Raw genomic sequence first — 72089 nt, 5'->3', positions numbered from 1 at the left:
AGGCCGAGGCGGGTGGATCAGGAGATCAACAGATTGAGACCATCCTGGCCAACAGGATGAAACCCTGTCTCTACTAAAAATATAAAAATTAACTGGGCGTGGCGTTGTGCACCTGTAGTCCCAGCTACTCGGGAAGCTGAGGCAGGAAAATCGCTTGAACCGGGAAGTGAAGGTTGCAGTGAGCCGAGATCGCACCACTGCACTCCAGCCTGGGTGACAGGGCGAGACTTAATCTCCAAAATAAATAAATAAATAAATAAATAATAAAGAGAAGGAGTAAACAAAAGAAAGAAAAAGTGAAAAAGAAGAAAAAGGGAAACGAGACAAAAAAGAAAATGAGAAAAAGAAAGGAAAATCGACATTCCATCCCATCATCTAGAGTTGTCCCTTATTTAACTTCTGAGGCTTGCTCATTGTGGATCCTGGGAGACCCATTGCGGCCCAACAACCTTGGGAAGTGGGAATGAGCCGTTCTCACTGGTGATCTGCCTTTGTCACTACATAGAAGAGCATCGCCTAGGACAAAAATACGGGAAGCAAAACATTGACAGAGGCTCACGGTGCCTCCTGACCACATGAAATTTACTAATCCCATTTCTTCACCTATACAGTGTTCAAACAATAAAGGCTCCCAAGGTGTGATATGTTAAATGCAGGCAATATAGAGACATAACTTAATACATATCAGCTCACTATCCTTCTCTGATGGCATACATATTTGTTATCTTTGTTTGATTTTTAAATTATCATGACTCAGGTACAAATAAGAACAGATTTCTGCATGCCAAGACAAGAAAAAGAAAAATTTTGGGGTAGCTGTTACACTGATACTATTTGAACTTTACTCTGAACCTAATTTTTCCAGTTATAAGAGCACTCATGGAAGTTATGTATTATTTCCAACAACCAAACATCAAGATTGAGAGTCTCAAATTGAAGCTTGAAGATATATGCTAATAAGGGATACTCCCAAAGATCTTGCATTTTTTTTTTTGGTGTAAAATGCCAAAATATAGAGCGGATGCATAAGGAAGCAATGATTTCAAGGTCCTCTCTCAGACTTCTAGGTGATAATCAGTAACTACTCTAAATGATAACCAAAGACAGATAGAATGAGAAAGAGTAGGGTTGCTTACTAAAATGCATGCTTCTGAAAACTGAGGGTATACAAAGGAAGAAACAGGCATAGCCTTGTCAACACTCACACATCAAAAGTGACATCCCTGCACTCTGCAAAGCTGAGAGATGGCTCCAGCAGGCTACTGATGAGTGACAGCTTCCACCAGGGCTTCAGAGCGAGAACACAGGATCTTTATCCCTGATACTGTCCTCTCCCAGTCCTAACAGTATCCAATACTGCCCCAGGTTCTTCTGTGGAAAAAAATAAATAAATAAATAACAAGAGAAAAGAAAGAGGAGTTAGAAAAGAGAAAGAAGAGGCACCTGGGGTATGTATTTGTTTCTTCGAAACACAAGTGCCCACCATGTCCTGGTTCTGTGCCAGGCATGTGGAGGAGATGGATGTGTGAACAGTTGGTTGCAATTCAATGTGACACGTTAATGGAGTTATGTAATAAGTTGAGTCAAATGAAATTGCCTTTATGAAGGTCTAAATGGTTGGACAGTATCCATTTCATAAGGTTCCATCTAATATAGAGAGCTCATTCTTTGGCCTCTGAGGTCACAATTAAATAAATCTTAAAGGTTAGCCTGGCATTTTCCAGATGACTGGAAGAGAAAGTTGGTTATAAACAAGAGGAAAAAATGTGCATAGGTCAAGGCAAGGCGACGTGAGGTGCCCCTGTGCTCAGGGAGGGACATAAGGGTCTCCGTGGTTGGGGAAAAGGTGGCTGCTGACAAGTGGTAGGAGTAGCAGAGAGACAAACAGTGTTTTTGTCGGCTGGACTGAAGTTGTCTTCATCACTGGTAGGCAACAGAGATCTACCAAATTGTTTAAAATACAAAAATGGGTCATGTGGTGTAATGGTAGATTTTGGGTGTCAACTTGACTGGATTAAGGGATACCTAGATAGCTGGTAAAGCATTATTTCTGGGTGTGTCTATGAGGATGTTTTTGTAAGACTGACTCCTGAATCAATGGACTAAGTTAAAGAAGAACCATCTTCACCCAGTGTAGGGGGAAACCATCCAATTGGCTGAGGACTTGGATAGAACAAAAAGGCAGAGAAAATATAAATTTCTCTCTCTCTCTCTCTCTTTCCCCTTTGCCCCCTTCTCTCTCTCTCCCTTGCTCCCCTTCTCTCTCACACATACTTTCTCTCTCTCTCTCCCCCTCTCTGCCCCTACCCCTCAGAGCTGGGTCACTTTTCTCTTCTTCCCTTGGACATCAGAACTCCAGGTTCCCAGACTCTGAGACTTGCACCAGTGGCCCCGTGGAGAAAATTTTTACTTTAGCAAAATTGCAAATCATCTCATTCATTCAGTGACTCATAGATCTATTCAATCAAACTGTATTAGATGTATACACTATGTCAGGAACTGCGATGACTGCTGGAAATTTGTTACCAAAGAGATACAAGCTTTTAATGTAGTTAAAATTTTCCAAAACAAATAGACAAATAACCAATAATGGCAAACATGGAGAACCATGAAAGTTCATAGAAGCTTTCCTTCATGTGATTGAATGAAAAGTATCTCTGCAAGATCCTGAGAAAGAATGGGACATTCAGATAAAGGAGTGCTGTCATTATGAAAGTAGAGCATTTGAAAAAGAGTGTAGAAAACAGAGAAAGAGATAGGGAGATGGAGGGAGAGGAGAGAGAGAGAGAGACAGAATGAATGGAGGAAAACAGAGAACAAGACAGGGACATGGAGGGGGGAAGAGAGAGATAGAGAGAGAAAATGGAGGGTTCAGAGATCTGTCCAAGCCTCAGATTCTAATGTAATATTAATGCACTCCAATATGTCAAGAAGGTAGTCACCCTAAGACAAATTCATTCTCTTTGTGGGCAGGTGCTCTGACCACAGGGTGCCCAGCAGTCTTGAGCTCAAGCACATGACTAGAGGTCACTGCTAGGAAGAAGGAAGACCCTCAGGGGATTCACAATTGATGGCACACCATCCACGTCAGTCTGAAATTTAACAGCAGGCTGCCTACATTAGTGTGCTGCCTTCAGTCTTCCATGTTGTTGTGACAGATGATTAGCAAAGAAGTGCTTGGGGAATTGTCCCCACTACTCATTATGAATTTTTCTGAATTAAACATCTGTTGGCAAATAAGTTAGCTTCCCAAATCCCACTTCCTATGTCATCTATACATGTGTCTTTGTGATATAATAAAAATTCAGTGGTCAAATATATAAGAAATGCTTTATGCAAAGTTGCATATTAGTTTTGGATTGTAGTTTTCAAAATCCATGTAATATGAGTAGTGGTATGGATATTTAGTGCTCTTTTCCTTAATGCACACATTCATGTCAGTGTTTGCTTGCCATACTGAAGTGAACAGTAAAAATACAGGATTTAATAAGTAGCAGGTATCCAAACGTAGATGCTCAAGCTGTTTTTTTTAACTTAACATTTAGATGTCGAAGTTGTTTTACAAAATAAAATGTGAAGAGAAGATTTAGAAATAAAAATATTGCAAATATAATCAGGCGCCTGTTTATTAAAGCAAAATTTAAACTCAGATATTTCAATCACATGTATTAATTAGCAAATCACTGAGACCAATCATTGGTTAAACATGCCAAAAACCATAAAAACATTGTTTTGATAAAAACAAACTGAGTAATTTGGAGAGTTAATCTCATTCAGAACAACTTTAAAAGCTGGTAAATATATTTTGCTGAAAGACATGGAAGCACCAGCAAGGTACTGAAGTAATTACAGGACAAGACAAGTGAGAAGAAGAAAGTCTCCAAAGGCAAGCCCAGCATTTTGACCTTCCTTTCCTCTAGGAACATCTACTGATTCCAGAAAGTTGAGAGACTAAGAAACAAAACAAGCTTTTGTCATCCTTTTGGGTCTGAGAGACAAAACTTGGAGTCCAGGGCCTGCCTTGTGGGGTGGTCACTGGTAAGTTCTCTGTGTGCTGAGCTGAGAACTTGAAGGACCACACCATGAGAGAATGAGCACACTAAAAACAGGCTGGATTACATAGACTGAACTCCAGGCTTCAATCATCACAGCCCCTAGATTACCAATGCCCAGGTCCACCCACCAGAGGCAAATGAAAATATTCTTTGCAAGATCTCATAGCTTGGAGACTAAATTATTTCTGGTTTATTCATTATCAATTTTTAATACTTAATCATAGGCAATTATGCAAATAATGAGAAAAGAACGCATTTCTAAAAGTGACAGACAATAAAAACAGACTCAGCGGAGTTAGATAATAGAGTTGTCTGACACAAAATTTAAAATAAATGTGCTTAACATCTTTAGTAATATAAAAGCAAGACAACATTTTGGTTAAAAAAATGAAAATTGTGAAACAGAACCAAGTGGAATTTCTGTATATAAAAAAATAAAAATAAGAACACAAGTGTGTTTAATATCCAAATAAACACAGACGAATAAAACATTCCATGAACTGGAAGATAGAGGAAAAGAAAACATTCAGAATGAAACACACAGGAAAAAGAGGCTGGATGATGGAGAATGGGGTCAGAAGAGACAGTAAAAGCTGCAGGAGGTAGGGAGATGGTCTTACATACACACAATTAGAGTCCCAGGAGGAGAGAAAAAGAGAAAGTAGCAGAAGTGACCTAAAGGCCAAGAGATTTCCCACTGATGCAAAACCACAGCAAACTAATTCAAGAAGCCCTACAACCCCTCACAAAATAAACATTCACGAAAACAAATATACACAACAAAAAAAATTAAAAAGAATGAAAAATATTTAAAAGTAGCCACAGGAAAAATAACCCAGCATATCCAAACAAGCAACAATTAAACCATTGAGTTGATTTCTCAATAGAAACTAAGGAAGACAGAAGGCCATGGAATGAGCTCAGCAAAGGCTCAATTAAAAATAAAAGCTTATCTAGAATTCTATATCCAGTAAAACTATTCTTTAAAGATAAAAGTGAAATACAGAATATAGTACCAAAGGATCCCCTTTAGGTAGAAAATTATCCCAGGTAATAACACAGAAGCAGGGAGAATAGATGACAGGAAAATGATAAACATGTGGTGAATGTACATGAATGTGTTCTGGATAAAATAGTTATTAATAATTTACCGTGGAGTCGAGGTCAGGAGATCGAGACCATCCTGGCTAACACGGTGAAACCCCGTCTCTACTAAAAATACAAAAAAAAAAAAAATTATCAGGGCATGGTGGCAGGCGCCTGTAGTCCCAGCTACTAGGGAGGCTGAGGCAGGAGAATGGCATGAACCCAGGAGGCGGAGCTTGCAGTGAGCTGAGATCGCACCACTGCACTCCAACCTGGGAGACAGAGCAAGACTCCGTCTCAAAAAAAAAAAAAAAAAAAAAATATATATATATATATATATATATATATATATATGTAAAAAATAATTTAACGTGGGGTTTCAAAAAATGCAAAATTTAAATTAAAATAATAATAGTGTAAAAATAAGAAGAAGGTAAATGAGTGAAAATATACCAAGGTTCTCATTTTCTTGGAAATGAGTTCAAAAATGAAGCAGAAAACAGATTTAGAAAGTTCAGGTTGTGTACTGTAATTTCCACAGGTAATTACCTTATAGTAGGTAAACACCAGAAGAATGAAAGAGTGTAAATATAATAGAAAGGGAAAATGAAATAAAATAGTTTCAATAATTTTATAAGAAGGAAAGAAAAAAGATCATAGTCAAGACAATTAGAAAATAAGAGTCAGGAGTTTTAAAAAGCAAGCGTATTAATAGTCATATTAAATGTAAATTGACTAATATATGAATTAAAGGGTAAAGAAAACAAAGCTCTTCATTCTGAAAAACAAGTACAAGTGCACACTGCTGGTAAGAAACACACTAACACGATATAAATAGAGAAAGCTTGGAACAAAAATGATGGGGAAAATTAACACCATGTAAATATTAACCAAGAAGTGCCACTGTACCATATTCATATGGCTGAAAAGTGACTTCACAGCAAAACATATTACTGGAGAGAGTGACATTCCATAATGGTAAGTCTCAATTCATCAGGAACACATAACAAATCAATCTTAGTATATAACTAATGACACACAGCCTAAACATAAAGCACACGTTTACAGAACTAAAAAGGAAATAGGCAAATCCACTATCACATTGGAAAATCTCAACAAACTTCTGTCTACAAACAATAGAAGAAATAGCCAAGAAGATACCAGCAAAACAGTAACATGCATAGATCACTACATCCATCAATTCATGAATGCCATGCTTTTCAATTGCACATAAAACAGTATTTTTAGATGACCATATTCTGGCCCACATAGCAAGTCGCCACTGATTTCCAAAGATTGAAATCACGCACGGTATAGTCTCTGAACACATCATACCTAAGCTAAAAATTGGTAATAGAAAGATAACTGGAAAACGTCTTGGTTTTGGAAATTATGCAATAAAGTTCTAAATAACCCATTGAATTTCAAATGCTTTGAACTGAATTATAAAAAAACTAATACATGTGGGAGGTAGCTAGCATGTTGAAGACAATGTGGAGATATAAATGTATATTTCAAGAAAATTAAAAAGTTGAAAAGTATTGTTGTAAGCATCCATCTCAAGTAGTTAGAAAAATAATAGAAAATTAAATCTCCATAAAGAAAAGACAGAAAATAGTAAGAGAAGTAACTAGCAGCTGGGCACTGTGGCTCACGCCTGTAATCCCAGCACTTTAGGAGTCCGAGGTGGGAGGATCTTCTGGCTTTATATGCCCATCCGGGGCTTGGTTTGTAAGAGCATGACCTGATGGACTGGACCTTCTCAGTGTGACAACACATCACGTTTCCCAGCCTGTGATGCTGAGGTCAGACCCTAACCCACGCTCTAGTTTGGACACAACTCCACATCATTTATCCACCTTTGGCCACATTCTGACTTCTCCAGTGGGAAACTTCAACAATATTATGGGCAGGAGCAAGAATGAGAACGAAACCCCTGGGAGATCAATTCTGAGATGCATGAAACACCAGAATGAAGAAAAGAAACTGAAAAACTGATTCATAGTGAACATGTTATTGATAAAACTCCAATCTACAAGCATTTCTTTGTACCAGGAGAAATAAAAGAGTTTTGAACATTTTGTATGAAGCAAAATGTAGTAAACACACAGCAAACACGGTCTCCATTATTATTAAACAGATATATACAGTGTCATGGGTGAGGCCTTTCTTCAGTGTCTGTGGCATATTGTTTTATTTCAGTGAAAATAAATACATTTGGAAGAAATTTCAAAAGTTCAATCTCTCAGAACCCCCGACTGGACTTCTAATTTTCTTATAAGGTCATGGACTTTACAATTTTGAATTCTCTCACATTGGATTATCAGCCTAATTGTTGTAAGAGAAACAACAAAGACCACTGGGTTTCTAACCAGATGTATTTCTTTGCCTAAATGAGAGGACTCTCTCCAAGTCAATTCCGTCCATACATTTGGAAAAGGTTTTAAAAATGCAAGATGAGAACTAAGGTTAAATGATAACACAGTGAAACATCTGAGAAGCCTTGACCTTTCTTTTATTCCAAATAAATAGCTGTCTCTCTGATCCTGTCAACTCAGTATGTCAGTAGCTAGGAGCTTAAAATTCTTGTCCCAGGAGAGGGGCGGAGGAACTTAAGTGTGCCAAGTTTTTGAGAAAGGAACTAGGCACTAAAACGAGTTGGTGTTCAGTTCTGACCTCTTTTTTCTTCTTCTTCTTCTTTTTTGAGACGGAGTCTCACTCTGTCGCCCAGGCTGGAGTGCACTGGTGCATTCTCGGCTCACTGCAACCTGGGCCTCCCATAGTTTTGATCTCTTTTAGCATGAAGAAAGAAAACCTTGGAAAACTGTGTAAAAAACTGTCCTGGAAAACAATTTGGCCTATGTGTCGGGAACTTTGCAATGTTCTTACCCTTTTCATTGGCCCTTCCAGACCTCGAAACACGTCCTAAGGAAAAACTCGCTCAATAATTTCAACTCATTGTTTACTTCGTGTCTTGTGCCAGAGACATTTATGATACTGAGTGACAGATGTCTCTTTCTGCCCTTAGTGTTTACACTTTACTAAGAGAAACAGATATGAAACAAATAATGATCCTCAAATATAATTCTCACTGAGACAGCTTTAATAGTGAAAAGCCAGCGAAAAAGTGTCCATTGTATGGAAATTGTTATATAAACTATAGGAGACAAAATATTCAACACGGTAAATTTAGCACAGACATTTATTTCCATTTCTTCCTCAAATATTACCAAATTACCAAAAAATGTATAAGACCACACAGAAAAGATAATAGAAAACAGCTGCCTACCTGAGGTATTTTCAAAATTTTGAAGAAAACATGGGGATTTGGAGGAGAGCCTGATTTATTAGAACTGAGGAAGCAGTAACTTAAGATAGAGTGACCACCTCTGACCCAAGAACTCAGAAAAACCCATGCCTTTCAGGCACCAGTGACATGGGATGGAGGCATGAGGCCCGGGGCAGAAACAGAGTACTGACTAAAGCCTCTAGGAAAAGATGTCCTCTCCCTATTTAGAGCGGCCAAGCCTCCTCCAGCCTCAAGCAAGAGAATTTTTTTTATTATTATACTTTAAGTTCTAGGGTACGTGTGCACAACGTGCAGGTTTGTTACATATGTATACATGTGCCATGTTGGTGTGCTGCACCCATTAACTCGTCATTTACATTAGGTATATCTCCTAATGCTATCCCTCCCCCCTCCCTCCACCCCACAACAGGCCCCGGTGTGTGATGTTCCCCATCCTGTGTCCAAGTGTTCTCATTGTTCAATTCTAACCTGTGCAAAAACTGAACCAGAGAAGCTCTAGAACTTTTCCCTGTGAAAAACCTGGCTTCCCCCAGAATCAGTGAACAGTGGAAGTCCCCAGTTTACAAATTACCCCAACCCATACCTGGCCCTGCATACCCCCATGCACAAAGCATCCATTGTTTTTTGTTTTTTGCTTTCTATCTTATTTTTAAATACAAATAGCTGACCAAGGATCAGTACACATTTTGGACAACCTCCAAAATGAAATGAAAAACAAAACAAAACAAAACAGAAAAATAAATAGAGCCCAGTATAAACAGAGAGAGTGGACAAGAGAAGAAAACTCAGATAATCATTCATAAACTTGCATTCCTAAAACTAAAACACCATGCTATGAAAAAACATCAAAGACTAAGAAGAAATCTCAAATTAAACATGATAGCTGAACATTAAATCAAACCAATAGAATATTATAAGAGGAATAAAAATGGAGAAGAACTCCCAGAGGAGAGTGAAAGATAACAAATGTGGAAAAACAATAAAATGTAATGAAAACGGAAGAGTCAGATGCTGGTTCAACATTAACTTTGAAAGAAAGTTCAGAATTACAAGACCGGTAGAATTGAAGGAAGACAGCTCTGGTTGGGTGATAATGGCTCCCAAAGAAGTCCAGGTCCAAATACCTAGAACCCATGAATGTTACCTTATTTGGGAAAAAGGTTTTTGCAAATGTGATTAAGGATCCCGAAGTGAGGAGATTATTCTGGATTATGTGGTGGGCTACGTGGCACCATAACTGACTTTATAAGAGGAAGGCAGAGGGACACTTGTAAGACACAGATTAGAAGGCCACGTGAAGATGTGGGGAGAGATTGAAGCAGTGTGGCCATGAGGGACACCAGGAGCCACACAAACTACAAGAGTTGAGAGACGGAGCATCCCCCACAGCCTCCAGGAGGAGTATAGCCCTACTAATGCCTTGATCTTGAATTTTTGGCCTCTTCAAATGTAAGATCATAAATTTCTATTGTTTTAAGCCACCAAGATTGTGGTAATTTCTTACAGGAGTCATAAAAAAGACTCCTGATACCCCAACTTTCAAAGAAATGAAAGTTCCCAGAACTAAAGGAGAAGTGTCCTGATAATAGACGCTACCGGCATTTTAGCACAGAGTGAAAAAAGAAATCTATATTAAAATGCATCACTGGGTGTCTTAGTCCTTAAGGGGCTCCTATAACAGAAGACCTGAGATAGGGTAATTTATAAAGAACTAAAGTTCATTTTCTCACAGTGCTAGAGGCTGGGATGTCCAAGTTCAAGGTGCCAGCATGCTTCCACCTTAGAAGCAGAGAGTAGACCAAGGGCTACTCAGTCTGGCGAGAGCTGCTCTCTGCTTCCAAGATGGCGCCTTACTGCTGAATCCTCTAGAGAAAAGGAATGCTGTGTGCTCACATGGAGGACCCTGAAAAGGAATGCGGGGTGAGCGAGATGAAAACTTCGGAAGGCAGGGGAAAGCAGAGAGGTTGGTTTAAAGAGAACTTCTTCATTGAGGGGTGCTGAGCTGAGAGACACAGCAGGAGAAGGAATCATCCAGGTTGCAGACAGTGTTTCAGGCTGAGATCTGAAGGGGAAAAGAGAGCAGCCTGTCAATTTGCTCAGAGAATTCAAGGGGTCAGCAGGCACACAGCTGAGATGTTGCATGGGTGTGGGGAGAGTGAAGGGATGGATGGGGGATGAGGAGAGATGCGACCAGAGTTTTCCACAAATTTCAGATCATGAAAGATTTTTTTAAAACTTTACCTTTTAAACTATAGAGAAACATTAAGTGGTTTCTATATTTGTTTTTATTATTTAAGGAGGAAAGGGGTGACAAGATCTCACGTGTATTTTGGAACACTCTCTCCAGTAGTGGAGATTAGAGAGAGTCAAGGCTGGACACAGGACTCTTATTGGGAGGCATCCTGGCCAGATCCATGAGTGTCCCAGTGTGTGGTGGTGGAAATGGAGCAAAAATCAATGTCAGAAATGTGCAGGAGGTGAGGAGACACCTGTGCAGGCAGAGGTTTCTGTGTAGGAACCTGGATGCAGGCTTCTGTGTGGGAACTTGAATGCATGTTTCTGTGTAGGAACTTGAAGGTAGGTTTCTGTGTAGCGACCTGGACACAGGTTTCTGTGTATAAGCTTGAACTCAGGTTTCTGGTGTAGAAACCTAAATCCAGGTGTGGGTGCAGGAACTGAAGGGGTGTTGGTTGTCCTCATGGAGATGAGGGACACAGAGGGTGAGCCATTTTACAATGAGTTTATAGTGTAGCTGTCTGAAAGGCAGGGTTATTTGCACCATGTACTCTGGAAAGCAGTCTGGGCTTCGTGTACTGAGCACAGAGCCAGAGGCCAAAGTCATGAAGGTGAACAGCCTCTCTACCCACAAACGAGCAGAGGGGTAGAAGTGGGAAGATGGAGAGCCCTGGGGCTGAGCCACATTTACAAGTGAGTCCCTGCAGGAGACTGCATGGAAAAAGAGGGCAGGAGACAATAAAGGGGCCTATGAGATGGGGCGGAGTGAGGTGGAGGCTCTAGCAGGGGCAGCTCCCCAAGCCAATCCTGAAAAGTGACTGCAGAATGTTTTTAGAGTCAGCCGTAAGGAGGTCATTAGTGACTCAAGGAAGGGGATTCTGAGATGGGCTTAGAGAAGACACAGTGGTATGAAGCCAAAAGCAGGCTTATGGGGAAGAAGCCTGGAGTTGAAGGGTGATGGCTGTGGGTGGTGTGGTCCCATGAGATGAGGATAGCTGAGCAGTGGGAGATGGCTGGCGGAAGGCCCAGGGCAGGCAGAACACTGGCCACTGAGAGGTACAGGGGGAAAGGGAGAGGCTGAAAGTTAGACCCAAGGCCATGCTTTGACAATACACCTGAACCAGAAAGGGAGTTGGTCAACATTCATGTCCCCAGACTCCAATCTTAGATGCCCTACCTGTTTTACTCTTCACTCTTGCTGCCACCATCTTGAATCCTTGGCACCAGGTTATAGTTCCTGTACAGTGTTTCTCGCATTAGTCTTTGCCCTTCCGTTTTCACAACCAACATCCTAACGTGGGATCCTGTGGTTTCATACGTGGACCACTCTAGGGCCTCCAGACCGGGCTCTGCACATGGCCCTCCCTCTCCTAATCTACTCAGTACCTCTCTGCAAAATAAATATTGCTAGATTTTCTGTACAATTCAGGTGGGAGGCTACACTTCCTATGTTGCTAGTGTTTCTTGGATGGTCAGACCAAGTATCCCAACTGGATGTTAAGATCCTGGAGAGCAGGACTGTGGCTTACAGTCTTTTATTTCCCCACAAATTTTGATTAATAATGTTTTTAAATAAAAGTAACTGGGGCCGTGATGATTCAGTTGGTCAAGCAACAGGCTGAGTACAACGTTTATAGAAAGGCACACTGGGCTGGGTGCAGTGGTTCATGCCTGTAATCCTAACACTTTAGAAGGCCAAAATGGGCAGGTAGCTTGAGCCCAGGAATTTGAGACCAGCCTGGGCAACACAGGAAGACCTTGTCTCCACAACAACAACAACAACAACAACAAAATATTAGCCAAGAATGGTGGGTTATGCTTATAGTCCCAGCTACTCAGGAGGCCGAGGTGGGAGGATAGCTTGAGCCTGGGAGGTGGAGGTTGCAGTGAGCCAAGATCGTGTCACTGCATTCCAGCCTGGGCAACAGAGCAAGACCCTGTTTGGAAAAAAAAAAAAAGGTACATTGGCTTAGTGGTTGAGGGCTTACACCCTGGAATGACACAGTCCCAGTTAACATGTTCTGAAGTAGCTTGGATGGGCATCCTCAAAAAGATATGTCCACATCCTAATACCCAGGCCCTGTACACATGAGTGTATTTGGAAAAAAGGGGTCTTTTCAGGTGTAATTAAGGTTTTTCAGCTGTGATCCTCCTGGCTTATCTAGGTGGACCCCACATAGAATGACGACTGCTGTCCTTATGAGAGACAGGAGAAGAAGGCACAGGGACAGAGACCATGTGATGGCCAAAGGGAAGATTGGAGTGACAGAGCCACAAGCTTAGGAATCCCTGGAGGAAGCAAAGGAAGATTGTCTCCCACAGCCTTCAGAGGGAGTGTGTGGCCCTGCCAACATCTGGACTTTGGACTTCTGGTCTCCAGAGTTGTAAGAGAATAACTTGCTGTTGTTTTAAGCCTCTCAGTTTGTGGAACTTTTTGTGATGGGAGCCCCAGGAAGCTAGTGCAGTGGCTTTGGGGAAATCGCTCAACTTCCACAGTCAGGCTATTTCATAGTTGCACAGACTAATGCTCAGAGAGATGCGGTGAAACACTTCATAGAAAGTGGTTTGCCTGTGCCCGACACAAAGTGAATGTTTCCTATAGGCTGGAACACTTGACTGTGGCAAATAGACTGGCTTCTATGAAGATATGGACTTAGGCCTGGAGGTGGGGTACGCAGAAGCAAACAAGTATTTTTTAAGACCCACCCTCAAAAAACAGTGCCTTGTTTACACACAAATATTAAGTTGATGCAAAAGTAATGATGGCTTTTGCCATTAAAAGTAATAATTATTTTGGATTAGCTATTTCTACTTGCATGGTGAAAATACTTCCTTGGAGAATTGAATGTGTGGATAATTTATAGAATGCATACAATTATTTTATCTGCTTAAGTCATCAGTGCCTAGCTGAGGATGAGGAGAGGAAGGTATGGTTTTATAATATCATACCCATTCATGGTAAGGAAAGGTAAAGAGCAGAGGAATCTTGACATCTGCCTATGGAGACATGCTGAGAGGCAAACTGAGCTCCTCTCCAGTTTCTCCACCTACAGACAGGGAAAGAAAGGGCCAGTGTTGCCTTTGATCTGGGTGGCCTGGGCTGGCATCTGTATTTCCACCTCTCCTCCTGGGTACATGTTACGGTTGCATTGTCATTCTCCTTTGTAGCTATGATATGGGAGGAGGGCAGGGAAGTACTGGGTAGAGAAGGGTGGGGTACGTGGTGAGGGCTCCACCCTCAGGCCTGTGCTCTTGGACCTAAGTGAGAACAGGACCTAAGTGAGAACAGGAACTCCTGTTTTCATGCCCAAATGTTGCATTTTCCAAGATCACTCTGGCCCACCACACCCCCCATCTTGTGCCCATATGAACCTAAGACCTTAGTGGACACACACACAAGTGGCTGAACTTCAAGACCAGCAGACCAGTGACAGTGGAACGACACAGCAGACAAAGAGCGAAGGGAGGGGACATCTGGATATCAAGGGGAGTTCCACCGGGGTGGGTGGAGAAGAATCTGGCCACTGGGGAAGATTATCTCCCCCACCCCTCCACCTTCCAGCTCCCCATCCATCTCCCTGAGAGCCACCTCTACCACTCGATAAAACCCTGCACTCAGCCTTCAAGTTTGTGTGTGATCTGATACTTTCAGGACAGGGCAAGAGCTTGGGATTCAGAAGGCTGTCACACTGGGTCTCTGATCTTGACATAAGGCAGAGGATCTACTGAGCTTATTAACACTCAAAGCCATCTGAAGACGGCAAAGCTGAAAGAGCTTTGTAACACAGGGGTTGCAGGCACCCACCCCTAGACACTACCTGAGGGCAGGAGCCCAGAACACTTGCCCTGCCCTCTGCACCTGACCCTCTGCATGCTCCCCCTAGGGGTTTGAGCTTCCAGGGGACCAAACAGGTGAGCCACATCCCTGTCACACATCCTGCAAGGGGAATCAGGGAACTCTCCCATTTCAGTTAGGCACATTCATTCGCTTACTTTGGCAAAGAAAATGTGAAGAGTGACATGTGACCGTTGCTGACAGCAAAGCACTGTGTGATCGGTCCTATTCTCTTCTCCCTGCTACAGGAGATAAAGGCTGCCGCCGCCCAAGTGTCTGATGAACCACACCGAGCAGAGCTCTCTGAGCCTGGGTTGTAAAGTGATGAACTTTGTGGTTATAAGCCTGTCTTAGTCTGTTTGGGCTGCTCTAATAATATACCATCAATTGGGTAGTTTATAAAACAGCAGAAATTTATTTCTTACAGTTTTGGAAGCTGGGAAGTGTAAGGTCAAGTTGTCAGTGGATTCAGTGTCTGGTGAGGGCTTGCTTTCTGGTTCATAGACGGTGCCTTCTCACTGAAACCTCACATGATGGAGAGGGTGACGGAGATCTCTGGGGTCCCTCTTATAAGGGCACTAATCCCATGTATGGGGGCTTCACCCTTGTGACCTAATCACCTCCCAGAAACCCCACCTCCAAATACCATCACAGTGGGCATTAGGTTTCTAAATAGAAATTCTAGTGGAGACACAAACATTCAGTCTATAGCAAAGCCCCTGTGGCTTGGGGTGGTTTCTAATGAATAGTACAACTTTACTGTCTCATGTTTGCTGAATGTATCCTGGTTCCTTTTAGAGGGATTAAAGATTCTCTATGGAAATCTTCCATATGATGTTTTGTTTCCACAACTGAAAGATGGGGCCACGCTATTTCTCAGTAAAATCATGCACAGATTATTTATCAGCTAAATAAATGGGTTTTGATTCTCTGAGATTTAATTTTGTACTCTCCATAAAACTGAGCTCTTACAAAATTTGCACCATTAAAATTTGTTTAAAATAGAGAATACTGTATGTGGATATTTCATGCATACAGGTACAATTGTTATTGTTCTTGTTTTGTAGAATGTGAACTGAGCATCTAGGAAGCTATGTTCTATCTACAAGAACAGGACCATATCATGTAGTATTAGTAGATACCTAAAGCTATTCCACTTCCCAATTGCTGTGTGATACTTAGGGAAGAGACACCACAAAGCCAGGTCTCCTGTTCACCTGCTGGCCTCTCCTGGTGGGGAGTGACTTCCTGAGAGCATGCTGTATTCACCCTGCAGCCCCAACACCTACTACACTGAAAAATACATAGTGGACAAACAATACACCCTTTATAATAATTGGTGTTTCTAAAGTTATACTAGCCTCTAGCCGGGTGTGGTGGCTCATGCCTGTAATCCCAGCATTTTGGGAGGCCAAGGTGGGTGGCTCACCTGAGGTCAGGAGTTCAAGACCAGCCTGGCCAACATGACAAAACCCTGTCTCTACCAAAAATACAAAATAATTTACCCGGGTGTGGTGGGAGGTACCTGTGTTCCCAGCTACTGGGGAGGCTGAGGCAGGAGAATCACAGAGGCGGAAGTTGCAGTGAACCGAGATCCCACCACTGCACTCCACTCTGGGCGAGAGAGCAAGACTCAATCTCAAAAAAAAAAAAAAAAAAAAAAGGCCATTCTCGGAGGGTCACATCTGTAATCTTAGCACTTTGGGAGGCTGAGGCAGGTGGATCACCTGAGGTCAGGAGTTCAAGACCAGCCTGGGCAACATGATGAAACTCCATCTCTACTAAAAATACAAAAATTAACTAGGTGTGGTGGCACGTGCCTGTCATCCCAACTACACGGGAGGCTGAGGCACGAGAATTACTTGAACCCAGGAGGCAGAGGTTGCAGTGAGCTGAGATCGTGCCATTGCACTCCATCTCAAAATAAATAAATAAATAAATAAAGTTATACTATTCTCCTATTTATTTTAAAAAGTAAACAGCATGTAGTAAACATCAAAATAGATGAACAATATCTTTTGGGTGGATAGACAGAAAGGAAGATAAAAATGTCATTCTAAATCTACCTTGTCTCGAGAGAAATGGTGGAAGGCTTTGGTGGATTTCATGTTTTGCCCAATGGCTACTATGACAGCTGGTTGGTGATGCAGATGTCTTAAATGGGACTTTGTTTTTCTGCTAGGGAAACTGACATGCAAATTATATTAACATATGGCATAAGCGTTTGATTAAAATCAGAAAAGGTAATATAAACTACCTGATATTAAATTTTGAAATAGGGCAGAACTCCTTTCATACACATACATTATTTTCAGAAGAATGATTCTGAGAAAAAAGATTCCCAATTATTTTAAGATTATAAAGTCAAAAATAGAAGCATCAGGAAAGTGGAGGGCCAGCTCTGTTTATGTGGAATTTCTTGCATATTTTGAATGAATGAGCTACGTAGAATAATTTCAAGAAAAGGGCTTAAACTATTTATTTGAGACATCAGTTATGGTTTCAAAATTTATTATTGCCTCTTCATTAGGAGTTTCATAGTATTGTCTCTACTTGCTGTTTCAGTGAAATATATACCTTGTGGGAAAAAACCTTTTTTGACTGCATACTAAAGAACACCCAACCAATAAGGAGTTCAATGTCCCATACAACTGGAAGTTGGAGATAATGTATTTCAGGATAGGTTAGTGCAGAGGTGCATCTATGTCATCAAGGAGCCAGGAAATTTCCCTCCTACTGTTATTCATAGTATATTGGCTTTTACCCTGAATATTGAACCTTTTTCATTGCAAGAGGAAACCATAGTTTCAAACGTCATATGCTTCTATGTAGAAGACAGAGGATACTTTCTTCTCAAGCCTGTCTTTTATTAGAGTATTAGATTTTTCCCAGGAATCCAACAGCCGCCTTACACTTACATTTCAAAGTCAAAAAATGATAGATAAGTGAGGTGATGAATATGTTAGCTTGATTTAATCATTCCACATTGTATACATATATCACATCAATGTATACAATTATGATGTGTGTATTAGTTCATTCTCACAGTCTATGAAGAAATATCTGAGACTGAGTAATTTATAAAGGAAAGAGGTTTAATTGACTCACAGTTCTGTATTGCTGGGGAGACCTCAGGAAACTTACAATCATGGAGGAAGGCAAAGGAGAAGCAGGCACCGTCTTCACAGGGCAGCAGACGGAGTGAGTGCAAGCAGGGGAAATGCCAGATGCTTATAAAACCATCAGATCTTGTGGGACTCTCTCATTATCATGAGAACAGCATGAGGGAAACCGTCGCCATCGTCCAATTACCTCTACCTGGTCCTGCCCTTGATACATGGGGATTATTACAATTCAAGGTGAGATTTGGGTGGGGACACAGAGCCATACCATATCAATGTGTCAATCAAAAATAGTATAATTTTTAAAAGCCAAATATTGTGTTAATTATTGTCTGATAACACTCAGGCAAGAACCCCATAATTAATATGTTCATCCCCCATGTACTGAAGGGCTGAAAGTCTAACAGCTACATTTCTGAAACATTCTTGCAGCTTGAGTTTGGGATGGGAAACTGTCAGGAGAGAATGTGTATAAAGTGTTGTAGGCAGAACTGAGGGGGAAGCCATCACAACTCTGTCTGTGTCATGAGGTGTTGTGGTTCCATCAATGGTAGAAACAGCAGCAGCTCTCCGGAGTCTGCATGGCTATATCCATTGCCAAAAAATCATCTACTGAGGCATCCTGACCACAGCTCTCCAGCACTTCCAATGATAGGAAGAAGCACCTGACTCCTGTGTCAGATGACATTCTGCTTGAAATGTCTGTGTGGCTCCTGTTTCCCTCCTTGAACCCTGACTGATCCACAGTTACTGGTGCCATCATGGCTTCTCCTGCCCCGAGTCACAAAGAGACCCACATTCCATGAGCGTATTGCCACCTAAGACTTGGATATAAAAAGCTGGCATTCTTCCAGCAAAACAGAAAGTGGGGAGGGTCTCATTGTGGTGGAGGGACAATCAACAGTGACTGCCTTATATCATCAATCTCTATTAGATTTATCTTCCCTACCATTAATTCAAGTCTCCAAAATGGTCATGATAGAAACTAACCTTTTTTAAAATGAGAATTTCATGTTCCTATTTCTTAATAATTTTGTTGCCACCTTGGTTTTCTATGGAGGTGATATAGAAAATCTTGGCCTTAAATTTATTATGCAACTTTGAAGTGGTTAAATTTAAGGATGTGGTGATGTTTTAATTCATGTCTCCAATAGATCTGTGCCGTGTAACAGTTTTTACATTCTCTATGCACTTTTAAATCTTTGCTCAAACCTAAAGCCTTTGTCTGCCAATTTAAGTTGGAGTTACTCCTTAAAATGTACTCTGAAAAGCTTTCATTTAAAAAGCATTACTTAGTTTGACAACTAGTCATCTCCTCATACAAAATATATTTCTGTAGGTTTTAAGAACACATTCAAGTATCCTCCATATCTCCTTTTTTATAAGACAAATTATGAATTCTAACTTGTTACTTTCATTTACTTTCCAAGACAAGGAACTGCAATCTTGTTCCAGATCAGGACCTGGGGAAGAGTGCTAAAGTGTCTCCATCCTCTCGGACAGTGATGGTGGTGGCACTAGCAATTGTTGATCTTTGTCTCATTTGCCAGTAGATCCAATCCTGATTATTTCCCTGCTTTATTCTGTAGTGAAGGTTTCTATACTATACAGACTGCATGCTTCAAGCCCCCATCCACTGATTCCTTTTGGGTTTGAACAATGGCTGGCACCGGAAGGATACTGAAGGTGGGAGGAAGGGAGGAGAGAAGATATTTCTGCTCTCTCTTTGTCTACCTTGGCTGGCATCTCTGTAACCTCACAATCTCTCCAGCTCACATTGCTCCACCATGATTTTCTTTTGTGCACCATGATCTCAGCCCTTGGCCCTGGCAGCACTACCCACTCCCCGCCTTTAGCCTGGGTGATAGTGTGTTTATTCATCTCTGTTACATCACTGTTCTCATTTAGATTCTTAGCTCTTTCACCACTGTGTTTACATTTTCTTAGATTAACTTTCTTTATTTTAAGTCCTTTAAACCTTTCTTTATTTTGTACTTAAGTGGTCAGGCCTGACTGACACCCACATCTCATCTGCAGACATGGACAGGTGGAATTGAAGGTGCTTGGAAGTAGACGTTCTGATGGAAGAGCTGAAGGGAATAAAATAGAGATACTCTTTGAATGGATTAAACAAGCAAGAAAAACTTTTAATGAATAGCGGACCCCGAAGTTGCGATCCAGGAGAGACTTTTCACACAGCCAGGAAAGACAAGTGCAAGAAACATCAGTCAAATAGGCAAATGAGACATTGTTTGTACATTGGAGCATGGCAGGTTTTTCAGGTGCTAGGATCCTGGAGACGTCAGCCCGACACGTTGCAGTGACGTATTTGCTTTCAGTGCATCATGGGAGAATCATCAAATATATTCTGCGTAAGGACAGTGGATGCCAGTTCAGATGGTGGGATGCGAAGGTCATCGGAAAGCAACCCTTGCCCATTGTCTTGGCATGGTGCTTGACATAACACTCTTTTGGAATCACAAGACTTTTGAGTATACCTTGAGAAATCACAGTCCCATGAATCCTTTTCTGTTACTACCTTGACAAGAGTTAGAAAGCCATTTTGTACATTTTTTTTTAAAAAAAGAATAAAACTAAAAATGAGATGTTTTCCAGTAAAGGACCCAGGAGTCAGATGGAAAGGATTATGTCAAGCTATGTAAAGAGCATATAGCTAATAGGTCATAGCCGCTAAGAAAAATAGGGGAATCTGGGTGTAAAGGTAGAGAAATAGACACAAAAGATATCTTTCTTATTTTGTTACTCGTGGCCAATGACCTATGTAAGGGACTACTAAGTGAACCTCCACACTGAATCCCCAGGCAAAAGAAAAACCGTTTAACGAAGAGTTATATTATCTGTTTTTCTTCTTCATTTTCCTTTCTTCTTCTTTTTTTTTAAGTAAGTATAGATATTCTCATACTTTCAGGATGGACTTTTTTTTGAAATAGAAGCATTATTTTGACATTAATCTGACAATAACCAATATTCAATTCCCTGAAAAATATGAGGTTAAAAATGGGCATTTTGGTGTGACCAATTTGACAATTGATAGCCACACAAAAACTTAGACTAGTTGTATCATTGTTTTTTATTGTTTTTTTTCTTGAAACACTATAATAATTAAATAGATAGTGATCAGAAATACATGTATGTAGTGTACATATACAGTGTGTATATGCACACACATATGTACACATATATATTTTTATACTTCCTACTACTCCTATATAACTTTAAAAGGCCAGAGAGGTAACAGGAATTTAATTAGATTTCCTGAGCCCCTTTCCTTCAACTACAAATGAAGCCAATAAAATCCACTTCTTAGTGCTGGTATGAGGATTGTGGCTTCCCTATGTGCCAGTTACTCTTCCTTGTCTCAACAGAGAGAGCATCTGGCACATACAATTATTATCCTCCATTATTTGATTATAAGCTTTACTTTCAACCTCTGCAAAACCAAAAGAAAGCCTGATTTCATTGCAAACTTTCACTGTTGAAATGCCGGAGAGGCTCAGATTGGCGCACTTTATCATTATACAGAACAGTTGCAAATCTTAAATGAACACGTCAATTATTCATGAGCCTGAGGTCGTGAATGCCAACTGTAAATTATTAATCAGCCGATGTAAATATTTTAAAACCCTGGTGAGAAACACATTCTGTGAAAGCATTTCTGCAGTGGAGTGGATAAATACCAGTTTTTATAGCAAAAGGTGATGGTCACATAACAGCATTTATTCAAAACTCTGCACACTAGGGTGAAGCACATGGTTCCAAAGCTCCTTTCATTCAGCCCCTATCATATGGGGAAATGCATTTTAAATGCTACTGCTATTAATCCCATGTACTTAACCTTTGCAGTAATCAAATCTATATTTGGTTCTTTAATTCCCTTTATCTTCTCTATAATCCCTTTTAATTTTCATCTTGAATGCAACAGAATATCAAAGTATATCTAGGTATCTCCAGTTTTCACTTCAGCAAGTTACTTAATGAAGACCAGCAACATTAAAAATGGCTCTATTTTAGGTGACTTAGAGAGATATTCCATTCTACCCAAAGTTTCATTATCTAAGTAAAAATTTTTCTCCATTTCTGTATCTTTATTGTTCCCTTCCCTGTGACCACTCTGCCATTTCCCCTCCTCTGCCCATTGAATGTTACTCATCTTAAGTTGCTGTTTCTTTTTTTGATGTGCCCTATGTGACTATACATCTCAGTGGGAATGAACCACTCCTCGCATTTATTTTATTACAATTTTCCCAAATAAAGTTTTAATTCACTGAGGGCTGTATCTTCTTCACATCCACAAATAACCCACAATAAACACAGAAGTTGCTGAGTTAATGTTTGCTGAATCTTGCAAAATGAATGTTTGGATAAGTTAATGTACATATTCCAAACATCCTTAATTGGCAGATACCCACATTGGATCTGAAATTAGGTTTTTTTCCTCTTTTATCTATGGAGCAAAGTACCCTGATGATCAAGAGCCTTGGTGCTGAAGCCGGAATAGAAAAGTGTGATGTTTGGCTCTCCTTATTGGGCTGCTGTGAGGTTTACGTGAAATATTATGAGAGGAATACTTCACTCAGTGCCTGGTCTGTCGTAGGTGGTTGAGAGTTATAGTGCTTGTTGTTCTATGTGTTACTATTATCATTTCTGTGAGACTGATTTATGGTGATAATAATAACAATAATGATAATGATAATGATAGGCATCTACCGAGTCGCTAAAATTTCAGTCGCTCTGATGACCCAGTATTCTTGCTAAATTCTTCACTTGAATTAAGTTTCTCTACATAGCTCAAGCCATAGGAGTTCAAGTCTAAAAGTTAGTGTTGTTACAGAAACAAACAAAACCCCAGTTGAACTCCTTAAATTACAACCTCACTCAATCCCGCAATACAAATCCAATGTTTTTTAAATTCTGCTAACTAGCTCAGAAATGTCCCTGACAATTATGTTATTGTTAAAATGGAGGAGTGGTTTTTCCAATCCAGTATCTTACATGCAAAAAAACACACACTGGACTTGATAGTGTTTTTCATTGTTTCATCTAAAATAAAAAGCTTAAGCACAAATTTCATTTTTGTGATTAGGTAGAGAATATAGGCCAACAGCTGAGAGTGCACACTCGGGCTTTGAATCCAGTCTACCACTCACCAGCGCACAGCCTCAGAAAGCTCCTTAACTTCTTGGTGCCACCATTTTTCTATTGTAAAACTTGAAAGCTACTATTAGTAGCTATTAGTCCTTGACTTATGAAAATGCTTGGAAGATACATTGAGAACAGATTGTGGTGGTGTGTGTTACACAAATATTAGCTTTTGTGATTATTAATGACTCTCAAATTCAGACAGGAATTGTTTGGGAACTGAATTGAATGACAGCAGTACAGATCCAAGGGTTTTTTTAAATTCCCATTAAATCTTTACTAAAATGATACTGAGAGATCTTAAAATGTAGAAAGAGTCTTTTGTTAGGACAAATTCCCTATATAAATAGGGTACTGGGTTTTATTAAAACACCTACCTTTTGCAATTGGTATGCAAATGTTTTGATAGTGCCTTCCACGGGATCTTTTATTAGGAAACCAATGCAAATGTTGTAGTGTTTCATAATACATTTGGTGTAATTCAATATAAAACAATATTTTCTGATATTTAATTTATTACTTAAGATTTTCCGTAAAACATCAAGTAAATTGAAGATACAGGTGTACTCAGGTCCACAAAGCTACATGAACAAACTATCCACTGCTTGCCAGTAGACCTGTCTTTATAAACCTCAAACTTGGCTTTCACTAAAGCGCTAAATAAGAGACCACTCTATGGGGCCAGGCATGGTGGCTCATGCCTGTAATCCCAGCAGTTTGGGAAGCCAAGGTGGGCGGATCACCTGAGGTCAGGAGTTCGAGACCAGCCTGGCCAACATGGCAAAACCCCGTCTCTACTGAAAATGCAAAAGTGAGCCAGGCATGGTGGTGGGCTCCTATAATCACAGCTACTAGAGAGGCTGAGGCAGGAGGATCACTTGAACCCGGGAGGCTGAGGTTGCAGTGAGCCGAGAACATGCCACTATACTCCAGCCTGGGCAACAAGAGCGAAACTCCATCTCAAAAAGAAAAAAAAAAAGAAACCACTCTATGTGAACGCTCTTTGGATTTTACAAGAAACTATTGGCTACAAGATTATTCACACTGCTCAGGAATCCACCAAGTAACCCCTGTAAATTTCTCTCATAGAGTGAGGCCACGAAAAAAAAATTAAGCCTTTTTTTTTTTAAATAAACTGTTGTGCTCCCTAAAGCTAGTTATGAGGACTACACCACAGCTCATTTGGAGACTCCAGGAAAGTGGGATGTGTGTTTTGTGTTCTTCTGGCCGTCCTTCAATATACTTCCAATTTCCTGTGGGTTTCCATATATGGGTTTCTGTACTTGGTGATTTCTTGGCTTTGATATTATTTTCATTGTGTTTGGATCTGTACCACCTTCAATTTGTATGGATCAGTTAATTTTCACATATAATTCTTAAAGCAAGTGCCATTAGGCTATGATTTAATATTTTATCTTTTCAAATAGTCAAATATTTTGACCAATATACTTTAGGGTAAGCCTGTTCCAGACTCTTCATAGTTAGGAGGGAATATAATTGTGGAGGATAACACAAAGGCAGTATTTAGGGCCGCATGACAGGACAAGCTGGAGCCCTGCACCTGGTTCCATCTGCTAACAACAGGAGAGGACCAGAATTATAATAAATGTGCCTGCTCTTGGTTAATATAGAGATTCTTGATTTAAGGATATTGATTCTGGGCTACCACCTGAGACTAAACAGCAAATACCATCTGATATATTAAGCTCCTGCCTCTTGACGTGGCTAAGCAGGTGGCAGCTTTGAATCAATAGCTTGTGTTCACATTGCAGCTGTTATATTGGACTGAGCTGGAATGTCTCATGTGAGATGAAATAAACTTCTGTAATCATATTCCTCATCCTCACCTCTGCTGCCACTGATGATGTTGGTCCCTAGAAATATGCCATAATTCACAACCTTGTCAATACAGGATTATTTTCTTAAATCAATAGGATATTGTCTTAGTTCTTTTTGGGGTGGGTTAAATATGATCTCTATAAAGCTAGATCAATTTCAGAATGCTTTTTCAGAGAAAAAGGAAAATCACCAAGTATCTGTTAATGGTTTTGCTTAAGATACATATGGCAAAATACATTTTTCTTCAGTGCAATATAAATCTGGAAAATGACCAAAGTTCAGGATAACAGACAAACTTGACTGGACTCCCTTTGGCCAGGTCAGGCCACTAGAACAGTAAAATGGGATTCCCACATACAGAAATCCACAGGATCCCTAAACACATAAAATGAAGGAACAGTTAGCTAAACTCCCTTGAAGATTTACTCCTATCCACTTGCAAGATTGGCAAAATCAAGAAGAATATTAATAACTGCAGAGACATTTTTAGTCAAAAGTCAAGAAAGTAGGCTTAAAGGAGGATTTGGAGCCTAGGTGTTTTCAAAATACATGAAAGATTACTTCAAATATAGAAGTGGATTCCCTCCATCCAAGAAGGAGGCTGGGTCTGTGCAAGACGGGAGTGACATGGGAGGGACAGAACAAAGTGAGCGAGGCTCCAGCCCGCAATGCCCTGCACCGGGAGACACTGACTGCAGCTGCCATGTGGCTCAGTATGAATGCCCAGCTGCAGACTGCTACGGATGGGTTACTGAAGGACCTCAGAGCCACACCCACACTGTCCCTTCTAGTAACTTCTCTATGTGCAAATGTACAAAATGAGGGGGGAGGTTATGATAAGAACAAGATGTCTCTTTCAGTTTTTCACATCTGTCCTATTAATATTGAGTCAATGACGACATCCTTTTCAATAAAAAGGGTGAATAGTAACATCAGAGTCTCCAACGGCCTCACCTGGTTCTTCCACCCCCGCTACCTGCTCCTCTCTCCCATGCATCTCTGAAAGTGGAAACCCCATGCTTCCAGTTGCCTGGGAAGAAGTGTTGGGCCAGTTTCTCCCTTCCTCTCACCCTGTGTCCAGTCCACCAGCAAATTCTATTGTCTTCACTTTCAGAGCACTCGAGGGTCTGACTGGCTGACGCCACCCTGCTGCCCTCTGCCCACATCTCTGTCACACCCGAATGGGTTCTTCCTGTGGGGACCTGCTTTTCTGCTTCTATCTCTGCATGGTCATCAGATTTCTCCCGTAAAGGCTGGGTCAGACCACGTCACTCTTCTAGAATCTCCTCCAATGGCTCCCCATCTCCGTTGGGAAAACCATAGTCTCACGATGACCAACAAGGTCCCTATGCAATATGGCACCGCTGCCCACACCTCTGCCACCTCATCACCTCCCATTACTCACTGTCCTTAGGCACAAGGGCCCACATCTCCCTTGCCAAGCACACTCCCCTCGCCTGAGGCACTTGGACCTGCTGTTCTTTGCCCCTGGAGTGCTGTCCCCCATAGATCGGCTTGACTTCTCTGTTAAAATGCTGCTGCCTCCCTGAGGCCTTCCCTGGCCATCCATATGAAGGAGAAACTCTCCTTGGTTTACATGATCTCCTTTCACTATTTTCTCCCCTAGCAGCTTTCAACCTGGCTGAAACAACCTGGCTGCCGGCTTGTTGCTTTCTGTTGTTATTGCCTGACATATCCCCAGTGCAGGTAGGAGGGACTGGAAGTCATAAGTACTTAGGAAATACAGGTTCAGTGAATGAATAGAGGCAGGTGTTTTTCTTTACAGCCTACAGGCCATTTACAGAAGTGATTATTCCATAAAAAGCACCACAACGTGGCAATATAATGTGCTGTGTGTGGGTGTGTGTATGTCTTGTGGAACCTCAAATTCAGGATTATATACCTGATGTGCAGCTGAGGCCAAACACTGAGTCACAGGTGCTTAGAGATAAAAACTTACTTGATTTGGCCAAAGTGAGAAGGTGAATGGACAAGATCCCTCAAACCCATCTTAACAAAAAGAAGAAGCAGGGAGTTTTTATGCAGCAGGAGAATAAGGTAGGGGAGTTTCAGGAATCCAGGGGAAAAAGTCTGTGTTCATCATAGATAAAACCTTGAGCAACAAGACTTCTGGGCATCAACAGCTGGTTACAATGTCTTTCAGGGCGTTGATTCCTTCCGCAGACTTTTTTTGTGACCCTGAAGTTATTTCCTCCAGCTTGACAAAGAAACAGGACATCAGCAGTTTATATTTATATTGTAGGAACATAGAATGTTGGGCAAAAAGTGAGCAGTTAACATGTGCCATCAAGCAAGGGCCTGATCAGAATTTTCATTATTTTAGTGACTAAAAAAATCTGTGTTGCTGAAATCCCAAAGGGCCCAGTTACATGTATGTGTGTGTGTGTGTGTGTATGTATATATGTATGTGAACATGTATATATAACTTCATGATGATAAATACCTGAAATAATTATCATTTTATAATTGCCCCTGCTCCACACTTACATTGGAATCAAAGCATATTATAGGCCATTCTTCAAGAATGTTTTATATAAATCTGGGTGCTCCTGTGTTGGGTACATATATACTTAGAAGAGTTAAATCTTCTGATTGAATTGAACGCTTTACCATTATGCAGTGCTCATCTTTGTCTTTTTTGATTATTGTTGGTTTAAAGTCTGTTTTGTCCAAAATTAAAATAGCAACCCCTACTTTTTCTTTTGTTTTGTTTTCTAGTTTCTTGGTAGATTTTTCTTCATCTCTTTACTTTGAGCCTATGGGTGTCATTGAATTGAGATGGGTCTCTTGAAGACAGTATACAATTGGGTCTTGCTTTTTAAGCAACTTGCCACTCTGTGACTTTTAAGTGGGGCATTCAACCCACTTATGTTCAAGGTTAATATTGATATGTGAGGATTTGATCTTCTTATCATTATATCAGCTAGTTATCACACAGACTTGATTATTTGGTGTTTTAAAATAGTGTCAATGGTCTATGTATTTAAGTGTGCTTTGTGTTGGCTGATAATGGTCTTTCTTTTCCATTTTTAGCACTCCCTTAAAGACCTCATGTAAGGACAGTCTGGTGGTAATGAATTCCCTTAGCATTTGCTTATCTGAAAATGATCTTATTTCTCCTTTGCTTATGAAGCTTAGTTTGGCTGCATATAAAATATTTGGTTGGAATTTATTTTCTTTAGGAATGCTGAATATAGGTTCCCAATCTCTTCTGACTTACAGGGTTTCTGCTGGAAGATCTACTGTCAGCCTGATAGGGTTCCCTTTGTAGGTGACCTGCCCCTTTTCTCTAGCTTCTTTTAATACTTTTTTCTTTCATGTTGACCTTGGAGAATCTGATGACTATGCGTCTTGGAAATGGTCATCTTGTATACTATCTCACAGGGGTTATCTACACTTCCTGAATTTGAATGTTTGCCTCTCTAGTGAGGTTGGGTAAATTTTATGGACAATATCCTAAACTATGTTTTCAAGTTGGTTGCTTTCTCTGCTTCCCTTTCAGAGATGCCAATGAGTCATAGATTTGTCTTTTTACATAATCCCAGATTTCTTGGAGGCCTTGTTCATTCTTTTTAATTCTTTTTATGATTTTCATCTGACAGAGTTGATTTGAAGAACTGGTCTTTGAGCTCTGAGATTCTTTTCTCAGGCTGGTCTATTCTGCTGTTAATACTTGTGATTGTATTGTGAAATTCAGCTCTATCAACTCAGTTCAATTCTTTCTTATGAAGACTATTTCATCTTTCATGTCTTGTATTGTTTTATTGGATTCCTTAGGTTTTTTTGGATTGCGTTTTGGCATTCTTCTGAATCTCAGTGATCTTCATTCCTATCCAGATTCTGAATTCTATACCTGTCATTTCAGCCATTTCAGTCTGCTTAACAACCATTCCTGCGGAATGAGTGTGGTTGTTTGGAGGTAAGAAAACAGTCTGGCTTTTTGAGTAGCCAGAGTTCTTGTGCTGTTTTTTTCCTTATCGGTGTAGGATGATGTTCCATTAACCTTTGATTTTGATGTCCTTTGGATTGGGATTTTTTGCTTTTTTATTACTTGATGCTCTTGAGGGTTTGATTGTGGTATAAGGTAGAATCAGTCGACTGGCTTTGTTTCAGGGAGAATTTAGGGGACCAGGGCTCGGCTCATCACTCCTGGGCTGCATGCGCTAATGCCGGGGGGCTAGTACCACATCCCCAGCTTTGTTCTCTGTCCCCTTGAAGTTAGGAACCCGCTGCACTGGGAAGGTCGAGGTGTTCCCTCCCAGTCTGCTGGCAACAACACTCTGATGGGGGGCCCAGTAAAGTGCTTCATCAGGGTGGTAGCAGCAACACCTACAAAGAGACTGAGATAACAACACCATAATGTAAGTAGACTTCAATACTCCACTGACAGTATTAGACAGATCAACAAGGCAGGAAACTAACAAAAATATTCAGAACCTGAACTCAACACTTGATCATATAGACATAATAGACATCTGCAGATCTCATCACCAAAACCCAACAGAATATACATTCTTCTCATCTGCACATGGCACATGCTCTAAAATTGACCAAAAAATTGGCCATAAAACAATTCTCAGCAAATTTTAAAAAATGGAAATTATACCAACCACATTCTTGGACCATAGTACAATAAAAACAGAAATTAATGTTAAGAAGATCACCCCAAACCATACAATTACATGGAAATTAAATAACCTGTTCCTGAATGACTTTTGGGTAAACAATAAAATTAAGGCAAAAGTCAAGACATTTTTTGAAACTAATGAAAACAAAGATACTACATACCAGAAGCTCTAGGACACAGCTAAAGTAGTGTTTATACCAGTATTGTTTATAGCACAGTGTTTATAAGAAAGTTCATAGCACTAAACACCCACATCAAAAAGTTAGAAAGATCTCAAATTAACTGCCTAACATCACACTTGAAGGAACTAGGAAAACAAGAGCAAACCAATCTCAAAGCTAGAAGAATAGAAAAAATAACCAAAATCAGAGCTGAACTAAATGAAACTGAGATGCAAAAAAAAAAAAAAAAAAAAAAAAAAAAAAAAAAAAAATCATACAAAGGATAAATGAAATTGGAAGTTGGTTGTCTTGAAAGAATAAATAAGATTGATAGAGCACTAGCTAGACTAATAACGATAAAAAGAGGGAAGATCCAAACAAATACAATTAGAAATGACAAAGGGGACATTAACATTGACCCCACGAAAAAAATTACCCTCAGAGACTATTACAAACACCTCTATGCACAAATACTACAAAGCTACAAGAAATGGATACATTCCTGGAAACATACAACCTCCCAAGACTGAACCAGGGAGAAATTGAAACCCTGAGTAGATCAATAATGAGTTCCAAAATTGAATTAGTAATGAAAAGCTTAGCAACCAGGGAATACCCCGAACCAGATGGATTCACAGCCAAATTCTGCCCGATGTATAAAGAAGAGCTGGTATCATTCCTACTGAAATTATTCCAAAAAATTGAGGAGGAGTAACTCCTCTCTAATGCATCCTTTGAGGCCAGCATGATTCTGATACTAAAACCTAGCAGAGATGCAACTAAAAAAAAAAAAAAAAAATAGGCCAGGCATGGTGGCTCACGCCTGTAATCCTACCACTTTGGGAGGCCGAGGCTAGCAGATCACGAGGTCAGGAGACCAAGACCATCCTGGCCAACATGGTAAAACCCTGTCTCTACTAAAAATACAAAAAAAAAAAAAATGCTGGGCATGATGACAAGGGCCTGTAGTCCCAGCTACTTGGGAGGCTGAGGCAGAAGAATTGCTTGAACCTGGGAGGCAGATCTTGCAGTGAGCCAAGATCACGCCACTGCACTCCAGCCTGAGTGACAGAGAGAGACTCTGTCTCAATAATAATAATAATAATAATAATAATAATAATGTCAGGCCAGTATCTTTGATGAACATAGATGCAAAAGTCCTCAGCAAAACACTAGCAAAGCAAATACAGCAGCACATTAAAAAGCTAATCCACCATGATTAAGTAGGCTTTATTCCTGGGACACAAGGTTGGTTTAACATGCACAAATCAATAAATGATTTATGGTTGAACAATACATGGTTCAGCACATGCAAATCACATAAAGAGAAATAAAAACAAAAACTCCATGATCATCTCAATAGATACAGAAAGGCTTTTAATAAAATTCAACATCCCTTTATCCCTTCAAAACCTTCAACAAAGTCAGCATTGAAGAAACACATCTCAAAATAACAACAGCCATCTATGACAAACCCAAGCCAGCATTAGACTGACCAGGCAAAAGCTGGAAGCATTCCTCTTGAGAACCAGAATAAGATGAGAATGTCCACTCTCACCACTCCTATTCAACGTAGTACTAGAAATCCTAGCCAGAGCAATCAGGAAAGAGAAAAAAAAAGGCATCCAAATAGGATAACAGAAAGTCAAACTAGCCCTGTTTGCAGATGATATGACTTTATATCTAGGAAACCTCATAGTTTCTGTCCAAAAGCTCCTAGATCTGATAAAAAACTTTGGCAAAGTTTTGGGATACAAAATCAATGTACAAAAATCAGTAAGATTTTAATACACCAACAATGTCCAAGCTGAGGTCCAAATCAAGAATGCAATCCCATTCACAATAGCTACAAAAAAATAAAATACCTAGGAAATACAGCTACCTGGTGAGGTGAAAGAGCTCTGCAATGAGAATAACCAAATGCTGTTCAAAGAAATCAGAGATGAGACAAGCAAATGGAAAAACATGCCATGCTCATTAATTGGAAGAATCAATATTGTTAAAATGGCCATATTGCCCAAAGCAATTTACAGATTCAATGCATTCCTATCAGACTACCAATGACATTCTTCACAGAATTAGAAAAAAAATTGTAAAATTTACATGAAACCAAAAAAGGGCCCAAATAGCCAAAGCAATCGGAACAAAATGAACAAAACTGGAGGCATCACATTGCATAACTTCAAACTATACTACAGGGCTGCGGTATCCAAAACGGCATGATACTGGTACAAAAATGGACACATTGACCAATGAGAAAAATAGAGAGCTCAAAAATAGAGCTGCACATCTACAACCACCTGATCTTCAACAAAGTTGTCAAAAGCTAGCAATGGGGAAAGGACCCTCTATTCAATAAATGGTGCTGAGATAACTGGCTAGATATATGCATAAGATTGAAACTGGACCCCTTTCTTTCACCATATACACGAATCAACTCGAGATCGATTAAAGCCTTAAATATAAAACCTAATACTATAAAAATCCTAGGTGAAAACCCAGGAAATACCACTCTGGACATAGGCCCTGGCAAAGATGTCGTGATGAAGACACAAAAAGCATTTGCAACAAAAACAAAAATAGATAAATGGGATCTAATTAAACTAAAGAGCTTTGCACAGAAAAAAAAACTATCAACAGAGTAAATGGACAATCTACAGAATGGGACAAAATATTTGCAAACACAAAGAAGGAAAAATAGACACCGGGGCCTATTTGAGGGTAAAAGGTGAGAGGAGGGTGAGGATCAAAAAACTACCTCGTACTATGCTCATCACCTGGTTAAGGAAATAATCTGTATATTAAACCCCCAAGACACAGAATTTACCTATATAACAACCCTGCATATTTACCCCTGAACCTAAAACTTAAAAAAAAAAAAGTTTTGTAAATGTTTCATAACAGTCCTTACACTGCTTTTCCATGTTATCTAACTTTATTTCTGCTCTAATTTTTTATCTACTTTTGATGAACATTTGTGCTTTCATGTGAGGTACACAGAGCAGCATAGATATAAAATTTCATCTTTGCATCCTTGCATAGAATCTCATCATTTTGTACTTGCCTCTGTGTCTTTGCCAAATGCAAATGCTTTGTCCCTGCTTCTGAATGTCTTGCTATAACTCCCACCGCAACACCACGATTGACGCAGACTCGGTGTTCATTGCCATGTCCAGCCGCGGAGCTGTGCTGGGTGGCTGCATGTAGGTTTCCTGCATTCGTGTGAACCTGCCCTGTGTTTATCTGTACTTCAACCTGACAGTCCATTTATAAACCCTCTAAGCCATGGATTATTTTCTGTGTTCTCATTTATAAACACCTTGAAAAGTGTCACAAATGGTTAGGTTTGTAATATGTTTTTCAGGAAGATGAGGATGAGGAGATTTTACTAGCAATAAGATTACTACTTTGCTATTTTAAAAGAGCAAAATAGTTAATGTTTATACTATTTATTTTACAGTTTAGGTGCTTTTAAAATTTGGGATTAGAAATTTCAACATCATTTATAGTTATATCAAATGGTTTGCTTCCCACCACCCCCACCCCCCGACCACTCCCCAAGACTACCATGAATTCTGTTTTGATTTATGTGGAAGAACTAATTGGTCCGGAGCTAAGTCCTTCCTCCCGAATTTGGGGCTGTGACTTTCTTCTTTCTCTTCTGGCCCACATTGCTCCTGGGAACTGTGACCTCTGCAGTGGCATCCTCCTCAGGTGTGTTTGCTGGGAGTTGTTAGAAAACTTAATGACTGAGATAGGGCTTCTAGTAGACTAAAGAGAAATAGTTCAACATCATACGTGTTTATCTCAAAACATGAGGCCTTGTCATGGCCAAAGTTTTAAAGGCATTTACTTACACTTTAGATTTTTTTAAGTTATGGGTTCCTTCAGAAATATCCAGTATTTTTGACAAATTTCTGAAAGCTAACTCATCTTGCTCCTTCTGTATAAAATGTCTTTCTATCTATATTTAAGTTAGTTTATTTTGTAATAAATTATCAATTTATTTTATTTGGAAGGTAACTACATCATTACTTGCTACCAGTTTAATATTTAAATATTTACTATTACTATTTTAATATTTTATTTTTTATTTTAACTTTAACATAGGGTCACTAAAAGGTATTAATAAATTCCTAATGAATATTTTTGGTCTGTTATTTGCTTTGCTTTTATAATTCATACATTATAATGACATGACAGGCATGACTTTCAAAACATCAAAGATGTTGTGAACAATGAGAACACATGGACACAGGGAGGGGAATAACAAACACTGGGGCCTGTTGGTGGGGATGAGGGGAGGGAGAGTATCAGGAAAAGTAGCTAATGCATGCTGGCTTAATACTAGGTGAAGGGTTGGTAGGTGCAGCAAACCATCACGGCACACCTTTACCTGTGTGACAAACCTGCACATCCTGCACATGTATCCCAGAACTTAAAGTAAAATAAAAGATTTTTAAAATGCTGATTTTCTTTAAGTGTTTGGAAAGAATGAGTCGATAGTCATATTTACCATATCTATTGATTTTTGGTAAGTGTGATGAAAAAAACCTCATATGATGACTATGGATTTGTTAATCTTTATTTTCAAAATTTATTTTTATAAGTTAATAAATTCTAATTAATTTTAAAATTTAGCTTCAAGTTTTTCCATCAAATTGTGCTTTATGTAAAGGTAAAATCACTAGTTGTATAAAATTCTAAGGGCTGACATTGCTAGGGACAATTGGCAAAGATGTCAATGTAAACACAGACAATCATGGACCCACTGCACTGTTCTAAGGGGTTACCTGTATTTGCTATTTCATCCTCACATAGCTTATGACAGGGTAATTTTATCATCTGTATTTTTTTCCTTGAGGAAATTAAGGCAGGGTAGGTGTCCGTGGCTTATCTTTGATGACACAGGAGAATCAGGAGGCTATGTGTGTGTGTGTGTGTGTGTGTGTGTGTCTGTGTGTGTGTGTATGTATTGGAGGCTGATGATGGGAATTGGCCCCTATGGTGATGGAAGCTCAGAAGTCACACCATCATCATGGGCACACTGGGGAACAGGAGAGCCTGGGATGTAATTCAGCCCTGAAGGCCTGAGAATCGTGGCTTAGATGTCCAGTGGCAGGAGAGGATGTCAGCCCCAGCTCAAGGAGAGAGAGAAAATCTGCCCATCCTCCACCTCGTTTGTTCTATTTGGGTCCTCATGGGATCGGAGAATGCCACATTGGTGAGAGTGGATCTTCCTCAGTCTCATTTTTCCTGGAAACATCCTCATAGACACACCCAGAAATCAAGTTTAAACAGATTTCTGGGCGTTCCTTAGGCCAGTCAAGTTGACACCTAACATCAACCATCACAAACCCTTAGTCACCAATGCCACCCATTATGGCTGCATCCATACAGTTTTTATAAGGAATGTTATGCTTACGCACCTATCACATATTTAGGTACATGAATTCTATAGAGGCAGCCAAAATACACACACACACATACACATCACATGACTGTAGCACCCTTTTATATACATTCTGAGATGTATAGATATACACACAGGTATAGGTACATACACATATAGAGATAGATATAGATAATCAGTAGATAGGTAGATAGATAATTCAGACGACTGGATGGAGGGATGCGCAGATGCATGGACGATAGACAGTCAGACACTGAAAGTAGTCTGTGGCAGGGAGCCAATGGGGAGTCCCACTTTTTGCCAGTATACATCCATTTTCATGCTGGGGGAAGGTCCACTCTCCAAAGGAAGTGCTGAACTGCAAAAGTGATACCAAAATTGACAACTAAGGTAGTCACACAACATAAAAATATCTCCATGGCCATAGCAGATCTTGAAGTGCCACATAATTAAAGAACATTTGCACATTCATTCACTTATTCATTCATAATTTTTTTTTTTTTAGATAGGATCTCGCTTAGTCACCCAGGCTGGAGCCCAGTGGCACCATCAACCTCTCCAGGATCAGGCGATCCTCCCACTTCAGCCTCCTGAGTAGCTGGGACTACAGGCATGCACCAACACACCAGGCTAATTTTTGTGTTTTTCACAGAGACTGGGTTTCACCATGTTGTCCAGGCCTGTCTTGACCTCCTGGGCTCAAGTGATCCACCTGCCTTGGCGTCCCAAAGTGCTGGGATTACAGGTGTGAGCCACTGCACCCGGCCTCATTCATGAGTTTGACGTGAACGACCGCTGTTTGTCCAGGTCTTGGAGCTGGGAATGTACAGGTGAGTGTGCCACACAGCCCTTCTCATAGGGGGAGGAACCCCATACAGCAGTTATAACAGAGTACGAGCTGTGCAGAAGTAAAAAGAAAGAGGGAGAATCCAACTGGAGGAGGGAAAGATGTCCAAGGGGTGGTGGTAGTAGAGAGGAGTCCTAAAGGAAGAGAGATATGTTCTAGGCAGACAGGAGGGATATGGGGATATGTCACTGCAGGAAAGAAGAGCCACCCAGAGCCACACACCAGGATGGTGGGCACCCATCCCTACCCTCTACTCTGTTCAGGGAGCCCCTTTCGATGCTTTCTTATAAGGCGTCTTCCTCAAAGGAGGATACTTTAAGAAGTAATTGTCATGCCCGTTAGGGGAATGGCAGAGCTTGGACAGGAGAGCTGTGAGCGGTGGGGGCTACGGCTTGTAGAATGATTGCCTTGGCTCTGATACAAGCACTGGAAATCACACTACATAAAATGCTCTCGTGAGTAATAGATCTTTTAAAGTTTGGATAAGCACTATAAAAAATAGACCTTTCAGCAAGTTTTATATCCACTTTAAAAGAATTTTAATTGTATTTTTTAAAATAATCACTTTGGGTTCTAAGTAACATAAAATTAAATATCACTGAAATAATGTCAGTGCTCTGACATATTTATTGACTGAGAAGGGGTTAACCAGGTCATGCTCTGTTTGATGTTGCCAGCAACGTGTTCTATAACCGGGTATTTGCATATATATGGCTCATGGAACAGAAGCACATTTTGCAAGTGAGTTTTACAGTTACAGTAAAAGATTCAGGTCTAAAATATATGGCTGTTATTTTTGCGTTGAGTGTTACCTGTTCTTGCTGAATTTCGTTTTCATTACTGAAATGTTTATATGCTGTGTATATAGCCGTAAAGTGGTCTAAACTCTTCTTCCCCATGTGTAGAATCAGTTTTTTTATATACCTCAAATAGCTTGAAGATACCAATGGAATGAAACCTGTTTTCAGGATTATAAACATTTTACAGAGAGAAACAAAACATCATTTTTCTTTTTGTTGCAAAAGGTATGCTAAAAGCATGTCAGTTGTTTTGAAGTTGACCTATTTCTTTTTCATTCAGCCAGGTTCATTTTTATCCATGCCTGGCCTTCCTAACATCAAAGAAGAAGAAATATGATGTAATGTTGAGTAATTTGTGCAATAAATCTTTACTTATTAACACAGTAATTAAGTACTTATTTAATTTTTTTATTTTAGTAGTTTTGGTGGCACAAGTGGTTTTTAAATGGATGAATTTTACAGTGATGAAGTCTAAAATTTAAGTGCACTGGTCACCCCGAGTAGTGTACATTGTACCCAATATGTAGTTTTTTACCCCTCACCTCCACTCCCACCCTTCCTATTATGAGTCTCCATAGTCCACCATATCACTCTATATGCCTTTTTGTACCCATAGCCTAGCTCCCACTTATAAGTGAGAGCATACAATATTTGGTTTTCCATTCCTGAGTTACTTCACTTAGAGTAATAATCTCCAGCTCTATTCAAGTTGTTGCAAAAGATATTTTGTTCTTTTTATGGCTGAGTAGTATTCCATGGAGCATATGTATTACATTTTCTTTATCCACTCATTGGTCAATGGGCACTTAGGTTGGTTTAATATCTTTGCAATTGTGAATTGTGCTGCAATAAACATACGTGTGCAGGTGTCTTTTTAATAGAATGATTTTTTTTCCCTTGGGTAGATGTCTAGTAGTGGGATTGCTGGATTGAATGGTAGATTGCTTTTAGTTCTTTAAGGAATCTCTATACTGTTTTCCATAGTGGTTTTACCAATTTACATTCCCACCGGCAGTGTATAACTGTTCTCTTTTCACCGCATCCATCCCAATATCTATTGTTTTTTGACTTTTTAATGATGGCCATTCTTGCCAGAATAAGGTGGTATCTCACTGTGGTTTTAATTTGCATTTCTCCGATGATTAGTGATGTTGAGCATTTTTTTATGTTTGTTGTCCATTTGTATATCTTCTTTTGAGAAATATCTGTTCATGTCATTTGTCCACTTTTTTATGAGGTTATTTGTTTTTTTCTTGTTGATTTGTTGGAGTTCTTTGTAGAGTCTGGATATTAGTCCTTTGTCAGATGCATAGTTTGCAAATGTTTTCTTCCATTCTGTGAGTTGTCTGTTTACTCTGGTGATTATTTCTTTTGCTGTACAGAAGCTTTTTAGTTTAATTAAGTCCATGTATTTTGTTTTGTTTTTGTTGCATTTGCTTTTGGGGTCTTAGTCATGAATTCTTTGCCTAGGCCCCTGTCCAGAAGGGTTTTTCCTAGGTGATCCTCTAGAATTATGGTTTTAGGTCTTAGATTTAAGTCTTTTGTCCATCTTGAAATTATTTTTGTGTAAGGTAAGAAATAGGGATCCAGTTGTTTTCTTACCCACGTGGCTAGTCAGGTTTCCCAGCACCATTTATTAAATAGGGTGTCTTTTCCCCACTTTTGTTTTTGTATGCTTTGTCAAAGATCAGTTGGTTGTAAGTATTTGGCTTTATTTCTGGGTTTTCTATTCTGTTCCATTGTTCCATGTCTCTACTTTTATACCAGTACCATGCTGTTTTGGTAACTATAGCTCTGTAAATTTGAAGCTGGGTAATGTGATGCCTCCAGCTTTGTTCCTTTTGCTTAGTCTTGCTTTGGCTATTTGGGATCTTTTTTGGTTCCACATGAATTTTTAGGATTGTTTCTTCTAATTCTGTGAAAAATGACATTGGTGTTTTGATAGGAATTGCATTGAATCTGTAGATTTGCTTTGGACAGTATGGTTTTGCAATATTGATTCTTGCAAGCCATGAGCATGGGATGTGTTTCCATTTGTTTGTGTCATCTATGACTTCATTCAGCAGTGTTTTGTAGTTCTCCTTGTAGAGATCTTTCATCTCCTTTGTTAAGTATGTTCCTAAGTATTTTACTTTATTTTATTATTTTATTTTATTTTTGCAGCTGCTGTAAAAGGGATAGAGTTCTTGATTTGATTCTCAGCTTGGTTGTTGATGGTGTATAGCAGTGTTACTGATTTGTGTACATTGATATTGAGACTTTACTGAATTTGCTTATCAAATCTAGGAGTCTTTTGGAGGAGTCTTTAGGGTTTTCTAGGCATATGAGCATATCATCAGTGAACAGCGACAGTTTGACTTCCTTTTTTCCAATTTGGATGCCCCTTATTTCTTTCTCTTACCTCATTGCTATGGATAGGATTTCCAGTAGTACATCGAATAGAAGTGGTGAAATTGGGCATCCTGGTATTACCCCAGTTCTCAGGCGGAATGCTTTCTCCATTCAGTATGATGTTGTCTGTGGGTTTGTCATATATGGCTTTTATTATTTTGAGGTAAGTCCCTTCTTTTTTTTTTTTTTCTTTTTGACGGAGTCTCACTCTGTTGCCCAGGCCAGAGTGCAGTGGCACGATCTCAGCTCATTGCAACCTCCGCCTCCCAGGTTCAAGCGATTCTCCTACCTCAGCCTCCTGAGTAGCTGGGACTACAGATGCACACAACTGCACCTGGCTAATTTTTGTATTTTTAATACAGACGGGGTTTCACCACATTGCCCAAGCTTGTCTTGAACTCCTGACCTCGTGTTCCACCCACTTCGGCCTCCCAAAGTGCTCGGGTTACAGGCATGAGCCACCACACCCAGCCCAAGATAAGTCCCTTCTATATTTAAATTGTTGAGGGTTTTCTATCATAAAGGGATGCTGGATTTTATTAAATGCTTTTTTTTCATCTATTGAAATGATCATATATTTTTTGTTTTTAATTCTGTTTATGTGATGTGTCACATTTATTAACTCACATATGTTAAATCATCCCTGCATTCCTGGGATAAAACTCACTTAATCATGGTGTATTATCTTTTAAATGTGCTGTTGGATTTGGTTAGCTAGTGTTTTGTTGAGGATTTCTGCATTTATGTTAGGATATCGGTCTGCAGATTTTTTGTTGTTGTTATGTCCTTTCCTGGTTTTGGTATTAGGGTGATAGCAGCTTCATTGAATGATTCAGAGAGGATTCCCTCCTTCTCAATCTTTTGGAACAGTTTTAATAGGATTGGTACCAATTCATCTTTGAATGTCTGGTAGAATTCAGCTGTGAATCCATCCGGCCCTGGGCTTTTTTGTTGCTATTGGCAATTTTTGCATTACTGATTCAATCTCACTCCTTGTTATTGGTCTGTTCAGGGTTTCTATTTCTTCTTGATTTAATCTAGGAAGGTTTTATGTTTCCAGGAGTTTATCTATTTCCTCCAGAATTTTTAGTTTGTGGACATAGATGTGTTCATAGTAGTCTCGAATGACCTTTCGTGTTTCTGTGGTGTCAGTTGTAATGTCTCCAGTTTTATTTCTAATTGAGTTCATTTGAATTTTCTCTCTCTTTTCTTGGTTAGTCGAACTAATGGTTTATCAGTGTTGTTTATCTTTTCAAAGAATTAGTTTTTGTTTCATTGATCTTTTGCATTTTTTGTTTCAATTTCATTTAGTTCCGCTCTTATCTTTGTTATTTTCTTCTACCAGCTTTGGGCTTAGTTCTTGTTTCTCCAGTTCCTTGACGTGTGACCTTAGCTTGTCAATTTGTGATCTTTCAGGCCTTTGGATATAGGTATTTAGTGCTATAAACTTTTCTCTTAGCACTGCTTTTACTGTATCCCAGAAGTTTTGATAACTTATGTCACTATTATTATTCATTTCAAAGAATTTTTTAATTTACATCTTGATTTTATCATTAACCCAAAAATCATTCAGGAGCAGATTGTTTTATTTTCATGTATTTGTGTAGTTTTGAGGGTTTTATTTGTAGTTGTTTTATAGTTTTATTCCACTGTGATCTGAAAATATATTTGATATGATTTCATTTTTTTTTAATTTATTGAGACTTGTTTTGCGTCATATCACAGAGTCAGTCTTGGAGAGTGTTCCACGTGCTGATGAGAAGAATGTATATTCTGCAGTTCTTAGGTAGAATGCTCTGTAAATATCCTTTATATCCACAATAAGCACTTATTATAATTGGACCACAACCAAACTGAAAATACCTTCTGTTATATAAGTTGTCAAGAATGAAAGCAGGTTTAAAATGAATTACAAGGATAAGGTTTCTATGGGTTAACCATATACCATATTGAGTACAAGTAATTGCTTTTCTAGATACAATTGTTTCATCTATTTATTTATATATACTCAGCAATACCTATTAAGAATTTTTTTTCTAATTCTCTTAACTTATTCTACACATTTTTAAAAAACTCTATTTTTTAAGTAGATTTTTTATTGTGGTAGATATAAAGCATAAAATTTACCTTTTTAATTATTTTAAAGTTTTCAAGTCAGAGAACTGTGTACATTCTCAATGTTGTACAGCACCACCATTAGTTACAGAATGATTTTTTATTACCCAAAATGGAAACTCTGTATCCATTATCCAGTCACTCCCATTTCCCCCATCTCTAGTCCCTGGAGACCACAAATTTGTTTTCTGTATCTGTGGATTTGCCTGTTCTGGAGATTTCACATAAATGAAATCATACGACATGTAGTTTTTTGTGTCTAACTGCCTTGACTTTGCATAGCAATTGTACTTCTAGGTATATACCCAAGAGAATTGAAAGCAGGTTTCCAAATAAAAACTCGTACACCAATGTTTATAGCAGTGCTATTTACAGTAATCAAAAAAGTGGACATCACTCGGATGTCAATGTCAGTGGATGAATAAATAAACACAAGGCAGTATATCTAAAAATAAAATGGAACACTGGTCAGCCATAGGAGTAAAGTACTCATAGAGGCTATAACAAGTCTAAACCTCAAATGCATTATCTTAAGTAGATTTTTGTAGGCAAAATTTTCATAGAACAATTAGGCTGGTCCCTTTGTTGACTCAGTGTTGCTGACTGTAGCTGTAGCTGGGAAATTCATTGCCTGTTGGGTTTGGAGACTGTGGCTGAGTGCCATGGGGCCACCTTCCATCCCTGGCCATCCAGAGCCTCTTCAGCCACCTTGATGCAGAGCTCCATCATCCTTGTATAACAAGAGACAGACCACCTACAGGGCGAATTAGCAGATGGAAAGATAATGTAAGACACCTTCCTGGATCTAACTGTGGGGCTAAGGGCAGATACTTATATTCTCTGAAGTTAACTTCATCTACAAAAAGAGGAAATAAGACCAGGTGATTACAAATTTCCTGCAACTTTGAAATTCTGAGACAAAAATAAAAATAAAAAATAAATAGCTATCCACGGTCTACATCGAGAGCTGCTAAGTCCATGGAGGGTTAGAAGGAACAAGCAGAAAGGCTGTTGCAAAGCCTGACCTTGCAGGAGTGACAGCCCACCTGCTTTAGGTGGGCATTTGCAGGAGAGCAGGGGTTGGGGCATTGGTGGTGGCCCGTCTGGCAGCATAGACATAGAGTGTCTGCTGAATGCATATGGCAGGAATCACTGTAAGAAAGATGTGAGGAAGATTTGTCCAGTGCACCCAGGAAGGCAGGGCCTGTTTGCAGAAAGCAATAATGCTGGCTGGGGACGAAGGAGGTCATGGTCACAGGGACGTTCCCAGGGCCTCATGGTTATTGACTTTAGATGTGTTGGGAGTGACTGGGGTGGGAGAAGGCAAAGGGTAAGAAAACATGGCCTTTGTGCTGGGCTCCCGGCCTTGCTGGGAGACTGACGTGGTGCAGTGACTATGGCTGATCTGCACACATGAGGCATCGGGGAACACAGGCCACAGTGACCATCACCGATGCTCATGAGTACTGCATGCCAGCACTATGCAAGTAGCATGAGGACGATGGATGGTGGGGGAATTCTGGCTGGGAGAGAGTGAGGAGGAAGCATTTAGTTGAGAAAATAAAGGCTTCAAGGAGCAGTCATGAGAAGGGGGCCAGGTGGGATAGTGAGGTTCCCGACAGAAAAGTCTAGAGCAAGGCTCAGATGCAGAAGGCAGTCCTTGCTGATGGCAGCAGGGGACACTGTGGCTGCCATGGGGGTGTGGGGCTGGGGTATTACTGGGATGCAGAGGAGAAGGTATGAAAATCCAGACCCCTGCAGGCCACCTGGCACCTTTACCTACCACTCTCAGCCCTGCTGGTCTCTGACTTGGTCCAAAGCAGGCCCCTTGTCCCATGCCTCAGCTGGCCCTGGGCTGCCCTGCCTGGGACCCTTTACACAATACAGCAGCATCCTCTCCCGAGGCTTGGGGCCCCTGAAGGGGCACCCAAGAGCCTGTGGTCAGGGCGTGTTCTGAGAAGGTATTTTAAACACCACCACCCTGGGGGATTGTCTTCCATTCCCTCTCACCAGTTTCTGCTTCCAAATGAATACCACATTCCAGATTAGAGGACTTCTTGCAAGATCGCCTCAGGTATCTGTGGAAGAAGTAAAGGTTTGCTGACAGATGAGGATTAAAAACAGTTCACTTGTGGGAAAATTATGTTTTAAAAAGGCTTTGTTTTTGGCAACGCATTATACCAGAAAAAAAATGACTAATGAAATAGTTTCAGACACACACACTTACACACACACAGAGAGACACTCAAACACACACACAGACATTTATACACACACACTTAAACAGACATACACAAAGACAAACAGAGATACAAATGCATACACAAGGCACACACACATACTGACTAATATACACACACACAGCTTTCAGCCAACGTCAGCACCCTCAATCTATACTCATCACAAACCTGACATTGTGGTTACCTGCTAAACACTTGTCACTGTGTAAGATAACCTTGAATCAGACAAATATTTGTGATATATAGCACTATAGCACTAAATGCAAGCTTGAGATTATCTAAGAAATAAAAAGATAAGAAAAACATCAATGACTTATTTTCTAAAGAGGGCCGAAGAAATAAAGATGTCATGATTGGAGAAAGAAAGAAAAGGAATTCATCGATCTCTCATTGTCTCACATTCCCCAAGCCACGCAGGGCAGGGGCTCCTGACCAAGTCCTTCAGAGCCTGGCTGCAAGGACAGTCGGTGGGCATGTCAGCCGTGGGTGGTGCGAAGTCCAGGATCTGCCTGGATCTGCCACCCGATGCTTCATTGAGAAAAGACACAGAAAAGTCAGCCAGGAGAGAGCTCAATGGTTCAAAATTCTCTCCATGATTACTTTTGGCTGAGGGGCACTGAACATTTGACGTTGATTGGCTGCATGAGCACGATGTGTGGCCCGAGCCCTCGGCTGCTGGACACGGAGGCATTTGCAGATTTGCTGATGACTCTGTCCCTCTCTGGCTTCTTGATCAGTTAACACAACCGTGTGATTCAGACCACAAACCTCCACATGGCTCATTCCACTCCCAGGCCTTTCAACCCCATTTGGGTTTCAACATAGGCATTTGGGGAGACACAAACATTCACACCACAGCAAGGTCTGACTCAACTCCAACTCCTCTCTTATTCCAAATTGCAGATCTCACAAGGTCATATTTTTATTTATAGTACTTTAAGAGCATCTATATTTGAGTAATTAAATAACTCTTCATCCTAAGGGAGGCTTTTGGCAGAATGAAAGGCAGTGCTATTAACACTGGCTCCAAAACAAAGGTGTGGATCAGAACAGTCCTCGGGAACAGGAGCGAGGCCACCGTCACCTTTGTTTACATAACTAAGTTTAACTGTTTCCTCCACTGTCAGGTATTTTCCTGCATCTGACATTGTTGCTCTCTTTTCTTTTTCTTTTTCTTTTTTTCCTTTTTGAGATGAGTCTCACTCTGTTGGCCCAGCTGGAGTGCAGTGGCACCACCTCGGCTCACTGCAACCTCCGCCTCCCGGGTTCAAGTGATTCTCCTGCCTCAGCCAAGTAGCTGGGATAACAGGGGGCCGCCATCACACCTGGCTAATTTTTGTATTTTTAGTAGAGATGGGGTTTCACCATGTTGGCCAGACTAGCCTCGAACTCCCAACCTCAAGGGATCCACATGTCTCGGCCTCCCAGTTGCTCCCTTTTCTGGTCTCATTCCTCCCTGTCCTCTGTTTTTCCCTAGGTACAGTTGTATGGCAATCATCCTTTTCCCACAAGCCTTGCCTGTTCTGGTGTGTCTCTGTGCTTTGAAGGTGCAATTCTTCTGCTGAGAGGCCCCTTCTGCTCCCATTCATGTAACAAACTGGTCATCCTGCGTCACCCACTCTACTGTTGTAGCTATCCCTCACTAAGCTTCAGCCCCCCTACTGCATGCTCCCCCAGTACTTCACCTTACCTGTGACAGCGTGATTCCCATCACGTCACCATTAGTGGACCACATGTCTCCTTTGTCTTTTGCTTTTAATCCTCAACTCCTTCCTTGCAGACACACTGCTTTATTTATTCTTGTGCACACTTCCTGCCACCCAAGAATGGATACTTAATCATATTTGTTGAAACAAAAAACAAATTAATTCATGAGTGAATAAATTAGATGGCAAATGAATGAGTGGAGTGTACAAACAGGTAAGACCACTGGGAGTCATAAAACATGGAAAACCAGTCATTACACAGCATCACAAACCACGGAAAACCAGTCATTACACGGCATAACACTGAGCCTGAGGGTACCAGGCTTCCTGGCAAATATGCCAGGGTTCATTAGTGACCCAGACAACTATGCAGGCACACATAGTGTTCTTGGGTGAGTATCCTTTCATAAAGCAGTAAAGACAGCAACAGAACTGTTTGGGACAGAGGTCTCTGGGTGCTCATGGAAAGAGTGCATTGAACAGGCAAAAGCTGCCTTCTGACTACTTGACACTATGGCTTTGACCTGGCTTCTCCTGAACACTAGAGAAGGTGTTTCCGTGAGCTTGGATTTGAAGGGCGCTGTCTGCTTCATTAGATGAATACATCACATGGAAGGAAGGGGATTTTTCCTTTCTTTATAATTTTATAAAGGATCTTTATAATTTATAAATCTTTATAATTTTGTGAGTGTTTTACAATGAACATATGTACTTTCATGATAAGGAAAAACAATAGCAAAGTGAATCAATGCAAAGGTTTTCTTTCTGTGGAAGAGTTGACAGAGGAACATCTTTGTAAGCACATTGAGAATGTGCTATTAGAACATGTTTCTTTCTCCATATGGGCCCTGTGAGGCCATGTAGAAAAATCCAGCAATAAAAGGCAGATGTAAGCATGCCTTCTTTAAGATGCATTCATCTTGCTTCCTGGTTTTCACCAGCAGCCTGCACCAAAGAGAAGTCTCTCGGCTTATTCTCAGAGGAGGTCTACTTTGAAGCAAGGTTGGAGTCAAGAAGTAATCCTGTTGGCATGAAGAATCTAATCCCCCAAGTCTCTTTTCTTTCTCAGCCCTGCTGGCAGTAATCCCTCTTCTCTCCTTGTAGGAAGGCTGGAGAAAGACCTTTCCACAGAGACTGGGTTTTCTCTCATGGGGAATCCCAGCATCTCAACGAGACCGAAGGCTAGTTCTCCCTTCAGGTCTGTTGAATACATAGATTGACGGATTGATAGAGAGAGAAGGGGAAGTGGTCAAATCCTCTTGTAAACAAGTTATTGGCAGATCTCCGGACAAACACATGAACCATACTTGAGTTCTCAGGGAGACCATATCAATGAAATGCTTTGAGCAGGAGGTATGTGCTTGTCTAGGATTCCTTATGAAAAGCAGACTTAGAAACTAGGGATTCACGGCTCATGGCTCCCTGGAAAATGTCATGGAAGTTATGTAACTATCTAAGTATAAAATGGGTATGTTTCATGACCAAATGCCTCTCGTTTTGTGCAAGAAATGTAGCTCTATATTATATTGCACTATTTCATATGTTAATTTGGGCCACAGGGAGTCCTGAGGTGACAGGAAAGGACTCAGGGTATCAAAGCTGGGGCCCCCACTGCTGGGCTGTGCCTTGTGATTGCTTTTACCCTCACAATTATTTGTTAAGCTTGATATACAGAGACACTGCAGATGCATGGCAGTCCCTTGACAAGCCAACCCTTTGTGCCACCTCAAGTCATCAAAGAGTAACTTAGCATGGTGCTTATATTAAATTCTCACAAAATAAACATTATAAAAGGGGTTGATCCCCCAAATCAAAACATAACCCAATATTATCTTTATAAAATTAAAGAGACTTTCCAAATATTATGGTCTGGGCTTTTCCAATAACAGATGTGGTAAAGGTAAATGTCTCCATTGAGCATTTCATTCTGTTTTCTACATAAATGTCCATTTAACCAGGTCTATTTATAGTGGTGCCTAAAGGTCTGAGAAAATGCTGATTTATTCATGCAACATACATGAATTTAGATAAATGAGATACATTTAAGAGATACATTTAATTTCATCTAATCAATTGTTATAAGGTTAGTTTTAAGCTTTTTATTGAAATATTAACTTCTTAATAAAAGTTTCTTTTTCTTCATTCAAAATAATTAACACTTAAGCTAATAAAAAATGACAGCCTGGAACTCAGATCTGAGAGAAGTGATAATAAGGTTGCAGTTGGCCAGTGTCTCCTGTGTGCAGGGAGTAGGAGCACAGAAGAGGTAGAAAATGTTCCTCTGCTCCTTCCTTGGCCCCATGTTTCCAAAAGCTGGGCCCCATTGCAGCTCTAGAGATGATGCACCAGAATGTTCTTCCAGGTGTGAAACACCAAAGGAGGCCAAGGAATGCTGGAAGGAGAGGAATCTCAGAAGGTGGCACATCCGAGTCACAGGTAGCCGGTCATGGCAGCGACTGGGGCCGGGCCTGTCTGTATACGTGAAGCTGTGGGACCTCAAGGCAGCTCTGGGCCAAGCAAGCTGTGGTGCCCTGGGGAAGCCGGCCGTTTTTCCACTGTGCCCTGAGACTCCCAGCCAGGCCCTTGGCGTGGCCTATGGCAGGATCTGCCAGGCATCTTTGGACACTGTCGGCCCTGGGGGTGGCTCAGCCCTTCAGTGCGGGCACTTGCTTTGCACAGTTTTCCCGAGGGCTTGCTGCATCCACATGCTGCTACAGCTGTGGTTTCCTGTAGGGCTTATGTAGGGTGGATTGCAACTCAGCACCGAATTACAGTCTACAGCCTGAAAGGAGCCTAGGAGAGTTAGGATAAGGTCTTGCAAAGATGTGTTCATTTTCTTGTTTTCATCCCATTTTCAGATTTTAAAACCTCTGGAAGGCTGGATGCAGTGGCTCATGCCTGCAATCCTACTGCTTTGGGAGGTCAAGGTGGGAAGATTGCTTGAGGCCAGGAGTTCCAGACCAGCCTGGACAACATAGTGAGATCCTGTCTCCACCAAAAAAATAAAAAATAATAAAAAAAAAATAAATAGCTGGGTGTGGTGGTGTTCACCTGTAGTTCCAGCTACTCGGGAGGCTGAGGCAGGAGGGTCGCTTGAGCCCAGGAGTTCAAAATTGTGCTGAGTCATGATCTGCACTCCAGCCTGGACAACAGAACAAGACCATGTCTCAAAAACACACACAAAAAAGGAAAATAAAAGCAAAAACAAAACTACACAAGCAAGACAATGACAGTATATGTAGCGCAAACTGAAAACCTTTGCAACAAACAACGCACAGGAAATGGGCAGCTTGAGTGGGCTGGGTGTCAATCATGGCTCTCCTCTTTTCATCATCAACAAAAATAGATTCACAAAATTCCCATCCCGCTGTGTTAGCTGACAGCCCAGAGCACACAGCTGGGTAATTTGTGATGGTCTTCAAGCCATCAGCTTGAATTAGCCAAGTTCTTTCATAAGTCTTATATTAATTTAAGATTTTTAGAAGACTAAACAGGATCCGGATTTGTTGACAAGTAAGAAATGCAGCAAAATCCTGAAGGCATAACATGTGGGGTCCTGTTTTGTTTCAATGAATGTTTCCCCTCTTGCTTTTCTATCTTATACATTTAATATGATAATTTCTAAACCCGTCAGAGTATTCTGAGATAACATCAGTCCAGCTATATACTAATTTCCTGTTCCAGTGGCTGTCAGCTTACATAGAGCAAAGAATACTGAAGGTAGAACTGGTTTTAGTCTATAACTGTCCTGGGCTGTATTATAAGCCATTATGTTCATGTTCACTCTCTCATGACCACTAGGCTGGCACAGAGTAGGACCTCATGTATTTCTGTTGAATGGATGAATGAATGAACACAACTGAAGGTCCCCGTGGCTTTGGAGGACACAGATAATATTCTCAAGGCCTCTATCTTGCCACCAATTCTTAGCCTTCACTGTCGATTTTTGTGGATACTCAAATATATGATCATGCCCATATATCAGGTAAAGCTTTCCAAAATGACAGTGCTCCCTTGACTACACCAACCTAAAACTTCACTGAAAAGCTACTTTATGATCATGTTACAAGTAGTATGAGCTAGAAAGTTTCACTCAAAGGGATAAATGCCCCAAAATGAAAATAATTCTCACATACTAATCAACTCTGAACAGTGGGTAGACTATCTCATGAATTTTTTTAATTACCATGTTCTGCTTATATTCCACCCAAAAATAACTTCTCTTTAGCTGAAAAAGAAGTCACTGGAGGCTGGCATGAGAATTTAAATGCTTAGATTAAAATTTAAAGGCAGTTTCAAGCATCCATTATTGAAAAGGTTCTGTTTCAGGGTGGTTGTCCGAAGTCTATTAACAGAGATTTTGAGGCTATTGGTTTTTAAATTTTTACATTTGCTGCAATATACTAACCTATCCTCCCTTAGAAGTAATTGAGTCCATTTGGAGCTACGTATATTGTCACTGCAGGGGTTCCTCGGTGATAATCTCTCTCAACCCTCTTGTTTCACTGTGACGTTCCTGCAGCCCCTCAACTGCAGGTCACAATACGAACCCCACACTTTTACTCTACTGCACATTGTCCTAGCTAGTTTTAGTCTGTAACTGTCCTGAGCTGTATTATAAGCCATTAAGAAAGTTTAATTAAGTGGTTTTTGCTTCTCACATCAATTTCATTACAACACCATATGATTTTTATTCATTTTGATAATGAATCTACATTGATAATAAAGAGATCTAGAAATGCATTGACTGAGAGATTAGTATATCCAATTTGCTATAAACGTCTTAAATAATTTATACACAATTACTTTACATGCATGATTTGTAATCTCCTTTGATGAGAGACTTGAATAAGCTTGTGTGTTGCTGTTCTACTCTTTAACAAGGAGGGCATGGTAGTTCTTGCCTCCACCTCTGCAGGGAATGCTTCATAAAACTGCACACCATAGAGACAGAAATAGGTGAATTTCCGTCTGCAGCACTACAACAGAGTAAGCCTCTCTGACCTTCAAGATAGAGGTGTGGCCACCCGAGGAAACTGGGGCAGGACAGGGATCAGTGCCTCCCCTGGCCTCTCTCTCGCCTCTTCCCACTTGAACCCATAGGAGACCCAGCAAAAATGGAATCAGGTTCAAACAGTTCCGAAATACTTATTCAGACAAATTACACTAGAGCATACCTGACCTGTTAAATCAGTACCATATTATGTGCTTCTGCTGAATGTTTCAGATTACAGGTTATGTTAAAAACAAACTAAATATACAAACTTTTTACCTTCCTATGTTGAAACTATGTTTTCATCATTTAAAAAAATGCAATGTAGCTTTATTTCTTTAAAAAACAATGGTAGGATTCCTTATTAAGGGTGATGTAACTGCTTCCTGATTATTATTAAAGAAGGGCATTAGGACTTAGAGCAGTAACTATTAATATTTTATACCCTGTGCTGCAGCCAGAGAGAATTGCATGGTCAGGAATCCACCACTGGCTAATAATATTAGCAAATCTTGATTAAACAAACTAGTAGGTGCTGGCACTTTATATACATGGTTCCATTATCTTTTGTAACAAATATATAAGATCATCATTAGTAGGTCCTTTCACACACACACACACACACACACACACAAAGAATGGGCCTCAAAGAATTTCATTTGTCCGTTGACATCTCATGGGACAAACACTGCTCTGACCAATTCTAACCCCAGATGGACCGGAGCCCAGAATTTGAGGTTTTGGCCAAGCATTATATTCTCTCACCATTGAGCATGAGACGTGGGTCTTTCTATGGGATTGCTCTTCTTCTGATCTTAGCAAGAGTTGCTAAGAACAGGTGGGCCTGAGGTTTGGTTGTGCTAGAAATTGAAAAACATCACTGGGCACCTGTTGTGAGCTAGGGGCTTTAATACCAGAGTGAAAGAATAAGCTTCAAAACACAAACAACTAGAAGACAATAATGATGCATGTTGTAAAAGAAGTATAAAGCACTCTGGGGGTTCCCAGAAGGGAGAAGATTGGGGTAGAGATGAAAAGAAATGCTGCTACTTGGAGTGAGCTAAGGGGGGCAGATGGGGGAGGGCATTAATCATAAAGGGAAAATCAAACACAAAGTATGTTCAGAGAGAAAATAACTTGGCTTGCAAAGAGGAACAAAGAAGTCCAGAACATAGGAATCCCTCATTATAAAATTAATTTAAAAATACAGACATTAGAAAGAAAGATTCAAAACTGCTAAGATTATAGATTTCATTATCATCTAATTATGTTGAATAAACAGCAATTTTTAACATTATTACCATAGCCTCATGAACACATCTTCAGAGATCAATATTACCATAGTCGTGAACAAAATTGTTTTAATTAAGGAAACAGTAACTTTTAAGAAGGGGTCAAAGTATTACTTATTTATGAGACAAGTGCTCTACAGAATGACATTGTTATTTTTACTTTATCTCAAGATACAAAGTGTTATTGTCTCTGAATGCAGAATGTGTTGTGGGTGCTGGTGGACAATGATGGCAGGACAAGGTGCTGCTCATGTCCCATGGTTTCACCTGTGGTCAGTCATGCACCTCTGTATCAGCCAGCTATTGCTGTATAACAACCATCCCCAACTGCAATATGTTAGAAACAGTGCTCTGTCTTTGCTCACATTATCTGTGGGTCTTCTAAGTTTCTGCTGACCTAAACTGGACTCATCAGCAATGGCTCTACCTCACATAGCATATCTGTGGTCCAGGTCTACCCCATACATCTGACCTCAAAGCCAAGGCTGTAGGGACAGCAGCTACTCTTGGGAAGTTCTTCTCTAGGCAATGGCAAAGATTTGAGATAGTGAAAGGATGCAATCAACCAAAACAGGGCATTGGACAAGTCCAAAGAGAAGGGCAGGGAAATGCACTCTCTTCATGATGAGGTCATGGAAGATGTGGATACATAGAGGGGTGAAGAATTTGGGACTGTATTGCAGTCTACCACAGCCTTGAAGGTATAGATTTGAGCATAGGTTTTGTTATTTTTATCACATATGGTTAGTTTTACGGTTTTAGTTACTGTTGTTACTGACTTAAGTGTCACAAGAGATGTTTATTATTATATAAATACTCTCTTATTGTATAATTTTAAAAACTAGTGCTGTACACCAATAAGACTAAGAATTAATGTCTTTCTTGAAGCTTTATAAACTCTAACTTGTAGCTTCTCTGTCAGAATTACTTTATTGCATCAATTAGTTAATCTATTAGGACAGACATGAAGAAGCATCTAATTTGCTGCTACTGTATTTTCCTTGCATAAACCTTTAAGTTTAAGGGTATCTACTTTTTCTGAGGTTACAAAATTGTCAATGTTCCCACACTGCCAGGAAGAGGTTTTTTTGCAATTATAAGACTGGGATCCCACAGGCCATGAGGCACTGGCCACTGTTTCTGGGCAGTCTTTGCTGATAGAATTTTTAGATCTGAAGAAGAGTCCCACTTTTATAATTGTAGGCTTGTTACAGCTAATTAAATGTGATTTCTGGCATGATTAAAATTACATTCTTATAGTTAGAAGAAAAATTCTTACCGACTTCATGGAAAGAACATCATAAAACAACCATTAAATGTAAAGGAATTTAGTCCTTAATTGGTGTCCCCATTTTTTAAAAAGGTTTTTAGACAGGTCTATATATGCACTTATTTTCTATTGGAATCATTATACTTAAGTTTGCATATGATTTGTGAGCTTATAACCTTTATTAAGTACTTTCATAAGATTTTTTCTCAATTCTGAGGGATTAGTGGGAACAAGATACTGTTTAAAGAATGTTTCATTTTAGTTTGTACAACGATTGTCTTTTTAAATTGAGTGTTAGAGATAGATTAAGAAGAAAGAAGAGGATTTCTCATGTGCTCATTAAAAATGGAACTTTAATCAAAATTAAATCTGTTCTTTTTGTCCACTTGTCTGTAATTTTTAAATAATGTTGGGTTAACCAGATAACTTTCACAATATCAGCTTTCTCGGTGAACTCTGCATCCTTGAGTCGAGTCACTGTGGTAGTAATGGTCAGGAGAACCTTGTTTAGGCATTTAGGACTGTTCTCTTGCTGTTTCTTCAGAACACTGCATGGCCGCTAGTTCACAGATAGCTCAGGCCTTTAGGGAAATGTAAGGGCAACAATAAGCACCAGTTGACAAGGCTCATTGAGGTTGGACAACTCTGCTAAACTGATTATGACAAACAATATCAAAATGGGAGAGATTGGGGTCCTTTTTTAAAGTGCATATGTAATCAACTAGTAAGGATTCAATCTAAGGCAAAGCTAAGATGATGAATCTATTGAGGTTTGTAAGGGCATTGACTCAGCTCCAGAATATTTTAATTTATCCCATCAATATGCAGTCTGGCAGCCAACAAGAGACAAGTGCATGTAGGTATCCAAACTGCAAAACTCACAATGGCTGAAATATCTTCATCTTAATTTAGGTATCAACTTGGTTGGATTAAGGAGAACCTAAAGAAGTGGTAAAGCCTTACTTCTGGTATGTCTGTGAGTGAGTTTCCAGAGGAGATGGGCCTGTGAGTCTGGGAACTAAATGGGGAAGCTCCATCCTCCATGCTAGCAGACATCATTCAATCAGCTGGAGGCCTGGATCCAACAAAGAAGCAGAGAAAAGGCAAATTCCCCTCTCTCTCCTGGAGCTGGAACACTCTTCTTCCCCTGTCTTTGGGCATCAGAACTCCACGCTCTCCAGCCTTTGGACTCCGGGACTTGGGCCAGCACCCCCATGTCCCCACCATATTCTCAGGCCTTTGGCCTTGAACTGAGAATTATACCGTTGGCTTCCCTAGTTCTGAGGCCTTGTGAGACTTGCACTGAGTCACACTACTGGCATCCCTAGGTCTCCAGCTTTCAGATGGCCTGTTGGTAGACTTCTCAGCCTCCGTAATTGCATTAGCCAATTCCCTTAGTAACCCCTCTCATCTCTCTCTCTGTCTGTCTATCTATCTATCTATCTATCTATCTATCTATCTATCTATCTATCTATCATCTATCTATCTATCTACCTACCTACCTATTTATCATCTACCTATCTAATGATCTATCATCTATCATCTATTTATCAATCATCTATCATCTATCATCTGTCTATCATCTATCACCTATCTATTTATTACCTATCTATTTTCTATCTATCTATTGAGAGACACAGTATGTGTGTATATATATAAATATATATATGCATATGTATATGTGTGTGTGTATATATATATATATGTATATATATATATATATCTCCTATTGGTTCTGTCTCTCTGGAGAACCCTGACTGATACAATGATGTTTTTATTTATTCCTAGTTGCCCTAGGGAGTAGATTTCACTTTTTTGATTTGCCTGTTCTCGTATTGTTGGTTCAATAGACAGTAGAGCTCCAACAATTGAGTGTAGCTAACTTAAACTTTGGAAAATTGCAAGCCAACCCAATTATTTCTAGCATTTCTCTTCTTATGAAGTAAAGCAGTGCACCTGTTATGGGACGCAGCTACCATTAGGCAAGCTCGTAAGATATTTTAAGTAAAAAAGAAATCATAAAAGCTTTATTATTCCAAATTGGAATAAAAATTTGAAACAGAAGACAATAAATAAGCTGAAATCATAAATATTTAAACACAAGAATTTACTATAGTCTGAGTCTGAAGTGAAAGCACAAACGCAGAGTAACAGCAGGCAAGAATTACACAATTATCCAGAGATTTTAGTGTTTTTCAAATAACTTTTGTTCAAAGATATTTCATGAGAAAAACAAAAAGCAAAACAGCTAACGGGATAGTGTAGTGATTGTAAGAAACTCTGCTATATAGGTACAGAATAACTTTTTACTATTTCCTGTAAAGAGCAGAATGTATATTCATATGCCAAAAGGTCAATTTGGAAAAGCCACATTTGAGATTTTCTGTTTTATACCGTTCATGTAATAATTGTCAGACAAGTTTTTGCAAATCTTTTTCTCATTTCTAAGTTATACTCATTAACATTCAGCAAACTTGGTCAAAATTTTAACACGTTTTATTGCTCCTTTCAAGTTGTTCATTTTGGGGGTAGCATAAACCAAAACTCACATCCTTTCTGATTTTCCACACTTATTTTCACTCTCAAATGTTTTTTCTTACTTTCGTTCTTATTCTGGCACAAGCAGACTTTTATATTTTAAGACAAAATTATGTTGATTTCCCCTTGCTAGACAAACACAAAAGCACTCAAGTTTCTCTATAAATATCCCCTACAGTCTCATTTTATTATCTGTAGCTTTCTCCATAGTTTACAAGAACAAATTCTCTTTAAAAGATAATCGTTGTTACAATTCAATTTATTTTAACAAAATGTTCACATATAATTTGAAATATCTTGTGGACAGAAAGACAGCACGATTGAGCTACAAAAATATAGTCTAAGAGGCTGAGCATGGTGACTAATGCCTGTAATCCCAGTACTTTGGGAGGCCAAGATGGGCGGATCACCTGCGGTCAGGAGTTCGAGACCAGCCTGGCCAACATGGGGAAACCCCATCTCTACTAAAAATACACAAATTGGCCAGGTATGGTGGCACATGCCTGTAGTCCCAGCTACTCGGGAGGCTGAGGCAGAAGAATTGCTTGAACCTGGGAGGTGGAGATTGCAGTGAGCCGAGATGGCGCCATTGTACTCCATCCTGGAGTAACAGAGTGAGACTCCATCTCAAAAAAAAAAAAAAAAAAAAAGTCTAAGGAATTTAAAAGTATAAATTATTGGGATTTCAATAAGAATAAACTAGGCTTGCATAAACTAGAATACTTTGGTGACATTATGTTTTATACGCTGATAAAATAGAAGGAAACTATTAAACAATATTGAAGCTGAAATTTTTAAACCAGTCTATTCAAGGATTCATCTTGATTAAAAACAATCCCTGAATATTTTCTACTTTTATACATTTAAAAGTTCTTCAAATTTTGCTTGCTTGTACTAAAGTTTTCTCATAGTTATTTTTCCATGTTATCAATTTCTCTTTTTAAAATTATTTTGCAACTTATTCAGCAAGATCATTAACTTAACTCATGGCTAAACGTTGTCTTTATTTTCTGATTTCAACAAGTAATCTAAATATTTTTAAAGCTGGCAATTTTAAGGCATTAGAAGTTCAACATTTTGCTTTTGCACTCTGCAAATGCTTGAAATTACTTAAATTTATATAAATGCTTAAAATTTTATCTAAAACAATCAACACAGGAATGCTGTTGAATTTAAGGAAGCTTATAACTTACCTTTTTTTTCTGAAGCTAGGAAAATATATCAATGTGTTTTCTGGGAAATGTATTTCACACAAATATAGTCAGAGAATTCAATCAAATTTTGGGCCAGCCAGGAAACTTAGGAGGTATTTATAGATACGTGTATCATTCATTATGTGCCATGTTTTTAAATACTTGTCGATCTAGACTGTAGTTTAAGTTAAAGGTGCAAATTTAGAGTTTATTCATATCGTGTTGTTAGCACTTGTGGCTCTTCCTTACAGACTGACTTGCTCATTTGTGTGTTTGCACAGGGCTTCCCTGTCTTCTTTTTAGGGAGGAGACAGATGGTCACTCATTCAGAACCCTTTGAACGTCTCAGGAAATTGCAAAGCTCCAGACATACCAGAAGCCGTCTCTCCTTCCATCACACATGTGTTCCCAGTCTGAAGGTTGTTAAATGGACTAAGGAAAACCATCCCAGGTGCCTACTCTTTGCTCTCTGAGCCACTGTCCTTCTATTTGTACATTCTCTTTCCTTTAGGGGTAAATATATATGTTTGAAGTAAATATCCTTAGAGTGTGCACAAAATGAGAGATTTTTTTGGATGGGGGTCTCACTATGTTGCCCAGGCTGGATTCAAACTTCTGGGCTCAAGTGATCCTCCCGCTTCAGGCTCTTCAGTAGCTAACTAAAATAATTCTTAGGACCAATTTACTTAAAATGGTGTGTGGCGGGGGTCGGAGGTAGGTGTGTGGAGTCAGGGAGAGTGAGAGTGAGAGAGAGATGGGCTAGCTGGCCAAAGATGCAGAGGGGGTTACAGCTGTAAGCACATCATTGTCATAACGGAGAGGGCTGTAACAAAATGTCATAATGCGGGTAGCTTATAAATAACAGAAATGTATTGCTCATAGTTTTGGAAGCTGGGAAGGCAGATTTGGTGTCTGGTGAGGACCTGTTTCCTGAGTCACAGATGGTGCCTTCTTGCTGTATTCTCACATGGTGAAGGGAACAAGCTAACTCTGTGGTGTCCATCTTATAAGAGCTCCGATACCATACATGAGGGCTCCACTCTCATGACCTAATCACCTTCCAAACGCCCCATCTCCTAAGATTATCACATTGTGAGTGAGGATTTCAACAGATGAATTTTGGGAGGATATAAACATTCAGATACAGCAGAAGGAGAAATGGGTTATTTTTATTCTTTTTTTTCCCACTTATATAATCAAAAAGAGAATTAGAAGTCTCCATTGAATCATTCTAGCCATAGGTCAAAAGGAAACACAGACCACATATTAGGGTTCATACAGCTACTCACCTTCCTAGTGGAATAGTTTTTTGGGGGGAAGATTTGAAATTACAGTGGCATGCTAAAAAAGACTGTTAAAGTGAACTAAATATGGCCTGAGAAGGGCTCTGTACTTCTATATTTGAGTCCTTGTGGAGGAACTATAACCTAACTTAATAAGCAGACAAGACTGAAACCTAACTTAGGAGTATCCACCTGTAACAATAGCTGAGTCTTGGCCAATCCTAGCAGCCATGCTTCAACCAGTCGTCATGCTGAGTGTTCAAAACAGTGGTCACAACCGTACTTCCCTTCTCCACACTTTCCTTATCTCTGTTTCTTATTTTATTTTATTATTATTATACTTTAAGTTTCAGGTTATGAGGAACCAAACCAAAGGGAACTGTATTTGCAAAACAAATTTTTGATGTTGGAGCTTTCCCAAGAAAAATTCCAAGAATATGTGGTTTATAAACTGACTAATCTCTAATTTACAGTTTTCCCACTTAGTCAAAAAGTAGTGTACTATAATCCCTTCTCCTGCCTTCTAACCTATCTATAATAATTATGATTGATATTTCAATAAATACGGTAATTTGTTTTAATTAAAAAAAACAAAAACAAAAACAACAACAAAAAACTGTGGTCAAATAAGGCAAACACTAACCTGTGACCATTCCAGCTGTTTCTGTACCTAACTTCTGATTTCTGTCGTCACTTTACTTTTTTTTTTGTCTATAAATCTTCTTCCACCACATGGCTGCACTGGAGTCTCTCTGAATCTGCTGTGATTTTGGGGGCTGCCCAATTCACAAATTGTTCATTGCTCAGTTAAACTCCTTTAAATTTAATCTGGCTGAAGTTTTTCTTTCAACAAGACAAACAGTGTAGAGGATTTTATTAATTGTTAGAAGAAGAGATAGCAGACCAGTGATGTGGGAACTGACATAAGGAAGGTGGCTGGAAATTTCATCATTCTTACAAAAAAATTCCTATGACCCAGTTGCACAAATCTCAAATGTCACAAGATACTGGAGTCCCCAAGACAAATGAGCCAAAAAGTCAAATGCACATACTCAGGTGCACATACACACACACACACACACAGACACACACGGCTCATCAGAAAATGTCAAATGGTCAGACCATAAAATCCCCCATGTGTGCCACCAACAGGGAGTAGGCGTGGCAGTGTTCAAGTCCGAATCAGGCCCAGTTTGGTCATGCACCTGACTTAGTCTGGAAATGGAATAGGAAGAGAACCAAGGAGAGAGAGAGAGGGAGGGAGAGAGGGAAACTCCCGACAGCATGTAGAACTCAAATTCGTGCTTAACAAACAAAGAAGTTAGTGAGGCTGACTTCTGCAGAGGTGCAAGTGGAATTTAGTGGGTTCCTTGATGTGCGTTTGTCTCAGCAAATCTCAGTGCAGCCTCCATTTAAAGAAGGAAGACTCAGAAAGAATCTCAGAAAAGCAACAATAAAAACATTTACCTGTAAACAGGCACAATCATTAGAAGGCTTTGCTCATTCAGTAATAATAATAAATACGAACAGACATATGAAGTACTGGAAGCGCACGCACACACACACACACACACACACACACACACACACACACACACACACAGTTACTATGGCCATATCCCCAACCCCCGCCCCCTTAAAAACATATTTTCATGGTGAAAAACACCCATGTCTTCACCAGATTATCATATCTACAGAGGTCATGACATATCTCTGTCATTACTGATGCTAAAGTCAGGGATGGAGAGATCGCAGAGGAGTGGGCAACTGTAGGAAATATGTCTGGTTTCATTTAATCTGGGGACTAGAACTGGAAGATGACTGTATTTCTCCCAGGGATGGTGTTTTTTATCCTACCTCCTACATGGGGGCTGGGCTGAGCCTACTTCTTGACAATGGCAGCAGGAAGAAGTCCCAGCTCTGCTTCCAGAGTGGGCAAACCAGGATGCAGGCAGAGCAAAGCCCTGCAGAGTGCCAGGCTGGCAGGTTCACCTTGTGCTTGTTAAAGGACGGATCAACCGGGCCAGGATAAACTCAGACTCGTCAGCTCACAGGCAGACACTACTTGACTTCTGTATTAGTCAGGGTTTTCTAAAGAGACAGAACTAAGGGAATATATATATATATATATATATATATATGGGGAGTTTATTCAGTATTAACTCAAACGATCACAAGGTCTGTATTAGGGTTCTCTAAAGAGACAGAACTAAGGGAAATATGTATATGTATGTACATGTATATATACACATATATACATATATACACATATATATTACCTTAGTTTTGTCTATATATATGTCTATATATATCTCTCTCTATATATATGTCTATATATATCTATATATGTCTATAAATACATGTCTCTCTCTACACATATATGTCTATATATATATACACATATATATATACACACACACACATATATATATATATACACACACACACACATATATATATATGGGGAGTTTATTAAGTATTAACTCACATGATCACAAGGTCCCACAACAGGACATCTGCAGGCAGAGGAGCAAGGAGAGCCAGTCCGAATTCCAAAACTGAAGAACTTGAAGTCTGATGTTTGAGGGCAGGAAGCATCCAGTACAGAGAAAGATGTAGGCTGGAGGCTAGGCCAGTCTGCCTGTTGACATTTTTCTGCCTGCTTATGTTCTAGCCACACTGGCAGCTGACTACATTGTGCCCACCTAGATTAAGGGTGGGTCTGCCTTTCCTAGCCCACTGACTTAAATGTTAATATACTTTGGCAACACTTTCACAGACACTCCCAGGACCAATATTTTGTATCCTTCAATGCGATGAAATTGACACTCAGTATTAACCATCACAATTTCCCACAAACACTGAGTTGTATCAATTCAGAAAGAATCAAAGAGTTGCCAAGTGAGAAGCTGCCAGTGGAGACAGGAATGATGTCTTCCCAAGGTCCAAGTTCACCTCCACCAAAACTGAGGGTACAGAAAAGTAGCCACAGACACCTTTGTTTAACTTGGGTCTGATAACCTACAGGTCACATTCGGCAGCTTCCAAATTAACCACCTAGGGAAGGTCTTATGATTCATAATGACATCCCGTTCCTAAGCCCAGAATCTTAAGTGAGTTTCTCAAACCTTATCCTGAGCTCCTCAAGCCGTTGATGTACTGATAAGTATGTAACCTACTGACATTGAAAAGGACCCTGATTTGTTTCTGAATCGTGAACTTTTGCCAATTGTCTTGCACATAGAACATTTTAGCCTGTATGTTGTTATCTGTAGCCAATGAGTGTAACCTCTGTATTGTACCCTTTAATGAAAACGACAACTGTGACATGAGAAGTCTCCCTCCCTCTTCCTAAACTTTCTCATAAAAGTCTCCAACTTGTAGCAAACTTTGGAATTCACCCGACTTTGTTGGTGTGTCTTCCTGAGTCAGTCCTCAAATTTGACTTCCAGTAAACTTATATCTAATTATTTCTGCCTCAACAGCCTTAATTTCGGTCAACAGGTCACACCCTCCTGGCTGGGAAGAGAAGTGACTAGATCAGCAGATCTCATAGCCCCAAGATCCCTGTAGGACAATTTCTGGTAAGGGCTAGAGTTCATACCTCACTGAGGCGGTGCTGCCTGTTTCAGATGTTATCTATTTATTTATTTTCATTGATATATAATAATTGTACATATTTATGGGATTGGTGGGATTTTTGATACATGCATAAAAAGTATAATGATCGAATCAGAGTAATTAGGATATCCATCACCTCAAATGTACTTTTTTTGTGTTGGGATGTTTCAGATGTTTAGAATGCTCAGCAGATTGTACCCTCTTCCTAAATCTATACTGATTTAAATCAACCAAGCTAACAATCAGACACTTGCTAGTTACCTTTTTTCCCCAAACCAATTACACGTGTTGATAAATTACCCCCTCCTGAAATTAGCTTATCTATGTGATATTCCATACTTCTCCATAGTTTAAAGTAGAGATTAGAAATAGTAATTTGCCAGCCCTTATGTTAAAGCAAATGACTTGGGCCTCAGTGTATTTTTGTCTTAAATTTTCAAGATGCCAAGATCTTTTCCGAGTAAGTAAATCAGGTAATTTGAAATCCCTTTATGCTTTGTGCAACACAAATATCACCTAAATCGGAGGGCTCAATATATTTGGAAAACAACATGTAGTCAGAGAAATCAGGAGTGATGACAGCATTGAGTGGATTCATTGTTTAATTCAATCAATACCATCTTCAATGGAAAAGAAAACAATCCATGTTTAAATTTAACTGATTTATGATGCTTCCCTGGCCCTAAAGAAAAAGAATGTGTGTCATTTATAGATGGTGACATCTACATCAGAGTAATTGATGTTTACAGTGTGGGGTAGCCAGGGAAGTCTGAAGACAGATTTCCCATGTATTTTCATGCAGGCTAGTATAGAAGTTGTATTAATTATGGACAAAAATGATTTTGGTAAACGCATTGCAGATCTACTAATTCATGGGTGATTACAAGGCCCAGATATTCACCCCTTTTTTTTGGACCCCAGAAGATACTGTCCTATTCCTTCTGTTGCAAAATAATATTGTCACTTATAACCTGGAAGCAAGACTGTAGCAGATGAGTGTGTAAAGGGGCTCAGTGTATGTAGTATTGTCTCCAATAGCCACTGAGACCTCTCTGATAGCCAATTATATTTTATTTCTAAACCTGTCACTTTCAGTAACAAAGAAGCCTAATGGGGTGGACCACTTAAGTGTTCACCATGTGTAGGGATTGCAGGCACCAGGTATTCATGCCTGCTCCTCCCCATGTTCACATCAGTGAATTCGGTTGAGTTTGCTGCCAGGTCCTGAGAGTGTGCTGGATCTGGGTCTACAATATATAAAGGGGGTTTCCGATTCCTCCCGTGGAGGTGCTGTTGCCTACTGGGCATCTGTGTAGGTTATTCCTACTGCAGACTTTTAGGTTACTCCCAAAGCCTCACTGGTGTTACATCCAGAAGAACATAAAACAGGGAATCATGGTCATTTTCCCATCTCACTTTTATGTGGTTAGAAAATTCCATCTAGAGGCCCGTTCCTCAGTTTCTCTTCACGACTCCAAGTTCTTCGTGTTCATGTTAATCTTTCCACTGACTGAAATTCACTGAAAAAGGGATTCCCATGGAAACACAGGGGGCCATGTCTCTACCACAGCAGAAACTGGGCTGGTGTAGAGAGGCTGAGACCCATGAAGCATCTTTGCAGGAGCTCATGAGGCCTGTGGAAGGAGGCTGCTTTGGAAGCTGGAAGGAGGCGGCCATGGTGCGAGCAAAGGGCATCTGTCAGCTATGGGCAGCTCGCGACTTGTAGCCCTGCTCAGAGCCTCCAGTGCTGAGAACCCTCCTCCTGCCATCTTTCCTTCCCTTTTATCCCCACCCCTCCATTAAAGACATCTTCAGGGCACCAACACTGAGCTGCTGAGGGCAAGCCCTGTGTTTTCAGCCCTGAATGTTTCACACCCAGCTCAGGTCACAACACAGATGAGGCTCTGGCAGTGTTTGGTGATCGAGTGAGGCACTTTCAGCCTGAAGGTGCCCTGAGGGGAGATGAACCAGGTGAAGAGAGAGAGAGGGAGGTGGGGAGAGATGAAGGGAGAGAGAGGAAGGCTGAGAGAAAGGGAGGAAGACTGAATGGGCACAAGAAGTTCTAAGATGGACACTGGCCTCCCCATGTGACACTAGGGATGGGAGGTGATCCTCAGCACCCGAGCGTGTCATGTGTCACCCGATCCTTCAATTTCCAGAACACTGAGATTCCATAGCGCATCTGAAGGCTGCTGGGAGGCTCTCCAAGAATTAAAGGCAAAGACCATAGCAGTTAGGGTCAAAAAATGCAGAAAGCTGGAGGAGGACAAACAGAAGTTTCAGCTGCCTAGTGCCCAGTGACAGCAAGGCCAGGCCACATGGCCTATGATGGAGGCAGGTGGAACTGGCAGTAGGGTGTTCTCTTCTCAGGTCAATAAAGCCCCAGCTGTTTTAATGAAAAACAAAGGAACTATTTTAGCCACTCTATTTATTTTAAAGGTTACATAAATTCCAAGGTGTTTATATAAACTGTATTACCCTAATACAATCCATATAATTTAACTGCAAAATCACTGGTTTGCGAATTTGGTGGCACACTCCAGAGCCTATGCCGTGCCTCTCACAGTATAACGTGCACACAAATGTGACCATGCAAACTCCGATTGGCCCATATCACCCCGACGACTCCTGAGATTCTGAATTTATGAGGCTCCCACAGATGCTCACTCTGACTAGCTTCTTGGCAGAGGGCTCTACAGGTTCCTAGGGTTCCCACCTGGGGTCTAATCCTGATTTCTCCACTTACCAGCTCGTGGTCTTGGACCAAGGTACTTAACTCCTCTGAGCGCAGGGTTCTCTCCTTTGTGTAAAGTGACTGATCCTGGAGGCTACATTCTGGAGTTTGTGTGAGGGATCCAGTGATTTGATACACACAAAATGTCTTGGACATTTCTTGGCCCGTGGAAGAGGTTCACAATGGTACCTGTTAGCCTTGTTCTCATTGGATGCTGTTGAAATGTATCCAGAACCATTAAGGGGGGACCTGGGGATTAGAAGGCATCAAGGCAGCCTCCCCGGCAAGCGCTCAGAGAGAGAGAGAGTCTGAAGACCACAAGCTCCCCAGTGCGGCTCAGCTCTCCTAGGCCCTGGGCATGGGTCTTCGAAACCCTGGGCTTTCTCCCAGTGCAGCGGCTAGCCACATGATTGCGTCCTCATTCATTGCTGTCCTGTGTCCAAGTTCCACATAAGCTATGGAATAAAATTACACTGAAGACTCAGACAAGTGACTCCTCAATGAGGACATTAAAGTTGCCTTCAAACTGCTGACCGCTCCTTTGGGTCTTCCTGAAGATACTTTCCAAACCGAAGACGACACCCAAACCTCTTTCATATAACTTTGAGAAGTGTACGGATCTCATCAGAAAGCCATTGATCAAACCTCCATATTCCAGACTAATTTCACAGGTGGCTAAGCTCATTATCTTATAATGATTTTTATTATAACTCTTGGAGAGTGATCTTTACCAATTTGTCTCTAAATTCTGGGAATATGTCTCTTTTTGAAGCGTATACACCAACTATCCCTGGATATGAGAAATGAAATTTTGAGTAGCTATTATGTTTCTATATATTAAAATTATATCTACAAAACTTTCTTGGAAACCTTAATAACAAGCAAAATCTATATGATGTAACCATTTCCATGTATTATTTTTACTCATGTTTCCAGGGCAGGAGCTTCACGGTATTAAAGATAGCTGTGTCCAGTGGTGGAAAAGAGGGAAGAAAGCCTTAAAGATTATCTAATTCACCTTCCCTCTTTCTACCACGGTTGAAAAATGGGAGCCCAGGTAACATAAATGACTTGTCCAAGGTTACTGGATTTAGGTCTCATTTTAATATATTTTTAAATATGTATGAAAATAATTACCTGAATCGAAATGTGGGAACGAATGGGTCTAGATGAGATTAACTTTCAAGAAATAATCTCAATAAGACATTTAATTGTATGAATTAATAATTCTAACCAGGGTAAAAAGAAGCCTGTTCTTTGTATCCAGATAATATGCAACAGAGTTGGACCATGCCACTGCCCCTTATGGTGTGGTTCAAGAACACGTGCTCTACACCCGATAGGAGTTTGGTGGGAAATGAGTACAGGAAGTGAAAGAAAGAGTTGCTGGCGATCAACAAGGCCCTCAAGGAGCCAGGGGGACATCAGGACAGCTTCCACCTCTTCCTTCTCAGCAGGACCCTCATTGTTTCATCAGGGTGGTTTCTGACCATCCCAGGAAAAAAAAAATGTCTGCAATGAAAAATGCATGTGCTACCTATCAACACAGGGCCACTGGGTTTTGGTCTTGAGTTCTAGGCACAGAGATTAAATCATCTAATAACAGTGGAGTCACTTCACAGCATCTACTTTTTTTGAGAAAGATTAACAACTGTCTTTTTTTTTTTTTTAATGGAGTCTTGCTCTGTCACCCAGGCTGGAGTGCAGTGGCATGATTGTGGCTCACTGCAACCTCTGCATTCCCAGTTCAAGCAACTCTCTCTGCCTCACCCTCCCATGTAGCTGGGATTACAGGCACCTGCCACCACGCCTGGCTAATTTTTGTATGTTTTGGTAGAGACGGGGTTTCACCATGTTGGCCAGGCTGGTCTTGAAATCCTGACCTCAGGTGATCCACCCGCCTTGGCTCCCCCAAGTGCTGTGACTACAGGTGTGAGCCACCGTGCCCAGCTGCCTGCTGTAATTTTAAAAGAAAAAGTGAGTTGGCAGAGAGTGCCCCAGTCATCTACAAAAGAGACACTCGCTACCCCGATCAACCTTCCTGTTCATCCAGGATTAAATAAGCAACAAAGTAACTTTGTCCCACTCAACAAAAAGAATGTCTTTTCCGATAGAATAAAAATCCGGTAGGAGACTTTGACCCATTTTTTATTAGAAACCAGGGAGCAATGGTGTACAGAGAGGGAATGGCTTTATTGCTGCCCAAACAAGAACACTCCCCAGAATCTTTCCTCACACCATTAGTCTAAATATTTAATATACTATGGGATTAGCTGAGAGGAATCAGAAGTTTTACTAATGTCTGGGGATGTTTTATAGTCTGCCGCAAATGAGTTCTAGAAGGTTTAATGTATGGATCTGGATAATGAAAAACAATTATAAAGAAATAGCCAAGCTGAATGTAGGCAACACGAGTAATATACAGTAATAAAATGGAAACAAGCTTGGGGTGATAAGAAACTCAAATAAGTGTCTTAGGAGAAGTCAATATAATTATAAGTTGGAGGACTCAAGATGAGTGCTTTTTGAACATTTGAAATCAGTTCAAGAAAAGGGGCATGATGGTATTTTAAGTTTTCAGAGAGCTAATTGTCATTGTTTCCGATGAAGATGAAATTTCACTAAAGTCCCTCCTTGCCCACCAAGAGGGAAAGGCCCCGTTCTGACCCCAAATGTATTAATGTCCTATTCTTGGCGTAGGCACGTTTTCTTTTAAAATTACAGAGGGCGGCCGGGCACGGTGGCTCATGCCTGCAGTCACAGCACTCGGGGGAGCCAAGGCGGGTGGATCACATGAGGTCAGGAGTTCAAGACCAGCCTGGCCAACATGGTGAAACCCCATCTCTACCAAAACATACAAAAATTAGCCAGGCAAGGTGGCAGGTGCCTGTAATCCCAGCTACACGGGAGGGTGAGGCAGAGAGAGTTTAAACCACAAATTGTGTGGTTTAAAAAGGCAGAAATGTATTATCTCCCTGGTCTGGAGCCTGAAGTCCAATCAAGGCATCAGAGGGCCTTGTTCCCCCTGAAGGATGGAGGGGAGGGTCCTTCCTTGCCTCTTCTTCATTTCCGGCCATGGCCATTGCTCTCCGGGGTTTCCTGGCTTGCAGCTGAGTCACTCCACTGTCTGACTTTATCTTCACGTTGCCATCTTACCTCTTTTCTTCTTGTCTTCTTTGTATAAGGGCAACAGTCACATTGGATTAAGGGCTCCCCTTCCTCCAGTATGACCTCATACTAACTAGTGAAAAATGCACTGACATTATTTCCAAGCAAGGCCACATTATCAGGTGCTGGGGCTTGGAGCTTCAACGTATCTTTTGGGGGGACACAACTCAACCCATAGCACCAAGGAAGAACAGTACCTCCTCTGTAATTTGAACACATGCCTTCCTTTGGGCGTAACTGCTGTTAGCTTCATGTTTTATGTTCTTTCCTGGTAACTACTGAGTATCTCTGCTTAAGGGAGGCCTATTCAAGAACTTTTTCAAGTATACACATGGCAGCAGACTGGCCACATTTGTAAGAATTTCACCGTCCCAGCAGTTCTCAGGGTCCAGGAAGCTCTCTTTGTTAGTGCATAACTGGGTCACAACCAGGAACTTAGAAATGAGAAGGCTGGGACTGGAGAACCGCACCAGGCTCCTGGTTCCTAGGAGTGACGACTTCTATTACTAGATTCCCTATGGGGTGTCTGTGTGTGCATGGACGCACGCTGGAGAGAGACAAGCAGATGTATTTAAATAAGTGACTTAAAATCTACCAGCATAGCTGAGCACACAGGGAAATCTGATTTACTGCAGGCTTACTCTTTGAAAATCAGTGATCCAGGGCATAAGTAGTATGCAAACATTTTTTATTTATCATTTTTCTCTTTTATCTCTCCAAATATTTCCACCCATCTTAACACAAGGTTTTACTAAGTCCCAGTATAGGAAATCTATGAAAAAAAAGAAACAAGAGCACTGGCTGAAGTGGATGGGGTGGCTTCCATTGCACCTCTTTTTTTCATGGATTCTCACCCAGCACAACTCGCATTGCAGCTGCAGCTGTGTGCACAGTTTGGTGCAAACTCAGACTCATCCGAAGTTAGTGGAGTGTGATGGGATGCTCAGTTTTATGTTCAGTTTTATGTGTCAGCTTGGTTAGGCTGCAATGCCCAGTGTTACGGTCAAACACTTGTCTAGATGTTGATGTAAAGGTATATTTTAGCTGTGACCAAAGGGCAGAGCTAAGAGCCTAGGTGGCAAAGTTAAGCCAAAAGCCTTAGGAGACGTGAATGAGTGAAACATGTCTAAGGACCAGGAAGGATCCTAAGCAAGGAGCATGCCCTTTTTCCAGTCTGGATTATCCTAGTGGGCCATAAATGTAATCACAAGTATCCCCATATGAGAGAGATCCAGGAAGTTTCAGCACAGAGGGAGGAAGAGGCACCGTGACCACAGAGGCGGCGGAGACGGGAATGATGTGGCCATAAGCCAAGGGTTGCCAGCAGCCACCCCAAACTGAAAAAGGCAAGGGACAGATTCTCCTCTTGAGCTTATGGAAGGGGAACAGCCCTGCTGACACCTTGATTTTGGAATACTGGCCTCCAGATATGTGTGAGAATAAATCTCTGTCATTTTAGACCATGTAATCTCTGGTGATTTGTTCTAGAAGACACACAAAACTCACAAAGAGAATGAGAATGACATGACAGGGCCCACAGAGAGATGGGCAGGCACATAGGTCTCCTCCAAGGTGCCCTGCCATGGTTAGAGCCACCCTCAGTGGGCAGCCACTCCCCTCACCACTGCACTCTCCTTGGTGCGTGGCTGCCACTTAGATGTAGGGTCTAGACCTGGGCGTTGTGCGAGTAGCTGCAGGCCTGGGGTGGACACAGCTCCCAGCCAGCCTCCATCCCACTGCACAGACAATGCAGACATCTGTCCGGGTCCCTCTGCCAGCTGAGAAAACACATGATAAGGGAAGCATTTCCTTATTTGTCAACAGGGCAGTGGCGGGTTTGACACGGCTGCCAGCTCTGCCAACTCCCACAGTGCTCCTGTTCTCCTTAGATGTGAGGCCCAGAGCAGTCTGACTGGCATGACCCTGGTGTCCCACAGCCAAGTGCCAGTGCTTAGAGCTGCGTTTTCACAAAAGCTCACAACAGTCCTAAAAGAAGAGCTTGGGGAAAGAAAACCTGACCAAGGCAAAGCCAGGAAGAGCCATTCAAGGCCCCGTCTTTCCATGATTTATGAACACAGCAAACCAGAAAAACTGGGGTATTTCCTGGGGGTTGAAAGATACTATACCCAGCCTAGAATCTGTCCCTAGACTGGGCTCAGAGACTGCAGCATCCCCTCTTCCCTGTGACCGTGGCTGACAGGGCCAGGACATGGGAGGACGCCAGCAATGGTACCGACTGCTCAAGGGTGAGGATGACAGGGTGAAGGACAAGGTGCCAGGCAGCACAGAGCAGGGAGTGCCCCCGGGCCAGGACTGTTGGAGTCTCACTGGGCTGAGAACTCCCAAATATTCTATGATTATTAGGAAATGGGAAAGAGATACACTGAATTAAGAGAACGCACAACAGAGAGGCAAATACAATAGCCGCTCATGCCACTTACCTGGATTCCAGTTCCCTCCTTCTGTGGTCTGGTGGGTGGGTGGGGTTCTGTGCTGACGGCCAACAGCAGGTGGCATTTCTGCATCCCAAGTGTATCACCTGCTCAGAGCTGGCAGAAGGTCCAGTTCTACCTGCAGCCCTCTGAAGCTCTACCCTCCCCGTTCCTGACATCCTGGAAGACCCCTGGGAGGACTGGTCTGGTCTTCCTGGCCTTCAGGCCTTTGAGAGTGGTACAGGAGACCCGAAGCGTCTCTCCATTCAGAAATGAATCTTTCAGAGTGCAGCAGCAGAGCCCCAGTGTGGAAAATGATGTCATCCGCCACCCATGTATGCCTCGCGCACCTCACTCTTCACGCATTCAGAGCTTGGGAAGTACGTGATGATCTTTCACAGTGGGGAAACCTCCTATCTCGCAACCACTCCTTGTCTTTCTATTTATTTTTAAAATTAATCTCTTGATTCACTTTATGTTTGTTTTGTCTTTATGTTCTTTTGTATTCCCATCTGTTGAATTGTCTTATCCTTAATGCCTGTGAATACCTCAGGATGCTTATTTGTGAAGGCTGCTGCTCTACCCATGAGGGTGCCTGACTCAAAATAAAAGCCACACCAGGTGGCCAAGAACAGTCATACTTTTCCAGGAAGGGGCACTACACCCCACTTGGAAATCTAGGCTTTTGCTCTCCTCATGGAGCAGGTATAGTGAATTTCACTGACATACAAAATTATCTTTTTGTTTCAGAATGAGACTCCCAGACAATATCCCCTAGAGGGTTATAGAACCGCAGCCTGAAGTAACATAGGGGATATCGGACTCATTACATTAACTGTGTTTATCCAAAATTTACATAATCATTTAGGAGCCTTGAAAACCCATTCAGGGTCGACTGACTTTGAAATATATTTCCATATTAGCAAGGTACCTAAAGAAAACCACCTCCACAGTGAAAGGTATTTGTAGGACCTAGGGCTTGAGGCAACTTTTCTAGTTTCTGTTTGGCCTGGACTTGGATTGTCCATTTTGCTTGATCTGAAAGAAAGCTGACAGTAATGGTTCCCAGTGACCTCCCAAGTACAAGACACCAACAGACTTCATTTTCCTGGGGCTTATGGTGAAGCCAGCTGTGCTGGGAGGCTTCCAAGGCCAGGTCAGGTTTGGGGGAGGCTTTCAGGTTGATGGCACCCCTGGGTGGGTTAGGGGGTTAGTGGGTGGTATTTGGGTTCCACATCTGCCGTGCCCTACGGATCCCCTCTTTCCCACCTATTTTTAGATTTGAACCTGTATCTGCTTAGTGGCAGATGTCCCAAAAACCTTTCACAATTACCTAAATAAGTATGGAACGAAGGTCTCATTTCTAACCAGTGTCAGAGGTAACTCATCTCACAAGCTCATTCTTTTCCAGTTGACTCACAAACTAAAGGCTCAAAGGTACAAGTAATGCATTTTTTTAGCTCCATCAGTGCTGTACATTGCTGTTTTATCATTCTCTAAATTCTAGTTTCCTTTTTTTTTTTGATCAGGGTGAAAGTTTATTAAAAAGCTTTAGAGCAGTAATGAAAGGAAGGAAAGTACACTTGGAAGAGGGCCGAGTGGGTGCCACGAGAGACCAAGTGCACCTCTAATTTACTTTTAAAGCAAATGAAAAACAATCTAAAGAGGAAAAAATGCTGGATTTGGTTTTGGAAAGTAACTGCAGTCTGCCATGGTCTGAGCATCTCAATGGTCAATAAAAACAAACAGAAAACCACTTAGAACAGCTGTCTTCGGCCTCCGTGGCCACTGGTAGGCAAAGCAAATTAAGCTTCACGTTCATTATAAAGCCAAAGGCTGTTTAAAGTCCCACAGGATCTTCTTGTGTTCCTGGAATGTTTGCTCCTCAGTGCCTTTGCTCACACTGGCCTGGCTGTCTGGAATCCCATTTTCTCTTCTGTTTAAGCCACACACATCACTCAAGACCCATTTCAAAAGATGTCTTCTCGAGGAAACCATCTCCAGCATGAGCTCTTCTCTGCTCTGTGCCCAGACACCTCTGCTTGGAGCATCACAGAGCTCCAGATAGCTTGATTCATTGCTGGGATCCTGTCTCATGGGCTTCCATAAAGGAGCTATGAGATGTTTCAGAGCTTCCCCTGTGCTTTTTTTTTTTTTTTTAGTTCAGTAATACATGACATCATTACTATTATAAGATTCACTTATCATATCTATTTCCTGCATTGGAATACGACTTGTTAAAGGTGGAGAATTGCCTTATTCAACTTTTTACTTTTTATTGTTCTCCTCCCACCGAATACTCATCCTTAGATAAAATAGGTAGTCAATTGTTTACTGGTTTTAGCCTTTCTTAAATCATATTATTCACTGTTTTGACTTTAATACAGTATATTATGTCCTGCCATCTGTGGTAGACAGAATAATCCCCTCCACCCCCGTGAAGGTGTCCATGATCTAATCCCTGGCAGCTGTAAGCATGTCACCTTGTGTGCAAAAGGGATTTTGTAGGTTAGATTAAGGTTACAGCCTTGAGATGGGGAGATTATCCTGAATTAGTCAGGTGGGCTCAATCTAGTTACATGAGTCCAACTTTTCCTGGTTC

At 40.6% G+C, this 72089-nt stretch overlaps 1 long non-coding RNA gene across 1 annotated transcript; it reads right to left on the bottom strand.

Moving 5' to 3' along the window:
* Positions 1–36415: 36415 nt before the first annotated feature.
* On the bottom strand, positions 36416–69787 carry LOC129397721 (uncharacterized). The gene is made up of 3 exons (XR_008625306.2): positions 69497–69787; positions 43028–43095; positions 36416–41771 (listed from the first exon to the last, which is right to left on the bottom strand). It is a non-coding gene; the product is annotated as an uncharacterized LOC129397721 (long non-coding RNA).
* Between the last annotated feature and the right edge of the window lie 2302 nt (positions 69788–72089).

The sequence above is a fragment of the Pan paniscus genome, chromosome 4 (assembly GCF_029289425.2).
Source record: "Pan paniscus chromosome 4, NHGRI_mPanPan1-v2.0_pri, whole genome shotgun sequence".
NCBI classification, from domain to species: Eukaryota; Metazoa; Chordata; class Mammalia; order Primates; family Hominidae; genus Pan; species Pan paniscus.
Note: the sequence above shows the minus strand (reverse complement) of the source record. Positions and strands in the feature narration are given on the sequence as shown.